The 71,875-nt window shown below is 49.4% G+C and overlaps 1 gene segment (V, D, J or C); it reads right to left on the reverse strand.

The window, feature by feature from the left end:
- Positions 1-7,230: 7,230 nt before the first annotated feature.
- Positions 7,231-44,072, reverse strand: LOC148052627 (T cell receptor delta constant-like). The segment is given in 5 exon segments: positions 7,231-7,882; positions 8,508-8,627; positions 8,968-9,030; positions 9,659-9,940; positions 43,918-44,072. Coding segments are annotated over 4 exon segments (615 nt in total).
- Between the last annotated feature and the right edge of the window lie 27,803 nt (positions 44,073-71,875).

Genomic DNA, 71,875 nt, shown 5'->3' on the forward strand with positions numbered 1-71,875 from the left:
AACTGCCCAGTTCATTATAGGATGAAAAACACCAGATCAAATCACTCAGCAGTTTTAAACATCTCACCCAGAGTTCCAAATACACAAACTGGTTCAACAAATGGAAACTCTCCCACTGATGCTACTGTAAAATATATAAATGGAACAGAATTAAAAGTAAGAACAGACCAATTCTGTCTTTCTGTTTAAGTCATTCCATCCTCCTCCAAGTCCCTGCAGTATTTGGGTACATAAGAAGTTTTAAGGAATTTAATTTCTCTCTCATATTTCACACATAGTGGACACCAAAGGATAAGTCACTTTACCAGCGCCCTATAGCAAGTGACCATCTCTAAGGCCAGTCCTTTAACATCTGCCCTCCCCTTGATTGACTGTACTGCTAAATCCAATTACATCTGTTCAAGATCACACCCCTCAGTATAGTCACTATTGTGACTGCAGTATAGCTAATGAAAAGAAGGATTCCAATGTATGGCACCCTGAATTCCCAGTCTGATGAAATTAAAAAAGTATTATATACACAGGTTTGTGTCATGCAAAATTCCTGGCTCACAGCAAACAGACTTACCTGTTTTCAGAAACAGACAGGTCAATAGGCAGAACTTGATGGAACTGACATGGCTTGGTCCTTCCACAGTGAGAAACCCCTCTGCAGAAAACCTCACAGTTCAAAGGAGCAGAGAGCCTCACCAGAAGAAGACAGCTCCTGAGTGCATCTCATCTGTAGCCTTCCTAGATGCAACAACTTGTCCTACAATTTCTTTATCACAGGGCACCAGACACTTTGGCACTTATATTCATCCGTCTTCTTATCAGCCTCTTCATTTCTTGAAGCCAGACAGTTTGCACTGCATTCCTTGCTGTTTCAGACTTCCTCCTTGTTTAGCAAGACATCCATACCTTTGGAAGACCCCAGCATGCTTTAGACATAACAGTCTAAACACATCCCTTAATCCCAACAAGCTATCTTTCCTCCAGCCTAGGACATTCTGACCACCGAGTTTCTTAAATAACTTAGAGTTTAAAGCTCCCTTAGAAATACTGATGAATTTCAAAAGCAGTGCTGCAAGTGTTTCCCGTATTCTACTCCATTTCTGCTGTTACAAATCACTTACAACTCTGCATCTGTTTTAGCTTGTATCTTCCAATAAAGCTTCTTTGAATCTCAGTTCAGCTATTCATGTTCTTTCACCTGTGTATTTCTGGCACTGAACTTTCTCAAGCCTCTATATCACATAGCAAAGGTTTTCATCTGCACCTGCTGGCAAGGCAAGAATGAAAACAAAGAGCAAAGAAGTTTAATTTGTAGCATGTGCAGAGACAACACTTATTATGGGATTTGGGTGTTTGCTTTTTTTTCCATTTGACCTATTTACTGGAGTTCATCAAACAGAAAATGTTGTGAGAACAATAAACACTTTGACCAGCAGGTAGCAGGAGAGATCAAGTAAAGAAATTCAGTTTACATCAATATATCTAATTTTATCAGGAACTTTTTAGTATTTTGGGGAAACAGAACAGACAGGTCAGATGACGCCCAGCAGAATGTAGGAATATCTTTGTTGTATTGTATTTTCAATGCTGTATAAGACAACAGAAGGACTCAGGTCTACAAAAAAACATTTAATATTTACCATTCTCATACAGTCTGGTACTGTTTAAAGTAATAACAAGAAAACAACCAGTTTATCTTCTTAAAAAAAAAATCTATAAAAGGTTATATGACCAAAAAGTGAAATAAAGCCTAGTTTACCTTCTGAATTATAAAGTTTAAATTGTAAAGAATATACTGATGGAATTTGATTTAAAAAAAAAAGGGATTTTTTTCACCTCATTTCATGTATTTGAATTACTTTTACCAAGTTAAAACTCCTAGAAACTTTTGCTCTGAATATCCTTTTAAGTGTATGTAAGCTCTTCATTCCAAACGCAACCCTTGCACAAGAGGACACAAGTACATGCAATAATAATCACAGACATTGCACTTACACCCAGCTGGGTTTTACAGTAGTAAAAAATAAGCATCATTAACCACATTACACCCAGACCCATTTAAGAGCAACTTACAGCAAACTTCCCTACTCTCCTTTGGCAAGAAACTACTAAATAAACTCCAAGTCAGGCTGATGTGCTGTGCACTTAAGCAGCTTAAAGATTTGAGGGTGAGAAAGTATTCTATCCCTAGAAGACAGTGAAGCATCACATGAAAAAAAGCAAGAAACAAGGTTTTCTGCAAGGATAAGAATGAGGCTTTGATTATCTGTGTGTTCATGGGGCTGAGTTGGAAAGGGGTTCACATAGGTGTTCCTTTTTTTTTTTACATATGGTTGGAGCAAGTATTTGTTTGTGTTGTAACAGTATGCCAGAGGATGCAAAATCCCGTGCATCATTTGAGGCTGATCTAAGCCCTTTTCTCTGGCAGCCTGTGTACAGAGATGTTGATGCTGTCCCTGAACTTCTCCCTTTCTGTGACATTGTTATTGACTCTGAGAAAGCTAAGACACTAAAGAGTTGAGACTGGGAGTCCTGCCTTGTGCTGCCAGAGCCTTTCTAGCTATGAAGCTTTACCATCCTTTGTGTCTTGTGGGAGGCTGGGCACTGAAACCTTAGAGATATTTAATCTTGCTTGGGCCATTCCCATACATTTCTGCAGAAGCAAGAAATGTATAGGCTGGAAGCACAGACAGTCCTTTCCCTGTATGTAAATAAAAATATGAGACATAATGCCAAATATTCTCCCTGCTATTCAGTTTTCCTTGTTCTTCATGACGCTTTTCCATTTAACCTTTTGGAAAGATATTTATTCACTTAGGGTGCTTTTAATGTTCTCTGCCACAGGAGAGAGCTATCACCATTTTGACTTGCTCAGGAAGAAGGGACACACAGGTGTTAGACAGCATACTCTTATCTGTAACGCCCACCAAGGGGAAATAAAATTAAGCTTGATTTGCTGGAGGTGAACACTTCCCTGAAAGTACTTAACCACTCTGTCTACAGCTATAGGGCAACATAAGCTGCTTTTTCTCCTTACTGAATTGCACTGTTAACGTGTAATCATCTTGAGCACCGTTCCGCGGCATGTGCAGGACAATAGGGGGATCAAGCCCAGCCAGCATGGGTTCATGAAAGGCAGGTCCTGCTTCACTAACCTGGCCTCCTTCTATGACAAGGTGACCAACTTAGTGGATGAGGGGAAGGCTGTGGATGTTGTCTACTTGGGCTTTCGTAAGGCCTTTGACACTGTCTCCAACAGCATTCTCCTGGAGAAACTGGCTGCTCATGGCTTGGATAAGTGCACTCTGTGCTGGGTTAAAAACTGGCTGGACAGCCGAGCCCAGAGACTGGTGGTGAATGGAGTCAAATCCAGTTGGTGACCAGTCACGACTGGTGTTCCCCAGGGCTCAGTGTTGGGACCAGTCCTGTTCAATATCTTCACTGATGATCTGGATGAGGGGATTGAGTGCACCCTCAGTAAGTTTGCAGACGACACCAAGTTGGGTGGAAGTGTTAATCTGCTGGAGGGTAGGAAGGCCCTACAGAGGGACCTGGACAGGCTGGATCAATGGGCCGGGGCCACCTGTATGAGATTCAACAAGGCTCAGTGCCGGGTCCTGCACTTGGGTCACAACAACCCTATACAACACTACAGGCTGGGGGAGGAGTGGCTGGAGAGCTGCCTGGCAGAAAAGGACCTGGGGGTGTTGGCGGACAGCCGCCTGAACATGAGCCAGCAGTGTGCTCAGGTGGCCAAGAAGGCCAATGGCATTCTGGCTTGTATTAGGAATAGTGTGGCCAGCAGGCCAGCGAGGTGATCATGCCCCTGTACTGGGCACTGGTGAGGCTGCACCTCAAGTACTGTGTTCAGTTTTGTGCCCCTCACTACAAGAAGGACATCAAGGTACTAGAGCGTGTCCAGAGAAGGGCAACGAAGATGGTGAAGGGTCTAGAGCACAAGTGTTATGAGGAGCGGCTGAGGGAGCTGGGGTTGTTTAGTCTGGAGAAGAGGAGGCTGAGAAGAGACCTTATTGCTCTCTACAACTACCTGAAAGGAGGTTGTAGCGAGGTAGGGGTCGGTCTCTTCTCCCTAGTAACAAGTGATAGGATGAGAGGAAATGGCCTCAAGCTGTGGCAGGGGAAGTTTAGGTTGGATATTAGGAAAAACTTCATCACCAAAAGGGTGGTCAGGCATTGGAACAGGCTGCCCAGGGAAGTGGTTGAGTCTCCATCCCTGGAGGTATTTAAAAGCCAGGTAGATGTGGTGCTTGAGGACATGGTTTAGTGGTGGACTTGGCAGTGCTAGGTTAATGGTTGGACTCGGTGATCTTAAGGGTCTTTTCCAACCTTAACAATTCTATGATTCTATGATTCTATGAATTTATTTCTCCTACCCAAATAATTATACTGCTAATCTGGGCTTTCTTCTTTGAAAATTCCAGGCAAATGTTCTGTGTAGGACAAAGATATTATAGAAATACAGAATGATTGAGGTTGGAAAGGACCTCTGGAGGTCATCTAGTCTTCTCTGCTCAGGCAGTCTAGAGCTGTTTGCTGAGGACCATGCCCAGATGGCTTTAAGATCTCCTGGGATAGTGTCTCCACCCCTGGAGATATTCAAAGGCCATCTGAATACAATCAAATATGGACACAATTAAATCTGTAGGGGAATATGGATAGTAGTATTAAAATGTTTTGTACTAAAGAGTTCTTCTTATCATCATCCTCATTTATTCTGGTATCATCAGATCTCTTACAGGACAATGTATTTTTTCCTCTATAAGGATAATTCTAAATCCCAAGGTGCTGGTTTTAACAGAGGATATTTTACTGTGGAGCACAATTTCTTCACAAAAACTTTTCCTGAGTTCATATCAGCTGGGAAAGCTGCAGACTCTGCCCTCTTCTGTGGAACTGGCCACAACACAATCTTACTACTGGGCTGTATGAAAGCTCCCTGTTACAGATTTTCTTCTGCAAACAATGATGTTACTCTGTATTCTTAACCTGCATGTTCTGCATTGGCTCAAAATTATAGGTTTGCAACTGTAAAGTGAAAAGCCGCTGCTAGTGGGAGACAATGAGGAAGCCACAATGACAGAAAATAGGATAGAGGGGCTACAGGCTCTTTCCGAACTCAAACTAAAATAATTAGACCTAGACAGCTCCTGACAGGGGAAATGGTGCAAATAAAAAATCCAGCACGATCTGTCTAGAAGGTTAAGAGCTGGAAAGGGGTTGTGTGTCTGCACATGTATCTGTTTCTTCCAGCTGAATCCTGTGGTCTAATATGGTATTGCCTTTTCCATTAACCTCCCTTCTCTAGACACCAGCTGCCCAGGTGTCAAAATTCCTCACTGGATACAGAAACCTCTCTTCTTTCCAAGAGTGTATTTATGCAGTTTGTTCCCTCTTCCTCTCTTATCCCCAGTTAGTCTAAGCCAGCATAGGCTGCTGCTTGCCACAGGAAGCTAATCTTTTCCGTCCAGAAGAAGGCCAGACACAGCCAACAAAATAGTTTTCTCCAGATAAAGTAAGAAAAATAGACTGCACCCAGTTTGGCTACACTATAAGGATGCCTGGGCTGTCTTCAGTATCTGTCCTTGGCATCATGTCTCAGAAACATTATTTTGGTCAGCTGTGACACAGCCCTCTTATTTCACATACTCTGACCTGAAATAAAGTCTTAGGGGAGCCACAGGCCTGGCCACCAGGCTAGTCTACTCCAACGGGGACTAATTCTGCTCATTGTGGGTGAGTGATAGACTGCGGTAAGAAAATGATGGATGGGTATTCCTTCCCTCTCATGATCCACAGAGCTGAAAACTTTGAACCATCGTCTCAAATACACCAGTTTCTCTTTTTTGACTGAGACCTAGATAACAGAGACTTGGGTGACTGACATTTTAGGGAGTTAGTGAGGGTACAGATGTTCCCACACTGACCGGTTTCCCAGTGGTGCACAGGGAGGTCTGAAAAACCTGACCATGGAGGTATCACTCAGGTCATGAATCTCTTCGTGATGGAAATGAGGGCTCTGGTGTTTGATGCCAATGTAGACAGGTGTTTGAAACAATAGAGACTGATGTCTTTATCTGGCTGATAAATTTCTGTATAAGTCAATGCTGTCTCTCAGTAGTCACACATTTGTAGATCCCTCTTTTTGCTTGTGCAGTATTGCAAGATTTTAATTCTGCCAAAGCTCAGGCACAACCAAGGACTATTCAGGAAAATATCATTCCAGAGACAGAGACAGAGAAATGGTACTCCCAGTCTCAGTCTTGTCTGAGATCTTGGGAAAAGGTGTGGAGTGCAAGATAAAAAAGTTCAGGGTGTCATTAGAAAATCATGTTAAAAATACTAGTGAACAGCTCCCCCTGATTTACATTATGGTGGTAGAATGCACTAAAAAAGCATTTTATTGTTTTTTGATTTGCCATGCAAATTTCACTTGTCTTCTGCATAGGGTGAGAGTCTTCATCTAGGTGTTTACAGACACTGAGGGACCAACCTAAAAAAGCGTTATTAAACAGACCTCACTATGCACTCTGTAGAGGCTGTCTTGAAGCCAGCAGTAACTCAGTCAGTATGTGTAAAACCTTATTTCCCCTTCAGGATGTGGTTAACTTGTTTTTCAAAGCAAGGGGGAGTTAATCTTACATGGTGTAACTTAGTCATAAATGTTGACCACAGCATCCTGCTTGCTGCTTGTGAGAGAAACATGACTTGGGGAATATGTGTGTTGGGGTCTTTTTGACTAATAACCAAGTTGCTATAGAAACTATCACTCCATCAAACCACCATACATTATTTCCTGTTGGCCTCTTCCTAGTGTGAAGGAGTGGAAAAAAACAGCATGTTTTCTTCTCTTCTCATATGTGTATTTTCCTTCCTCATGTTCATATCAGCTGTCTCTTAACGTATTTCTCCTTAGACATGTGTCTCTCTGCTACGATCCAAAATATCTTGCTTGGGTTTCTTCAAAGTGATCTGAAAGGTCAGACCTTATTCGAATCCTCTGACTCTAGAATTCATGGCCCTGCTGAAGCTTTTTAATGTGCCAAAGAGAATCTCCATTTCCCTGTACAAAGTCTAGGCAAGACAAATTCAGACAATAGGAAATCTAGGTTATCAAAGCTGTATTTCTAATCTCCCTGGTCATTAGGACACTTGGATTTCAGCAATCTCCATCCCAAATTCAGAAGAAAGATCACAGAACAAACCACAGCATTTTGGCTTAGTAGAACTTTATTTTGGTCACTACTGCAGTAACCTAAAATTCAGGTGCTGTAGACTTTGCAGAAGAAATACAGGTTTAATAAAGAAATGCAAATAAAAATGTTTCTATGGTTGAATGTTTTCTGGTTGAAGTGAATCACTTTGATCCAACACAGATCTTCTCATCTACACTAGAAAATTATTGTTATTAAAGCTACCTAAAAAGCATTAAAGCTATAAATAGCATCTACTGTACCTGAATTCTTTAAGCAGTAATACATCAGTTCTACAGACTAACACAATATGCCTGTAAAAGGTGTTTTACAAGGGTCATATACCTATAGTGAGGTTTGGATTTTTCAGAACTATTGAAGTAGGTTGGATGCTTCTATGCAAAGGCTGGAAGAGTGAGGAGATTCATTTCTACTTAGCAGAGGCATGAGGATAAATACACTCCTCAGCTCACAGACAAAAAGCAATAGCAAAAGCAGTTACAACTCTTACTACATAAATTATCTAGGCAGGATTCAACAGTATAAAATGTCTTAAGGGGAAGGTGCTGTGCTGTGTTCTGGATGATTATTGTCATTGGCTGTTCAACCCGTTGTGCTGCTGGCACACACTCTCTCCTGCTGTTCTTCAGGTTGCTGTTGCCTTGCTTCCCCACTGCCTGGAAGAGCAAAGTGTGTTTAAACTACATTTAATGCAACTGGGCCTATGTGCTGCTGTTTGATAGCTGTCAGATCAAGACAGGTAGACTCACAAAACTTAGGCTGGACTATCTTTTGTGCCTCTTTGGATACCTTAATTTAAAAATCCTCCCCCCTCCTTGCTTTCCTTCCACTACTTCCCATGTTTGTGTTTTGGAAGCCTTGCTTTTGACTCCTTATTTGTCTTGATTTTTCTCCAGGCTTTCTGCTCTGCCACTTGAAATAGTCATTGAGATCTCTCTTAGGCACTTCCGGTAATACCTGAGTTGCTCTGGCAGAACAAGTTTGCTGCAAAGAAAATCTGGGGATCAGCCACCAAGAACTGAGCTTTGGATACAGATTATCTTTGTGGGTTGGGGGGGGAGGATCAGGGGGGGTTGGTTGGGTTTGGGTTGTGGGAGTTCTTTTTGGTGGGGAGGGTGGTTTGGTTTTTTTCCCCAGAAGCCTACAAGAGTTATTTAATGGAAAGAGGAGCAAATGAACAAGTATCATTCCTTGCGGGGTTAGAGAAGTACACAAAGACAAGCAGTCATTCCTGGCATGTGCTTCCAGTATTACTACTGATCAAGCTATGTGCTTCCTTACCTCAGAAAAGAAACAACTTGATACTCATGAGTGTATTGAAGGCGATACTTTTTGCCAGCAGGACTCTCAAACCCAACACAGCCATAGACAGCATGTTTGCTTTCTCCATTTTGGTATCTGCTAAGTGATAGAGAAAAGATGGGAGAGATCATGGTCTGGATTTGGATATTGTGATATTGGCAGAAAGTGGAAAAAAAAACAGGTAACAGTTTCAGGGAAAGAAACAGCAGCAAAGGAAAAGATGACAGAGAAACATGGCAACAACAGGGGAGGAAGATGTCTGTCTAGGTTGGATTTTGCTTCCTGTTGCTTGTCTGTTACTAAACTAGCTACCTTGAAAAAGCAGATTGTGCTCGATTAATATGTTGTATTCTGATTCCTCTGCCCCTGAGAAAATACATTTCCATGCATTTATCCCCAACATAGTAATGTAACTTCACAATCTATTTAGGTAACTAACCTTGTGCAGAGGTGTCTGTGGTGTTGCAAACCTTCCCTGTTACTGGTTCTTCAGCCTCCTTTTCTGTAGCATGATAAAGAAAAGGCATTATAAATTATATCCAAATTTTAAAAAGGATTAAACAAAATGTCCATATGATCCTTCCTACAGGGACATGTAGGCAGTACAGTCTGAGGCTCAGATGACCGGTCACTAATTCTAACATTAATTTGAGGAGAAAATTTCTCCATGCAGTTTCAGGAAACAAAAGAATTCCTGAGTTGTTTTGGTTTAACTATTTGAATGAGCTTCATGATGGCAAAAACAATCCCCCAAAATATAAAAAGTGGTTTAGGAAAAAAAAAAAAAACACACCACCACTTTGACTTTTTGTTGTTTTTAGAAAGGCTATTTCAGGCTGTGCTTTAGGAGATTTGCTGCTATGTGGTGAAGTATTTAGTCATAAGTAAATGTACATTTTTTAAAAAAGATTGTGTCTTTTCCCCCCAAAAAAAAGTAACTCCAAGTTGTTAAACTGTTAAGACCATATTTTAGATGCTTTTAAATATCTTTCAGCTCTACCTGCTTAAGTACTAGATGTCTTTCCCATTTCTGCTGGTTACTCAGAGCAATGCTTACTAGCAGGAGAAATAGCAAGCACGAGCAAACACTGCCTCCAGAAACAAGTTGCAGCTGTACCACAAAATTATACCTGGCAATGTTGCATTGGTTGTAATAGTGCTGTTGAATTTGGCCATGCAGGTCACCTCTGTGCCTTTTGTCACATTGACCACCTTAATAGTAGAGTACAACCCCTCTGATGTCAAAATGGATGTGCTCTGTTCATATACGACGTCACTAGAGGACATCTCCAAGCTGATTTTCTTTGTATAGGATTTCCTTGCCAAACAAGCTGCTTTCCCAGTGTGACCATCTTCTTGCGGTTTCTTTGATTTCATCACAATGACTTCTGGGACAGACTTATTTTGAATGTCTGTAAAAAAAAAAAAAACATTGTTTGGGCTTGATTTGATTTTATTGCAAGCTTGCCTGAGTGCTAAGTCACCTAAAGTTCATGTATATTCCAGCTGTGACTAATTCCTAGCATTATTAATGACTAATGGCCTTTTTTGTCATTATTTCTTTCTGCTGCTTCTAAAAGATCAGATCAAAGACAGAAAGGGTGTATGAGAGTAGGTTTTTTATAGGAGCTTTAATTCCACAGGATTCTAAGCTTTCTTTTGCCAAAGCTCATGCCTATATGTGAATTCTTTATTTTATAAGTAAGGGACCTGCAAATGAGAAGAGAACTTTTATGCATGCCACTCCAAGAGTCAAATTATTCTGCTTTCTCGACAATTTAATTCCTAAAAATAACATTTCTATCAAGGACTGTCTTGCATATTCATGAGACAGGAGGGAATAACTGTTTTTCTTTTACTCTCCCTCCCCTCCCCCAAATCTTCTTCTGATGTGGCTAAAAGGTCTAACCATAGCAAGAGTGGTAGGGCAAAGAGAAGTCAGTTTGTTGCTTTACTGTTGTGCAAGGTTACTCTAACAAATGTCATTACTTGCAGAAATTAAGTACTGCTGCTGGAGTGGGGGACAAGGTTGATCTTTTCAGTAACAAATGCTCAGATGCAAGAGGGATTTCTGTCTCTAAGATGGGAAAGTAGGAGAGAAGCAATTAGAAGTCTGTGAATTGCATATCTCCACTTCTCCAGAAGTTTCTGATAAGGTCAAGAACTTTCAATTATGGAGGAGGTTTTCCCCACTAGATACTGTACATGGTGTAAGACATTTCAGCCCAGTCTGGAGACAATGAAAATAGAATACAATTGGTACTTGGTTCAACAAAAATTCTTGTGCCTATTCTAAAAGTGTGACTTTTCTCATCCATATGCTCTGCCATATTGTTAGTCCCACAGCTCCAGGGGCAGTTAGAAGTATAATGCAGAATTTGTATAATAACCTGATTTGAAGGGAAGAACACCCCAAGGCCTATGAACTAGATGTCCATGGACAAATATTCTTACAAACTTCCTTAGATTAGTGTAATAACCTTCAGTGGTAGTTCTTTAGCATTAAGATACCAGCAAACATCAAGATATGAAAAACATGTCCTAGAACTGGAGTTTCGAAAGAACCTAAAAGACGCTGACAAGTTTTCACAAGATTTGGGATCCTTGGTCTCTCATGCATATTTCAGAAGAGTTACCGTGAAACTTTTACATGTGTTTTTTCAGTTTTGAAAGAATTTTAGAGTTGAATTCTCAATTCCAAGCAACATACATGAATGAAAAGGCTTGACAACTGCAAAAGCCTGAATTTCAACTATGTAGCAGCAGCCTTCTCTGGGAATTTCTTATAAGATATACAAGTAATGAAATAAGATTGCTTAAACTTGAAGGGGATGTCTTTTAAGGGAACAGTTGATCTCAAAATAATTTACTAGCCAACAAATCATTATAATATCATGATTTTTTTAAAAATAAAATGCTTTTGCCCTCAGGTCATAGGTGGAGAAACCAGGGTGATTCCACATACCAATGTCAGGACAAGATTAGAACATGAATTATAATAAAAACATGAAACTGAAGGGAATCATCTATCATGCTTCCTTGCCAAAAAGGGCTCAGCTTACAAAAGGCTATCAGACATATCAAAAAAGATTTACATGTCCGATGTGACAGAAGCATCCTGATGGGTCTCTTTGCTAAAGACAGGTGCATTAGGCTTTGAATTTTGCATGACGTCTGCCTTGCAATCTGGTCAAGAGATCCCTCAGGTCTAACATTTTGTTCATGACAGGGTATTTTTTCAAGATTTGATCAAGGGGCTCTGATTTTACTCTCTTTCCCCACCACCCATACCCCAATACTGAGGAACTGAGGTGAAAGCCAAGTAGTACTCTGCCATAACTTCACGATTGGCTCGATTAATAAAACAGGCACAACTCCATGCTTGTCAACACCTACAGCAAGCAGATACCAAACAGGAATCAAAGATTCATTGATTTCATTTCACCTATTCAGTTTAACTCAAACTCTGAACAATTTAGTAAGATAAAACTAGTACAGAAATGTTGCATAAGATGCCATTTAATGCTTTTGTACATTATCCTTCTCCCCTCTCAGTGCTGTCTTTCTAACTCTGACAGAATAGAAAGTCTTAGGAACTTAAATGTCAACCTCCACAGAAACTTTATTTCCCTTTAGACTGTCCAAGCATGACTTCAAAACCAAACGATTACTATGAAAAGCTTATTAAGATGCCTGACTAAGTGGGACGTTAGGTCCCAAAGAAATTTGGCATGATAGCAGAAGTGGGATCGGCATGTTTTTTATACTTAAATTGTCTAATTGCATATAAAAATGTTATACATAGGAAGCCTAAAGTCTAATTAGTGACTTTAAAGCATGGAGGAGTGGCTGCCTGAATTTTAGGAGGAAGAAAAGGAAAAAAAGTTAAAATCCAAACAATAACAACTCAGAAAAGGTTAATGCATAAAGAATACCTACTTGGCTCCACGGTCAGTTGAGTCCCCTTCCCAAAGACAAGAGCAGCAGTAACACACAGTTAAAATGCGTAAATCAAAAAAGGCTCATTTTGCTATTCTTCCTACATACATTTCCTTTCCAGGTGCTGTAACATGGTTTTGCCAGAGCCTGTTAGTCCTGTGCATTCTTTGTTATCTGAGAAGCTCTTTAGAGGCTTTTCATGTTTTCTGGTCTCCAGTATTTCCAAACAGCCAGTATACTAGCAAGCTGCTTCCCTGGCATAACTCACTGGGTAAAATCCTCAGCAAGAACAAATGTACACTGTGCAATTGTAGTTAATAAAGTGGAATTATTTTTTTATCAGACCCCAGAAGACTCAACTGAGTCCCACTACTTTGCATTACCTGAAAATACAGCCATGAATTCCTATCACTGCTTGCTTTTGGGAGGGATTTTTATATTATGTTCTGGCAGTAGCATTTCATTAATACAAAAAGTTATACTTCTTTTTCCCTTTAATCTTGCAAAGTCATGGGAAGAGTTATATATTCCATAATGTTATGGGCTTTAGTTTTCTTAATGAAAGTTTTATCTAGAATAAAAAAAAAACCAAAACAAAACCAAAACATTATCTGTCCTCAACTGAGCCCTCAAGAGGAGAATATACCTTGAATATCCTATAGTGACTACTAATGCATGTTTTCTACGTCATTTTGTGTTCAGAGATTCTCAAAAGATTTGGGTAGTTCTAGATTCGTCTGTTCTTACCATCTTAAAGTGCATACTAGCATCTCCCAAAGAAATCCAAATTTAGCAACAAAAGGGTCAGGTTGCACAAATTCTGGAAATTTTGGCTTCAACTTAAGTATTTCAACAGACACTGAGTGACTTAGATGCTTAAGGCCTATTATCTTTTATTGTCAAACATAATCCTAAAGCTTTTGTGCATCTTTGAAAATGTCATCCTATCCTTAGCTAGAAAAAGAGAAATCATTGAACACCATGGAAACTTCACTCCAGTGTAGTTTCACGTAATTTTGCATCAGGATGTCAGAGAGAAGAGACAGGCAGGAAAAACAGAGAAAGAATGATTTAAAGCATTTCAGGGTGGAGGAGAAGGCAAGGCTAATACCTTTCTTTTGTCAAATGAATTGTTCTCTAACTCAAATTGTGGGAAACTCAGTGAAGATGTTTTAGAAATTTGCGTAATGTACTGTAAAAGTTTGCTTAAATCACGAATATCTTGTTGCAGTCAATAAGCCACATGTTACCTTCAGCTGATTAGAAACAAAACTTTTCTTGTCAGCAGAATAAACAACACGTTAAACTTTTTTAAAAAAAATAGGACCCTTTATGTGAGAAACAAGAGTATCATATCAGCGTTTCTATAAATATCTGAAATGGCAATACCATTGCTTAATCTTCCACCTGCCAGCTCTTAGACTGCGTTTTGTTGGTTGTTTTTTCTTGCCAAATTCTAGTATTTTCTATGGGATATTTTACCTCTTTTTTTTTTTTTGACAAATACCGTTTTCAAATCAGTGTTGACTGATGTGAAAATAATGGAATCTGGCAGTTTCTTCTGGTCCTGCATTTATGACTGAGGATTCACTGGTTAGAAAGAACAGATCTTTCTTCAGAATGATAACTTTGTATTCCTTTGTCCCTTTGGAATTAGGGGTGGACTTAAATTGTTCCAAAACAGATATTTATTCCCCTGCAAGATATCCTGCATACCTGGACAGATATTAGGCAGCACCTAAGGGAGTCTCATACCCTTCTGGAATGAGAGCAGGATGTTTTAGGTATGTAAAATTACATGGGACATTTTTGCAGCACTTTAAAGACATGCAGATCTCTGAAAGCACCGTAACAAGTCTTAGGGTATGCACCTGGATGTTTAGGGTAACAAAGATCAACATAACAAACTCCCCTGCTGCCCCAACATTTACACTCCCACAGAAAACCTTGGGTTAACATCCACCGTTTTTGTACATCATGAAATTCCAATAAAGGTAGGAAGAACTAAGGCTTGTTATGATCCTTACTCACCACATCTACATTTTCAAAGCCTAGGCAAATTGGTAGCCAATTTTCATTCATTCTAAGTGGTCTTGGATATGAAGCAGCTGTGAAAATTTTAGGATATTTAACCACCTTCCTCCTCTGCCTCCACGCCAATATAATCACTTACCTGGTGACACTATGAGTGTCATGCCAGTGTCAAAAACTAACTTCTCATACCAGATAGCTAAAGACCTGTCTCAAAACTTCTCTCCACTGTCAGCTCTTCACTGAGCTGTGCTTTCCTGCTCAAAATGAGGCAGTGAAAATCCACTGGAGAATAGGACACCTCGCAGTGAATTTGGGCCAGAGTGCTATCCAGACTGGGAATAGATTATAACATTTTAAACTTAAGTACTGTACACCAGGTGTTTGGGGATCATAGAGTAAAGCTGATATACAGAGGTAGTCCAGTTGTTCCTCTAAAGCCTTCCTAAGCAGATACAACCTGAGGATTCAGCTTAAAACTCTGGATGGAGAGAATGAACTCTAGGGATTATTGCAGCAGAAAATTCTTAGAGTGAACCCAAACCATGAGATTCCTTTGTCCTCTTCCCCCTTAATTTTAACATAATTTTTAGAAACAAAATAATGATACTTACTTGGTTCAACTGTAAGAGTGGTCCCACTTCCAAATATAAGCTTATCTGTCCTCACACTGCTAATGCTTAGTCCAATAAATAACTCTTTCCTTATGGTATTCAAAAGTGTTTTAAAAACAGGAGATGAAAAGCCAGATATTTGTCCTAATGATCCACGTATGCAATCCCATGAGGGTATCCAGAGCCACATTTTCTTCCAAAACTGGAAAGAGAAAAACAACAATTGAATAGTTCAATGATTTCAAATAGCTTGATTGAATATAGAATTTCCAAGTTCTCCCTTTCTTCCATCTTTTAGAAATCCTGTGAGTTCTATATTTCCAGGATAAATAGAAATATGAAAAGAATGTTGTATTTGTCTCCTTAATCATTTCAGTCACCCATCTCCTTTCTTCCCCCAAATATACTGCCTTTTTTCCATCTTTGGGTTTTTGTACAGGGCCCTATGTTGTTTATATCATTGTGATACTCCAGTCCCCCAACACAGTGATACATTCCATTACAAAAACTCTCTTCCTTTTCACTACACAGAATTTTGGATTATACAGGCAGTCACATGACTTCTCGAGTGGTTTCTGTCTCAACACACCACATGAAGAAACATGATATGGCTTTCAAATAATGGTCTAAAATAAGACCAAAAAGGCTGAATTATAAGTAAAAAATTTGGGAATACATGACACCTCTGAAAAGCCTCATGAAGTTAAGCTGAATAGAAAGCATGAAAAAAAATCAATATTTTTAGTGCTATTTCAAAGCATTTATGAAAATCATCCTCTGCTGCAGGAAGCTGCTACTTTTTTACCTTGAATTTGGTTTCAATGCTCAGGAGTGTGAAGAAGTTGACTGATCTTGGCTCTTAGAGTTGGTGTCTAGGGGTCATTTCATGCTTTAGGAAGTCTTTATGCTGTTTTAGTTAAGATGAGAAAGTAAGGAAAATGATTGAGTTTTGTTAGTTAGAAGCACTGTACCCATGGAAGTAGCTATTAAAGAGTAAAGGAGTTGTTGCAGATTGATCAAATCCTTCATGATGACCAATTTCTGCATCATTAGCACTATCTGGGCCTTGATGGCAAGAGAGGGACTCAGTCTCTGAGACCCTGCAGCATTAAGAGCCCACTTCTCCCTTGTCTGGCAAAGGAGAGGCAGGTTGAGTCTGTGCCCATCAAGATGGGAAATTGTATTGGGTTTGTGTGACAAGATTTTGGTAGTGGGGGGCTACAGTGGTGGCTTCTGTGAGAAGCAGCTAGAAGCTTCCTCTATGTCCAATAGAACAAATGCCAGCTGGCTCCAAGATGGACTCGCTACTGGCCAAGGCCAAGCCAATCAGCGACGGTGGTAGCACCTCTGTGATAACATATTTAAGAGGGGGAAAAAACTGTGCAACTTCAGCTGGAGAAGAGGAGTGAGAACACGTGAGAGAAACAACTCTGCAGACACCAAGGTCAGTGAAGAAGCAGGGGGAGGAGGTGCTCCAGGCACCAGAGCAGAGATTCCCCTGCAGCCTGTGGTGATGACCGTGGTGAGGCAGGCTGTCCCCCTGCAGCCCACAGAAGTCCACGGCAGAGCAGATATCCACCTGCAGCCTGTGGAGGGCCCCATGCCAAAGCAGGTGGATGGGCCCAAAGGAGGCTGTGACCCTGTGGGAAGCCCACACTGGAGCAGGCTCTTGGCAGAACCTGGCGGACCCAGGGAGAGAGGAGTCCACGCTGGAGAAGGTTTGCTGGCAGGACTTGTGACCCCATGGGGGACCCACACTGGAGCAGTCTGTTCCTGAAGGACTGCACCCCATGCATGAGACCCACGCTGGAGCAGTTTGTGAAGAACTGTGGCCTGTGGGAAGAACTCACATTGGAGAATTTCTTGGAGGACTGTGTCCCATGGGAGGGACCCCATGCTGGAGCAGGGGAAGAGTATGAAGAGTCCTCCCCCTGAGGAGGAAGGAGCAGCAGAAATAACATGCAATGAACTGACCACAACCCAGATTCCCTGTCCCCCTATGCCACTGGAGGGGAGGAGGTAGAGAAAATCGGGATTAAAGTTGAGCCCAGGAAGAAGGGAGGGGTGGGGGAAAAGTGTTTTTTAAGATTCAGTTTTTATTTCTCATTATCCTACTCTGATTTGATTGGTAATAAATTAAATTAATTTTCCCCAAGTCGAGTCTGTTTTGCCTGTGACGTTAATTGCTGAGTGATCTCTCCCTGCCCTTATCTCAACCCACAAGCCTTTCATTATATTTTGTCTCACCTGTCCAGCTGAGGAGGGGGAGTGATAGAGCAGCTTGGTGGGTGTCTGGCATCCAGCCAGGGTCAACCCACCACAGAAATGGTGATTCTCATGATGACAAAGGCTGGGAGCTTGTGACCTCTGACACCAAGAAGGCAGCTCTTGCTTCACTTGAAGATTTGCAATGACAGAATAGATTCAGTGCTGTCATACCAAATCAGGGGCTGGGAGCTCTGTCAAATGAGGCGTCTGAGCCTGTTGACCATGAGCCACACTGAAGCACCAGGAAAAGTGGTGTTAGTAATGGAAGGCTCCCTGCTGCAGGGAACAGAAGCCCCCTCTGACAGCTGGACCAGTCATCTAGAGAGATTTGCTCCTTGCCAAGGACTTAGATTGGGGACATTGTTAAAAGACATGCAAGACTTACTAAACCTACAGTCTACTACCCCTGCTTGCTTTTCTATGTGGGTATTAATGATACTGCCAGCGGAGTCCTGGAAAGTAGCAAGCAGACTCTGGGGGTGATGATCAAGGGCTTGTGGGCCCAGCTGGGTTTCTCTTTGATCCTTCTGGTGAGGGGGAGGTCAGTGAGAAGGAGGAGTGACTGGATCCTGCTGGTCACAGTTGGTTGCACAGCTGGCACTGGCAAAAGGGACTTGTTTTCTATGACCATGGGACCCTTTTTGAGGATTGAGGACTGTTTGGAAGAGACGGGATGCACCTGACTAAAAAAGACAAAAACATCTTTGTCACCAGGCTGGCCAACCTAATAAGAAGAGCTTTAAACTAGGAACAACAGGGGAGGAAGAGGATGATCAATAATCGAGAAAGTGGTGGGAAGGGTTGGTACAAAATATATGAGGAATGATATGAACAGGACGGACTTCATAATAAAATTTTTTAAAAAGGGCTGAAAGGTGTGCACTTCAGGTGTGTGCACATATATAAGGAAGTATCTATGGAGGAAAAGAAAACCCTCATATAATTTCTGGGAAATCAGCATGACTGGGTGCCTCTTTAAAGTGCCTGTGCACAAATGCATGGAATATGGGGAAAAAAACCAAGGGAAATTAAAGTTCTGCTAGTAGTTGCAGGGCTATGATCTCACTGACAACACAGAGATGTGGTAGGATAGCTCACATGACCTAAGAACTGAAATGCATGGTGAAGTGCAAGTTAGTGCACATCAGCTGGGCTCCTGTCCAGCATGGCCCAGTTTTTCCTCCATGGCTGGCTGCAGAGCTATGGGATCATGGATGTGCAGTGGAGTAGCTTAAAGAAGTACTGTAGTGGATGGAACTAGGCTGTTTAGGAAAGACAGGCTGCGGAGGCGAGGGGGGGCAATTGCCCCTTCTGTCAGCGAGCAGCTGGAATGGACCTCTGCTTTGGGATGTACAATGAGCCAGCTAATAGTGTATGGATCTGGATTAGAGGGTATGCTGACCTTGGCATGGGTGACATTGTGGTGGGTGGCTACTAGAGATCACCTGATCAGGAAGAAGTAGACAAGACCTTCTTCAGACAACTGGAAGAAGCCTCATGTTCACTGGCCCTGGTCCTCATGGGGGACATGAGCCATACCACGTGTTGGCTGACGGGACAGCCCAGCAGGGCACAAGCAATCGAGCAGATGAAAACTTCATCAGAGGAAGAATTAGTGGTGGATGTGAAGGTGAGGGGCAGCCTTGAGTGCAGTGGTCATGCAGTGTTTGAGCTCAGAATCCAGAGAGGAGGGAGCAATGGAAAAAGGAGGACTGCAGCCCTGGACATCAGGAGAGGTGAATTTAGGCTCTTCTGGGATCTGTTTGGAAGAGTCCCATGGGTTATGGTCCTGGACAGAGGAGGGGTCTAGGAGAGCTGCTTCATTTTCAGAGATCACCTCCTTCAAGCTCAGGACTGGTTCATCTTGACAAAGCAATAAGTCAAGCAAAGTTGGCAGGAGGCCAAAGTGATGAAGAAGGGGCTCCTGAATAAACCCATAAATAAGAAAGAAATGTGCAAGAGGTGGAAGCAGAGGAAGATGATCTGAGGGGATTATAAAGACCCTGTCCGATCATGAAGGGATTGGGTTAGGAAAGCCAAAGTGCATCTGGAGTTCAATCTGGTGAGAGATTTGAAGGGCAACAATCCTCCTTTGTTGGATGTGGAGGGAAACATTGCACAAAGGATGAGAGAAGGCTGAGGTACTTAATGCCACCTTTGCCTCTGTCTTTAATAGTCAGACTGGTCATCCTCGGGGTTTTCAGGCCCATGAGCTGGGAGATGAAGATACGATGCAGAATGAAGCCCTAGTTGTCGAAGAGGTGGCAGTCACCGACCTGCTCCTCCACCTGAATGCTTACAAGTCCATGGGGCCAGATGGGATCCACCCGAGGATACTGAGGGAGCTGGCAGAGGAGCTTGCCGAGCCACTCTTCATCATTTATCAGCAGTCCTGGTCAACTGGAGACATCCCAGATGACTGGAAGTTAGCAAATGTGAAACCCCTCTACAAGAAGGGTCAGAAGGAGGATCCGGGGAACTACAGGCCTGTCAGCCTGACCTCAGTGCCGGGAAAGGTCATGGAGGAGATCATCTTGAGTGCCGTTATGCAGCACGTGTGGGACAATCAGGGGATCAGGCCCAGCCAGCATGGGTTCATGAAGGGAAGGTCCTGCTTCACTAACCTTCTATGACAAGGTGACCTGCTTAGTGGATGAGGGGAAGGCTCTGGGTGTTGTCTACTTGGACTTTAGTAAGGCCTTTGACACAGTCTCCAACAGCATTCTCCTGGAGAAACTGGCTGCTCATGGCTTGGATAAGTGCACTCTGTGCTGGGTTAAAAACTGGCTGGATGGCTGAGCCCAGAGAGTGGTGGTGAATGGAGTCAAATCCAGGTGGCGACCAGTCATGCGTGGTGTTCCCCAGGGCGCAGTACTGGGGCCGGTTCTGTTTAATATCTTTATCGGTGATCTGGATGAGGGGATTGAGTGCACCCTCAGTAAGTTTGCAGACGACACCAAGTTAGGTGGAAGTGTCGATCTGCTGGAGCGTAGGAAGGCCCTACAGAGGGACCTGGCCAGGCTGGATCAATGGGCCGGGGCCAACTGCATGAGATTCAACAAGGCTCAGTGCCAAATCCTGCACTTGGGTCACAACAACGCCATGCAACGCTACAGGCTTGGGGAGGAGTGGCTGGAGAGCTGTCTGGCAGAAAAGGACCTGAGGGTGTTGGTTGACAGCCGCCTGAACATGAGCCAGCAGTGTGCTCAGGTGGCCAAGAGGCACAATGGCATCCTGGCTTGTATCAAGAATAGTGCGGCCAGCAGGCCAGGGAGGTGATAGTGTCCCTGTACTTGGCACTGGTGAGGCCGCACCTCAAGTACTGTGTTCAGTTTTGGGCCCCTCACTCCAAGAAGGACATTGAGGTGCTGGAGTGTGTCCAAAGAAGGGCAATGAAGTTGGTGAAGGGTCTAGAGCACAAGTCTTACGAGGAGCGGCTGAGGGAGCTGGGGTTGTTTAGTTTGGAGAAGAGGAGGCTGAGAAGAGACCTTATTGCTCTCTACAGCTACCTGAAAGGAGGTTGTAGTGAGGTGGGAGTCAGTTTCTTCTCCCTAGTAAGAGGCAATAGGACAAGAGGAAATGGCCTCAAGCTGTGCCAGGGGCAGTTTAGGTTGGATATTAGGAAAAACTTCTTCACCGAAAGGGTGGTCAAGCACTGGAACAGTCTGCCCAGGGAAGTGGTTGAGTCTCCATCCCCGAGATATTTAAAAGAAGGATAGACATTGTGCTCAAGGACATGGTTTAGTGGTGCACTTGGCAGTGTTAGGTTAACGGTTGGACTCAATGACCTTAAGGGTCTTTTCCAACCTTAATGATTCTATGATTCTATGATTCTATGATTCTATGAAAAAGGTTTCTAGAGGTACATCATCAGCCAAAGAAGGACTAGGGAAAATGTGGGCCCACTACTGAATGGGGTAGGAGATCTGGAGACAAAAGATACTGAAAAAGCTGAGGCACTTGTTGCCTTCTTTAACTCAGTCTTTACAGGTACATCCAACCTTTAGTATTCCCAGGTAAATACAAAGGAACCACATGTGATTCAAAATCCTTGTTCTGATGTCTAGTAGCTGGGAGATTACTAGTGAGAAGTATCCTTTCTAGTCTCCTGCTCTTGTTCGTCATGCATCTGCTTCTGGCCACTGTTGGATGAAGCTAAAAGGATATTTGTTCTTACCAAAAAAAGTGTGAACAAATCTTCTTCCTCTGTGCTCTGAGTCAAAGAGAAGAACATAATGGTAAGCTTAAATGGAAACATCGAAAATACAGTCAGTTAATCCCTACTTGCTCAATTTGAGCCGATGGTCAGATGTCTAAAATGACGTCCCTTGCAAGATCCAAAATCTGACATTGAATGTTGGGGAAACTGGACTTGCAATAGAGAGGTCTTCTTGCTGTCTGAGTCATTCTGGAAATCAAATTTGTGTGTGTGCATACAGTTGTCTGAGGAAAAAGAGACTATGCAGGGCACCATTTTTCCACCTTCATGAGAAGTTAGTGAGCGAGACAATTTTTGTGTACTTGTTCAGCCCTTTTCAGTCACTGTGGTACGTAGTCCACACAGTGGTAGACAGTTCTACAAAAACATTTCCTTTTTTCCGTGCCAGGTGATGTCTCCTCTTTCATGTTCTTTGAAGAGCTGGATTTTATTTTCCTCTTCCTCTATACTGTTCTACCTCTGAACAATCTAATACTGTTCCAGAGAGGTTGCTATACACTAAAAATAACATTATTACCATTGCTTTTTTTGGCAGATAGGGTCGTATTAATCTCTCACTAAAATATTGCCTTGTCAAAAAGAAATATTACTCCTTTTGAGTTGTTAGAGCTGTTCTCACTTAAAGGACCTGATTACTGGTTTGTCTTTTAACAAACACCAAGAGAGTTAGGGTGAAATATTTTAAAGAATATCTGGGGACCAGCTGCCCAAGTCTTATTAATTTTCAATTTAGTTTCATTCTACCTTTCCTAACTCTTTCTGGACTTTCAAGTATTTATGTTCTCGAAGCCTATTTTCATGCCAAACAAAAAATGAGTCCATGTTTACAAATTGTTCAAAAGTTATTTTTGTTTAGCTAGTGGTGGTTTAATGGACTCTGTCTTGACATGCTAAAGTCGCTTATTTACTCAGGTATTTGATTTTTAATATTTCTTGTTTGAGTGTCATTTTTATAAGGGCCTTAGGAGTCTTTTCCTAATTATATGCACCATTTTTTCTCAGTTTCTTTGATCTTGTGAAGTAGATTATTTGAGCACTGAGTTGGCTCTGCTTTGGCTCTTTGATTTATTTATATGTGCTTTTAGCTGAGTTTGAAGGTGGGGAACATCCAGTCATGGTTGACTGAAGTTGGCTTTTAATTTTATTTTTGTTCTACTTTAATGATTTTGATCAATGGTTACCCAGAATTGTGGAGCAGTTTCTGAATCCTCAAATCCATTTCCAAGATCCAAAAGGAAATAGCATTATTTTATCCTGTTCACAAATCTGCCTGGTTCCATGCTGTATTACTCAGTATGTTTATTTGCATTATTGTTTTTACCAAGTACAAAGGTGTATTTCTCATTTTTAATCACTGTTTTTAGTACCAGTGCTGCTATATTTTCTATAGTTAGTGTAGGCATGTTCATCCGCTGTTCCCTTTATTGTGCCAAATTGTTTTCTCCTACTTTTTGCCTCACTCCTCCAGGGAAGTTGCCAAGTTGGCTGGTGTGATATTTTCAGTCTCTTGAACTGTTGGCAGGACAAAGTCAACAAACTCTAAATACCTCCTGCCACAGGCCTGGGTACATAGAGGTGCCTCTCCCACACCCTTCACTCGCTGCCAAATCTTCCCAGAGCAGTGAAACCGCACCCTGCTTGCCACTAAGCGGATGCAGTTAAACAGCCTTTTTTCACGTGGGTGGCCACAGAAACACACCTGGCTTCACAGCCTCCCGCAAGCCACACGATTGGATTTGTTCCGTTTAAAAGTTCAGTTCTGCCTTTGTTTTTTCTTTCTCTGTCCTGGTGCGTCCCCTCCAAAAAGGTGCAGGAGGCGCTCCAGTACTGCCAGTGAGATGTTAGAGAGAATGTTTAGTCTATCTGTGTTCCACGAGGTGATGCTGAAGACCTCTCCTTGAGTTCTGTTTCAGAAGAAATGAGAAGAGAGGGAGTCCCCCTTTCCTCTAGAAAAGTGTCCTAGGCAGATAAAGATACATTTTAGAGAGGAACTAGCAGGTGGTTTGTTCGTGCATGGTTGGCTGAATTCCTTCAGTCCTTGCTGAAAGGTCTATACTGCTTTTCAGAAGAAACTATCCAGGCCCTTCCAGCATAATTCTTGGTCACCAGAAAAATCTCCATTTGTACTTTAACACAATTCCTTTTTTGGGGAACAGCTCACTCTGAGCCTAGCTCCCAGCATGTCCACCTGATTTCATCACACAGTTATAGGAGGCTGTGTCCATGGCTTTTATTGGCAAGGAGAGCTGGTTCCAGGAAACATCTGTCAAGAAGGTGACTTTTCTCTTAAAGGATGTGGTAGGCATTATGTTCTTCTGTGGACAGGACCATCCCATTCAACCCTTCTATCAAGACAGAAATGTTACTGGTCGTGTCTCCCCTGGAGACATTATAGCTGATCTTAGGAAACTAGATATTTAAGACCAAACAGTAAGTCACAGCCTTCACTATGGAGATGACAGCTAAAAGTAGTGATTTAAAAAGAGATCCATAATATCTGCTTGGGGAAGTCCCTGAGCTGCTGAAACCTACGAGAAAGGAAGGTACTAAGAGAAGAAATAAAGTAGCATTTGATTTGTATTTATAGCCTTTGCAAGACATCTGACATTAGCCTGACAGGCAGTCTACTGTGTTGAATGGCTCTTAGATAAATCCACTGCAGCAATTCTTCCATAGAGCCGAATGTGGTAATCAGGGAAAGTTTGGGGATAACTGACCTCCCATGTATCTCTAGCTCTTGTATAGGACACACAGGGCGTTAGACTTTTGCACTGGCCATATGGGACTGTTAAAGGGTGAGTGAGTCTTGCTGATCACTCCTTGGCTCTCCAGTCAATGAATCAGCTTGCGAAAGTCTAATGGAGAGTGGAAACTAACAGTAGACTATCGCGGCCTGAACAAAGTCACGCCACCACTGAGTGCTGCCATGCCAGATGCACTAGAACTTCAATACGAACTGGAGTCACAGGCAGCCAAGTGGTAAGCCACCATTGACATCGCTAATGCTTTTTTCTCAATCGCTTTGGCAGCAGAGTGGAGGCCACCGTTTGCTTTTCAGTTGGAGGGGCGTCCAGCACACCTGGAATCGACTGCCCCAGGGGTGGAGGCACAGCCCTACCATTTGCCATGGACTGATCCAGACTGCATTGGAACAGGGTGAGGCTCCAGAACACCTGCAAGACATTGATGACATCATTGTATGGGGCAACATAGCAGAAGAGGTTTTTGAGGAAGGGAGGAAAATAGTCCAAATCCTTCTGAAGGCCAGTAAAACAAAGGAAGGTCAAGGGACCTGCACAGGAGATCCAGATTTTAGGAATAAAATGGCAAGATGGAAATCATCAGATCCCAATGGCTGTGATCAACAAAATAACAGCCATGTCTCCACCAACCAGCAAAAAGGAAACACAAGCTTTCTTGGGCGTTGTGGGTTGTTGGAGAATGCATATTCCAAATTACAGTCTGATTGTAAGCCCTCTCAATCAAGTGACACAGAAGAAGAGTGATTTCAAAGGGGGCCCTGAGCAATGACAAGTCTTTGAACAAATTAAAGAGCAGGTAGTCCATGCAGAGGCCCTGGGGCCAGTCTGGGCAGGGCAAGATGTAAAAAATGTGCTCTACCCCACAGCCGGGGAGAATGGCCCTACCTGGAGCCTCTGGCAGAAAGCACCAGGGGAGACTCAAGGTCGACTCCTAGGGTTTTGGAGTTGGGGATACAGAGGATCCAAGGCCTGCTATACTCCAACTGAAAAAGAGACATTGGCAGCATATGAAGACCTTTGAGCTGCTTTGGAAGTGGCTGGTAGTGAAGCACAGCTCCTCCTGGCACCTGGACTGCCAGTGCTGGACTGGATGTTCAAAGGGAGGGTCCCCTCTACACATCATGCAATTGATGCTACATGGAGGAAGTGAGTCACACTGATCAATCACACAACGGGCTCCAATAGGAAACCCCAGTTGCCCAGGAATCTTGGAAGTGATCATGGACTGGCCAGAAGGCAAACAGATTGGAATATTGCCAGAGGAGGAGGTGACGCGTGCTGAGGAAGCCCCACTGCATAATAAACTACCAGAAAATGAGAAGAAATATAGTTATCCATGAACACGAAACATGTGCTGCAATCAAGGAAGCCAAGCTGTTAAAGCCTCTCTTGTATGGAGGACAACAGCAGAAATATAAATATGGGGACTTTGTCCTGTTTAGGAATCTGGTTGAGAGAGTCCCTTGGGAGGCAGTTCTGAAGGGCAAAGGAGTCCAGGAAAGCTGGACATTTTTCAAGAAGAAAGTCTTAAAGGCATAGGAGCAGGCCATCCCATGTGCCGAAAGACGAGGTGGCGGGGGAGAAGATCAGCCTGGCTGAACAGAGAGCTTGGGCTGGAACTCAGAAAAAAAAAGAGAGTTTACCATCTTTGGAAGAAGGGGCAGGCAACTCAGGAAGACTACAAGGATATTGTTAGGCTATGCAGGGAGAAAATCAGAAAGGCAAAAGCCCAGCTAGAACTTAAACTGGCCACTGCAGTTAAAGATAACAAAAAAATGTTTTTACAAATATATCAGCAACAAAAGGAGGGCCAAGAATCATCTCCATCCTTTATTGGATGTGGAGGGAAACATTGCACAAAGGATGAGGAGAAGCCTTAGTGCCTTCTTTGCCTCAGTCTTTAATAGTCAGGCTAGGTATCCTCACGGTATACAGCCCCCTGAGCTGAGACACGGAGATGGGAAGCAGAATGAAGCCCCAGTAATCCAAGAGGTAACAGCTAGCGACCTGCTCCTCCACCTGAATGCCCACAATTCTATGGGACCAGATGGGATCCACCCAAGGATACTGAGGGAGCTGGCAGAGGAGCTCGCCAAGCCACTTTCCATCATTTACCAGCCGTCCTGGTCAACCGGGGAGGTCCCTGCTGCCTGGAAGTTAGAATGTGACACCCATCTACAAGAAGGGTCAGAAGGAGGATCCGGGGAACTACAGGCCTGTCAGCCTGACCTCGGTGCCGGGAAAGGTCATGGAGGAGATCATCTTGAGAGCCATCACATGGCACATGCGGAACAATTGGGGGATCAGGCCCAGCCAGCATGGGTTCATGAAGGGAAGGTCCTGCTTGACCAACCTGGTCTCCTTCTATGACAAGGTGACCCACTTGGTGGATGAGGGGAAGGCTGTGGATGTTGTCTACCTGGACTTTAGTAAGGCCTTTGACACAGTCTCCAACAGCATTCTCCTGGAGAAACTGGCTGCTCATGGCTTGGATAAGTGCACTCTGTGCTGGGTTAAAAACTGGCTGGATGGCTGAGCCCAGAGAGTGGTGGTGAATGGAGTCAAATCCAGGTGGCGACCAGTCATGCGTGGTGTTCCCCAGGGCGCAGTACTGGGGCCGGTTCTGTTTAATATCTTTATCGGTGATCTGGATGAGGGGATTGAGTGCACCCTCAGTAAGTTTGCAGACGACACCAAGTTAGGTGGAAGTGTCAATCTGCTGGAGGGTAGGAAGGCCCTACAGAGGGACCTGGCCAGGCTGGATCAATGGGCCGGGGCCAACTGCATGAGATTCAACAAGGCTCAGTGCCAAATCCTGCACTTGGGTCACAACAACGCCATGCAACGCTACAGGCTTGGGGAGGAGTGGCTGGAGAGCTGTCTGGCAGAAAAGGACCTGAGGGTGTTGGTTGACAGCCGCCTGAACATGAGCCAGCAGTGTGCCCAGGTGCCCAAGAGGCACAATGGCATCCTGGCTTGTATCAGGAATAATGTGGCCAGCAGGACCAGGGAGGTGATAGTGTCCCTGTACTTGGCACTGGTGAGGCCGCACCTCAAGTACTGTGTTCAGTTTTGGGCCCCTCACTCCAAGAAGGACATTGAGGTGCTAGAGTGTGTCCAAAGAAGGGCAATGAAGTTGGTGAAGGGTCTAGAGCACAAGTCTTATGAGGAGCGGCTGAGGGAGCTGGAGTTGTTTAGTTTGGAGAAGAGAAGGCTGAGAAGAGACCTTATTGCTCTCTACAGCTACCTGAAAGGAGGTTGTAGCGAGGAGGGGGGTTGGTCTCTTCTCCCAGGTAGCAAGCAACAGGACAAGAAGAAATAGCCTCAAGTTGTGCCAGGGGAGATTAAGATTAGATATTAGGAAAAATTTCTTCAATGAGAGGGTGGTTGGGCATTGGAACAGACTGCCCAGGGAAGCGGTGTAATCACGGTCCCTGGAAGTATTCAAAAAACATGTGGATGTGGTGCTTAAGGACATGGTTTAGAGGTGGACCTGGCCGTTAGGTTAACAGTTGGACTTGATGATCTTAAGGGTCTTTTCCAACCTTAATAATTCTATGATTCTATGATTGATTATATCACACTCCCAAAAACCCACCAAGGCAAGTGCTATGTGCTTACAATGGTGGATGCAGCCACCAGATGGCTGGAAACATATCCCATGCCCCATGCCACCACCCAGAGCACTCCTGGGCCTTCAAAAGCAACTCCTATGGCAACAGGGCACCCCAGAAAGAATTGAGTCAGACAATGGGACTCATCTCCAAAACAACCTCCTAGACACCAAAGAGCATGGCACTGAGTGGGTATATCACATCCCCTACCATGCAACAGCCTCCAGGAAAATTGAACAATACAATGGACTGTTAAAGACTACACTGAGAGCAGTGGGTGCTGGGACATTCAAACATTGGGATCCACACTGAGCAAAGGCCAACTGGTTAGTCAACACTAGGGGATCTGCCAATCGAGCTGGCCCCACCCAGCCAAAACTTCTACATACTGTAGAGGGGGATAAAGTCCCTGTAGTGCCCATAAAAAAATATGCTGGGGAAGAGAGTCTGCGTTATTCCTGCCTCGGACGAAGGCAAACCCATTTGTGCACCTGGGTGCACTGGGTGGGTGATGTGGGTGGACATGGAAGTCTGATGTGTAGCTCAAGGGGATTTGATTTTGGGTGAAAATAGCCAATAAACTGAATTATGTGATGTTAATTACTGTATAATACTGTATATCATCACTTCTGTGGTGGCTATATGCCATATCAATGGTATTACAGTAAGAATCACCCAGATTAATGAAGAAGGAACTTCGATGAAACCGAGCAAAGTGCAGAAGTGATGGACCTAGAACTGGCTTCAGCATGCAACAGCCCAACATCACACACCATCTCTCCTGCCCTGAAGGACTGTTATGACAGATGGAGCCCAAAGTCACGGACTAAATGAACTCAGTGGACATTTTAGAGGGATGGCCCATACACTAAGGGAATGCTATCTCTGTGAATATATGAAAAGACAGGAAAAGTGGTGATGATTAATTGGAATATATTGGAAAGGGTAGGACCCGGGCATGATGCAGATGGTATAGAATGAGGGGTGGATACTGTCCTGGTTTTGGCCAGGATAGAGTTAATTTTCTTCTTAGTAGCTGTTACAGAGCTGTGTTTTGGATTTACATTGAGAATAATGATGATAACACACTGATGTTTTAGTTGTTGCTAAGTAGTGCTAACACTAATTCAAGGCCTTTTCAGCTTCCCATGCTCTGACAGGTGCACAAGAAGCTGGGAGGGGGCACAGCCAGGACATCTGAACCAGACTGGCCAAAGGGCTATTCCATACCGTATGACGTCATGCTCAGTATATAAATTGGGTGGAGTTGGCTGGGGTGCAGCGATCACTGCTTGGGGACAGGCTGTACATCGGTCAGCAGGTGGTGAGCAACTGCATTATGCATCACTTGTTTTGTACATTCTTTTATCATTATCATTATCATTACCATTACCATTACCATTATTATTATTTCCTCTTCCTCTGCTGTCCCATGAAAACTGTCTTTATCTCAACCCACAGATTTTACTTTTTTTTCCCCGATTCTCTCCCCCATCCACTGGGGGGAGAGGAGGGAGGGGGACCAAGAGGCTGTGTGGTGCTTAGTTGCCAACTGGGGTTAAACCGCAACAGGAGACATTCATGCAAATGCACTTCCATAAAAATCTACACTTCCAAACACAGAAATGAATGCTCAGTCCTCAGAAGAAGAACATACGTGTTTATTCACATGGAGCCAAAGATAGGAGTGCAGAGAAGAAATTTTTCATCATATCCTGGGAAAAATCATCTTGGCAGTGCAGCTCCTGGTGCAGTGTGACTCTCTTCTCAAGTACAATTGATTGACTATTGTTATGTGCTGCTGCAGCATTGCTCTGAGACTCCCTGAACAATATGAGTTATCCAAATGCAACTGAGTTCTGTCTTTCCATGTTAAAATTTTAATTCATTCAATGCTCATTGTGCTTCCTCAAAAAAAAAAAACAAACAAATGTCTTTCCCTGTCCCCCTCTGCCTGTGGGAGAGACCAAGAAGGAAGGAGGAAGGTTAACAACAGGTTCATGGTTTGGTGTGTGCTGGTAGGAGACTCCGCTGCTGCTTCTGCTGCTGCTGCTGCAGCACCTCTGTGCCTGTTTCTGGGAAAAGCCAGCCCAGTCTAGTCTTGAGAAGCCTTCTTGCGGCCAACCACAAATGACCTGGCTGGATTTAACCTCCTTCCTTCCAGTTCTGCCCTGGCCCTGCTGGTGTTTCAAGCACGGTGCCCTTTTCCAGCTCGCTGGTGCTGCAGAAATAGGTGGCCCTGTCTGCAGCTGTGGGCGAGAGCACCTCCAGCGACAGCTGGTTCCTGGAGGGGTCTGCAGAGCTGGTGACTTGCCTCTGCAAGGATCAAGCAATGTGCTGGAGTCCCGGGAAAGGATACTGCAACGCTATCTGCTGCAGCTCTCTGCCAGGAGCCTGCCGGATCCAGTCCCAAGCGTAGCTGCTGTCGCTGATGGGGACACCAGAGACGTGGCAGGCAAGCGTGAGAGACTCCGAGACCTTCCCGACCGTGGGGCCTGAGGCCTCTGTCTGCACCTGAGAAAGGGCACCTGTGAGCCCAGGAGACAAGGATGACAAGGCAGGAACAGCTCAATCAATTGCTTCACCTACTCCACCACTTCCCTGGGCTTCTGCTTGTCACCCCCAAGATCCAGTAGCTGCAAACACATGCTCACAAGCTCTTGCTCCCATTATATTGTCAGAGCTGGGAGAGAAGCACACAAAAAGAAACAACTCTGAACTTGACCATGGGAAAAAGGAAGGCAGATTGGCTGGAAAGTAGCTTTGCTCCTACACCTCAGGAGGAATAATTCCACACACCAGTATAGGCTGGAGGACTGCTGGCTGGGAAGTAACAGTTCAGGAAACTGACTGGGGGTACTGGTGGGCACCGAGTTAGCCAGCACGTGCCCTCGTGGAATAGAAGACCAGGTCCAAAAACCAGGTTTCCTGGTTTTCCTCTGTTAGGAGTAGTTTTGTCAGCTGGTCAAAGGGATAATCCTTCCCCTCTACTCAGCACGGGTGAGGTCACAACTGGAGTACTGGCTCCAGTTCTAGGCTCCTCACTACAAGAGAGACATGGACATACTGGGGAGAATCCAGCAAGAGGCCATGAAGATTATGAAAGGAACTGGAGCATCTCTCATATGAAAGAAGGCTGAGAGAGCTGGGACTGTTTACCTTCAAGAAAAGAAGGTGCAGGGAGGGTCTCATCAATGTACAGAAATATCTGATGGGATGGTGCAAAAACAGTGAGTCCAGGCTCTTTTCAGTGGTGCCTACTGACAAGAAAAGGGGCAATAAGCACAAACTACAACACAGGAGGATTCATCTGAAAATCAGGAAACACTTTTTCACTCTCACGATGACCAAGCACTGGCACGGTTTGCCCAGCTTATAGAGTCTCCCTCCTTGGAATATTCAAAAGCCATCTGGACACAGGCCTGGGCCACCAGCTCTAGGTGGCCCTGCTTGGGCAGGCAGGTTGGACCTTCCCAATGAGTTCCATAAAGAGCTTTTTACAAGAGTGTTGAGGAAAACTCACTTTCCTCTTTTGGCTTCCAGTTTCAATGCTGGAACTCAAGAGAGAAATACCCAAGTGATACAAAAGTAATATGGGTGGGTGAAAAAGAAGCACACAAAGGACTCGGGAAAGCTATTCAGCATGGCTGGTTGCTGTATTTATGGGGTCTGCTGCATTTATGGTGTGTGGTCCTCTGTTAGATCTTATGGCATATTCTTCTTCTGTAAAATTCAGACACAGGTACATTCTTATGCAATGAGGTTGCACAACTGCTTACACAAACAGAGCCCGGCTTTGGAAGGATGGGGAATTCGTTCCCATTTGACCGGCTAACTTCCTGGAGCCTGAGAGGCCTACTGCTGGCCACAGCTTGTTGCTGGAGCCAGGGTTCCTGGAGACAGTGGAATGCAGGGAATTCAATCGGGAAATGATTGGTAGAGGTTCTCCTTTTCCCACTCACAGCCACCCAGAGGTCACTGCTTCAGGATTGCAGGGGGTACATGGCAGTATGTTGGTAGCACCTGAGGTCAGGAGGAAAGACTAGAGGTCCTCTAGATTCAGAAACCCAGGGACGCAAGAGTACTCCGAGACCCCAAAGCTGTCTCTTCAAAGCTCTGGCTGGCCATCAGGCCTGATGCTGTCCTTTCAGGCTCCCCAGAAAGGGTATCAGAAAAGGAGGGCAGAAGAGGTGCCAGTTTTGCTCAAAGAATGGTAGAAGAGTTGAGGCTTACGGACCTCTGGAAAAGGTCTAGTTTAACCCTCCTGCTCGAAGCACGGCTAGCGTAGGTATACAGGATCTGCTTGGGATGAAGTTAACTTTCTTCACAGCAGCCTGTATGGGCAGCTGCTATGTTTTGGGACCAAAACCATGTTGATAACACACTGATGTTTTAGCTACTGCTGAGCAGTGCTTACACAGCATCAAGGCCTTCTTTGTTTCTCACATTGCCTCACCAGCTACACAGTCGACAACTGCCCAAAGTGATATTCCATACTGCATGATGTCATGCAAAGCTGTCGTGGTTTAACCCCAGCTGGCAACTAGGCACCACACAGCCACTCACTCACTCCACCCCCAGTGGGATGGGGGAGAGACTCAGAAGGGTAAAAGTGAAAAAACTCATGGGTTGGGATAAAGACAGTTTAATTGGTAAAGAAAAAGCTGCACACGCAAGCAAAGCAAAATAAGGAATCCATTCATGACTTCCTGTCATCAGGCAGGTGTTCAGCCATCTCCAGGAAAGCAGGCCTCAATCACACATAACACTTACTTGGAAAGACAAAACCCATAACTCCAAACATTCCCCCTTCCTTCTTCTTCCCCCACCTGTTTTTATGGCTGAGCATGATGTCATATGGTTTGGAACATCCCTTTGGTCAGTTGGCATCAGCTGTCCCAGCTGTGTCCCCTCCCAGCTTCTTGGGCACCCTCAGCCTACTCATTGGTGGGGTAGTGTGAGAAGCAGTAAAGGCCTTGACTCTGTCTAAGCACTGCTCAGGAATAACGAAAGCATCCCTGTATTATCAACACTGTTTTCAGCACAAATCCAAAATGTAACCCCATACCAGCTACTATGAAGGCAAATTATCTTTATCTCAGTTAAAATCAGTACAAAATCAATAAATGCTCAGGGAAAGCAGGAGGAAAGGGGGATATTTGGAGTTATGGCATTTGTCTTCCTAAGTAGCTGTTATGTGTGATGAAGCCCTGTTTTCTTGGAAATAGCTAAACATCTGCCTGCTGATGGGAAGTAGGGAATATTTTCCTTGGTTTGTGCATGCAGCTTTTGCTGTAGTTATTATACTGCATTTATCTCAACATACAAGTTTTCCATTCTCTCACCTGTCCCACTGCGGGTGAGTAAGCGAGCGGCTTTGTGGAGATCAGCTGCCAGCCAGGGTATAGCCACCACAATAGGCTGTCCAGAGCGTTGGCCAGTTTGGTTTTGAATATTTCCAAGAATGGAGACTACCCAGCCTCTCTGTACAACCTGTTGCAGTCTTAAATCACCTCAACAGTAAAAAAATACCAGGAGGCCTGCATGGATAAACAAGGCTAGGGAAAATACAGACCCACTGCCGAAACGGGCACAGGACCTGGTGATACAGGACATGGAAAAGGGCTGAGGTACTGAATGCCTTATTTACCTCAGTCCTTACTAGTAAGAGCAGCCTTCAGGAATCCCAGGTGCCAGAGACCACAGGGAAAAGCTGAAGCAAGGAAGACATACCCTTGGTGGAAGAGGATCAGAGCAGGGAACGCTGCATCAATCTGGACATATATAAGTCCATGGGCCCTGATGGAATACACCCATTCACGTCACTGCGAGGCCACTCTCAATAATCTTGATGGGGCAAAACTTCATGCGTCATGCAGGGTCTTCAAGAATCCTAGGTCCCACAGACCAAGGGGAAAGTCTGACCAAGGTCATTGCCAGACTACTCTCAATAATCTTTAAATGACCATGGTCATTGGGAGAGATGGCTGAGGACTGCAGGAAAGCAAATGTCACTTCCGTCTTCAAGAAGGGCAAGAAGTGTATGATCAAGAGAACAACAGGCTCGTCAACCTCACTCATTTCCTGGGAAGGTGATGAAACAACTAGTTGTGGGAAACATTTCCACACACGTGAATGATGATAAAGTCTTCAGGAGTGGTCAGCATGGATTCACCAAGGGGATGACATGCTTGACCAACTTAATAAATTTCTGCAATGAAATGACTGGCGTAGTAGATGAGGGGAGAGCAGTGGATATTCTGTACATGGACTTCAGGAAGGCTTTCAACGCTGTCTCCCATAGGACCATCACAGAGAAGCTGATAAAGCAGAGAGTAAGTTGGATTGAAAACTGGCTTAATGGCCAGGCACTGGGGGTGATAATCGGTGGCAAGAATTTACTGGAGGCCAGTAATTTGCAGTGTATTCCAGGGGTCAATACCAGGTCCAATCCTGTTTAACATCTTCATTAACGATCTGGATGGGTCAGAGCAAGTTTGCAGTTGACATGAAACTGGGAGGAGTGGCTGATATTCCAGATGGATCAGCCATCAAGAGGCACCTCAACAGGCTGGAGAAATGAGCTGACAGGAACCTCATGAAGTTCAACAAAGGAAATAGAAAGTCCTGCACCTGGGAAGGAACACCTCAAGCACCAGTATGTGTTGGGAGCCAACCAGCTGGAAATCAGCTTTTTAGGAAGCAGCCCTGGGGTCCCTGAACACAACAAATTGACCATAAGCCAGCAATGTGCCTTTGTGGCAAAGGTAACTAAGGGTGACCTGTGTTGCATCAGAAGTCATGTTGCCAGCACACAGTGCTGAAAGTGCAACAAAATTCAGAACACACCACATCCACTGCTCTCTCTTCATCCATCAAGACCATCATCTTATTGTAGAAGGCTTTAAAGTTGGTTAAGCATGATTTCCACTTCACAAACCATGATGACTCTTCCCAATCACCTTTTTGGCCTTCATTTGTTTGGCAATGGTTTCCAGAACTATGTGCTCCATCACCTTTGGAGGAACTTAGATGAGGTTTAGAGGCCTGGACGTCCTCAGATCCTCCCTCTTAACAATGGGACTGTTCTTTTCCTTCTTTCAGTCCATAGAAACCTCTCCCAATCTCCCAATTACTGAGAGTGGCCTCACAGTGACATCAGCCAGCTCCCTCAGCACTCATGGGTGCACCCTATCAGTTCCCATAGGGTCATATCCCTCCAGGTTCTTTAACTATGCCTTGGCATTATCCTCCTCCACTGACACAAGTCTTCCCAGCTCTGGACACTCTGAAGGGGGACAGAGACCTGGGGTTCCTGAAAGGCAGTATTACCAGTAAAGACTGAGTCAAAGAAGGCCCTGAGTGCCTCAGTCGTCTCAGTGTCTTTTGTCTCCAGCTCCCTCGCCCCAGTCAGCACTGGGCTCACATTTTCCCTAGTCCTTCTTTGCCTAATAATGTACCTCTTGAAGCCTTTTCTGTTGCCATTCACTTGCCTCACCAGAATCAGCTCCAGATGGGCTTTGGCTTTCCTAAACCTAATCCTGCATAATCAGACAGGGTCTCTAGATCCCTCCCAGATCACCATTGCTTAACTTTCTGTTTTGACACAATGAACCAGTCTGGAGATTGAAGGAGGTGATCTCTGAAATCAAGCAGCTCTCCTAGACCCCTCTTCTGTCCAGGACCATAACCCAGGGGATTCTTCCAAGCAGATCCCCGATGGGCCCAAATTCTGCTCTCCTGAAATCCAGGGCTTCTGTCCTGCCAGCAGACATTTGGCATGGTTCAAGTCCCCCATGAGGACCAGGGCCAGTGAACGTGAGGCTTCTTCCAGTTTTCTGAAGAGGGCCTTATCTACTTTTTCTTCCTGGTCAGGTGATCTCTAGTAGCCACACACCACAATGTCACCCATGCTGATCTGTCTCTAATCCTGACCCATACACAACCAGTTGGCTCATTGTGCATCCCAAAGCAGAGCTCCATGCATTCCAGCTTCTCTCTCACAGAAAGGGCTGTTCTCTCACAGAAAAGACCTCCTCACCTTCCCAGCCTGTCTTTCCTAAACAGCCTGGCTCCATCCACTACACTACTCCTGTAAGCTACTGCACTGCATCTCCATGATCCCAGAGCTCTGCAACCAGCCATGAAGGAAAAACTGAGCCATGCTGGAGAGGAACCCAGACAATGTGCACTAACCTGCACTTCACCTTACAACCCCTGAAGTCCCCAGAATAGAAACATAGAATCATAGAACAGCCCTGGTTGGAACGGACCGCAAAAGATCATCTCATCCAATCTTTCATAGGAAAGAGCTTATCTTGCACCTTGTCCATTTGCATCTTGAAAAACCTCCAGTGATGGGGATTCTACTATGCCTCTGAGAAGGTCATTCCAGTGAATGATTATTCTCACTGTAAAAAGTTTCTTTCTTGTATCAGGATGAACCTCTCCCAGCACAACTTGTAGCTGCTGTCCCTTGTCTTCTTCATGTGGCTCCTTGTAAAGAGAGAGGCTCTGTCCTCTTTGTAGCTGCCCTTTAAGTACTGGAATATTGTGATGATGTTCCTCCTGAGCCTTCTCTTCTCCAGGGAGAAAAGACTTAACTTCTTCCATCTTTCCTCATAGGGCAGGTTCTCCAGCCCTTTGATTATCTTCGTGGCCCTTCTTTGGTCCCTCCCCAGTCTGGCCATGTCTGACTCAAATTGTGGGGACCAGAACTGCACACAGTACTCCAAGTGCAGCCTGACAAGTGCTGAGTAGAATGGGATGATCACAACTCTTATCTCTGCTAGTAACACCCCTGCAGATGCAAACCAGGATCTGACTTGGCTTTGCTGCTGTAGCAGCACACCACTGACTCATGTTCAGCTTGTTGTCCACCAGGACCCCCAGGTGCCCTTCAGCAAGGCTGCTCCCCAGCAACACAGATCTTAGTCTGAACTGGGCTCTTTGGTTATTTCATCCCAGGTGCAGAACTTTGCACTTGTCTTTATCAAGCTTCATACTATTCTTGCTAGCCTACTCTTCCAGCCTGTCCAGGGCACTCTGTAAGATGGCTCTCCCTTCTGATGTGTCCACCTCACCATCCACTTTAGTTTCATCAGGAAACTTGGCAAGGGTGCTTTCAAGTCCATCATCCAGATCATTTATGAAGATGTGGAACAGTGTGGGGCCCATTATCAATCCCTGGAGGACCCCACTTGTGACAGGCTGCCAGCCTGACTAAAACCATTGATGACCACTCACTGAGTGCAGCCTGTTAGCCAGTTTCCTATCCATCTCACAGACCACCCATCTGTATCTTGCCAGTTTGTCCAGAAGGAGGCTGTGGGAAATAGTGTTGAACACTTTGCTGAAGTCCAGGTAAAAAATATCCACTGCTTCTGTCCCATATTGACAGAAAATGTTATTTTGTTATAGAAAGTGATCAGGTTAGTTTGGCATGATTTGCCCTTGGTAATTCTGTGCTGGCGTTTCCCCATCACCTGCTTAATTTGGGTAATAGTAGTTTCTCGGAGAACTCATTCCATTACTTTGCCAGGGATTGAAGTAAGATTAATGGGCCTATAGTTTCCTGGGTCCTCTTCTGGGCCCTTCTTGTAGTTGGGTATGACATTTGCCCTCTTCCAGTCATCAGGGATATCCCCTGACCTCCACAACTTTTCAAATATGATGGACAGTGACCTTGCAACAATGTGAGCCACTTCTCTTAACACCCCGGGGGCGGATTCCAACCGGGCACATAGATTTATGTGGGTTGAACCCTTGCAAGACGCTGCAGACCAGCCCTTCCTCCACTACTGGTGGGCCGACCCATGTGTTGTTGTACATACTTGATTCTGTGATCTGGGGCCCAGCTATGCTGGTAGAGACAGAGGCAAAGAAGGTATTGCAAACCTCTTCCTTGTCAGCATTATTAGTAACTAGTTTCCCTGCCCTGATTAGCAATGGGCCTATGTCTTCCCTGTGCTTCTGCTTACTGCTCATGTATCTGAAGTATCCTTCATTGTTGTTGTTGACATCTGTGACTAATTTCAGTCCCAGCTGAGCCTTAGCCTTCCTGACTGCATCTCTGCATGCTCTAGCAAAGTTCTTGTAGTCCTTGATGGCTATTTGGCCACCTTTCCATAGCCGGTATGCTGCTGCTTTGCTTTTAAGCACACCCAAAAGCTCACTGTTAAGCCAGGGTGGTCTCTTGTTCTGCCTTCTTCCTTTCCCTTTGTAGGGGAATGGCTGTTCTTGTGCTTCTAGGAGGCTGTTCTGGAATAACTCCCAGCACTCAATAAGCTCCTTTGCCCTCCATGGATTCTTCTCATGGAAGCCCTCGCAACTGGGCTCTAAGCATGCTGAAGTTGTCACTTCTAAAATCCAGGGTCTTTGTCCTATTACTGGTCTTTAGTATGCTCAGCAGGATCTTAAACTCCATAATGTTGTGATCAGTGTGTCCGCTAAGTCTTGTTGGGTTGTGAACAGTAAATCTAGCAATGTGCTGTTCCTAGTCAGCACGTCCAGCATCTGTAGCAGGAAGCAGTCCTCCATGTATTCCAGGAACCTGATGGATGACTTGTGCACCGCTATGTTGTTTTCCCAACAAATGTCCGGGTAACTTAAGTCACTCATGACGACGAGGTTCTGTTGGCCTGAGACTTCCCTGAGCAGCCAAACTAAGGTTTCATCAGCCTCGTCATCCTGATTGGGATATCGGTAACAGATACCTAACATAAGATGCTCCTTGATGATGATCCCTTTAATCTTGATCCAAAAGCATTTGGTAGAACTTTTGTGGTGTCCATAGCTCACCTCCATACACTCAAAATTTCTCTTTTACCTAAAGTGCAATTCCGCCTCCTCTTCTTCCCTTTCTATCTTTCCAAAAGAGTTTGTAGCCATCCATTGCACTCTTCCAGTCATGTGAGACTTTCTACCAAGTTTCTGTGATTCTTATGAAATCATTACTCTCAGACATGGCTCCAGTTCCCCGTTTGTTTCCCAGATGACGTGCATTTCTATACATGCACTTGAGGTTGCTGAACTTAGGATTCCTGGCTTTGGAAACGGTTGGGGAGCATTCCTCACTCTCTGGTAGGTGTGCTTATCCATCCTGCTTGAAGTTGCCCAGGTTTTGCGTTACCACATGGAAAAGAAGTAGGGGATAGGAGTCTGTGCTTTTCACCAGTGGAGGCAGTCCCTCTAAGACATCCTTGACTCCTGACAAGCAGCAAACTTCTCTTGAGTGTATACCAGGCCAACAGATGGATGCCTCAGTGCCTCTCAGCAGAGTGACCCACGACCAGCACTTGCCACTTCCTTTAGTACCTTTTAGGATGTGCTGATGGTGCCGTTTCTCCCCATGAATCTTGGTCACTGGTTTTGTCCTCTACCAAGGTGTCCTGGTTTCAGAGCACACCTAGTGCAGCTGTGCAAGCTCCTGTTGGATCATAAATGGTCTCAGCCCTTCAGCCACACTTCCCTCCACTGCAAGCATGCCAAAAATCTGTTTCCTCCACCTGCCATTGCATGACACCAACCTCTCATTAGCAGCTGCTAGAAAGAAGTGCTGAGAAGTCTGTATTCTCTGTTAGTTGGGTTTTGGTCCACTCTGCTGCTGAGCTGCTCCAGGGTGAGCCTAGCACCACAGTAATACACTGCTTCATCCCCTTGCTTTGCTGCCTGCATCTGCAGCGTGAATCTGTTCTGGGAGCTCCCCACTGATCCCTTAAAGCGATCCTGGAAACCTTCTCCATAGTAATCACCCTCCCGGTAAATCCAGTCCAGAGAGCCACGTGGCCCCTGCCAGTACCAGAACATAGAGTAGCTGCTCACGCTGTCTCCACTCCTGCTGCACTGGAAGGTGATTCCATCTCCCTCTTGCACAGCCAGTTCCCTGACGTGTTACTCCAAGGTCACCTGGCCAGTGACTGCAGAGAGGAAGAAGAAGCCATTTTGACTCCAAGGTGCAGCAAAGGTCAGCACATTGGTGGAGGCATTGCAATGGCACTAGACTAGCAAACTAAATCCTTCTCTTTAAATCCAGCTGACAAAGATGGGCAGAGGAACAGAGCTGGTACCATGCTCAGGGTTCACAAGGAGGGAGACACCACGTTCCCCTCCCTCCTTTTCCCTGTCAGACAAGGAACTTTTTCTGATTTTCCCATTCAAAGCAGGAAGGTTTTGCACCATGGGGCAAAAATCCCTTTGTCTTTGCCAAGATGCAATGGCGATGAACCCACTCTCTTGTCCCTGAAACTGCTCTGAATGAGCACAGGACCTTTCACAGGCAAGTGGGGCTTGGGCCCTATGCTGCCATCCTCAACCTGGTCACCGCTAGAAGAGGAGGAGGGCTGTTCCCACTGTGCTCTGCAGGGATGGGTGCGGAGGTCAAGACAGAGGCAGCTCAGAGCACAGGGCCATGCACAGTTCCTGAGCAGGGGCATCACCCCTTCCTTCCACTTACCTGCGATGGGCAATAACCCCACGCACAGGGCAGTCCACATGGCCAGGCGCGTCTGGCTCGCCTCTCGCCACCTTCACTCTGCCTGCAGAACAGCTCTGCCCACATCTCCCCTGGCTGGGCCTCTGTCACTGCAGGCAGTCCTCGTCCCTCCTAGGCACTCCCTCAGTCTAAGACAACAGTGAGAGCGAGAGGCGGGGGCTGGAGGAGCAGAAGAAGTTGAACCTGTTGGTGCACTGCTGAGTGCCTTTCACCCTGCAGGGTGCAGTAACAGAGCGCTCGCTTGGCAGGAAAGCGTCTGGTGGGCAAATGGTGATGTGTGGCTCTAGAGCCACCCACAACCTTCCTCTGAGGAAGGACAGCAGGGTGCTGCTGGGACCGTGGACCTGGCCCTGGGGGTGGCAGGTTGTCCTCCCAGTGGCCCCCTCTCCCTTGGTGCTCCTGAGATGCTGCTCCTGGATGGGTCTCCCCTGAGCCCCACTCCGCTTGGAATGGACACTCCACTGGAGATGTGCTCCCCACCCTGCTCCCTCCACTCCGGCCCACCACCCTACTCCTCCATTTCCTCTCTCATGTTGACACTTGTCCACCTGCTTCTTCCTTGGCAAGAGCCTCCCACACACCCCCAAGCAGAAAAGGCCCTACAGGGCTCTGGGCACGTGAGATCTGGCTTGTGCTTGGTGCTCAAGGTCTGGGGTAGATGTGCAGGCTCAAGCCTCCCAACTTATCTAACAAAACTCATGTGCACAGGACTCAGCGGGCACCAGGCTGTTGGGGCTGCTCAGCAGCACAGGGACACTCCTTTCCCTGCGCTCATCCTGCTCAGCAGGAACCCAGAGCTCCCCCTAGGGCCTTTGCAGCCACAGGATGAGACACTCACTGTGTCCTGACAAAGTGTCACCATCTTGACTGAGACTACCAGTTTGGAGAACATCACCCACTCCACAGTGGCCCTCCACAGACTGTCTGAATCCTTCCCCTCCCCTCACTTTTCCTGGGTGCCCCAACATGGCTCCCTGGGGAGAGGATCCAGGACAGGCATGGGAAGGGGAGTTGCAGAGGGTAGAGGAGCCCACTGAAACTGGAGGCTTGAGGATGGGAAAAGCACCAGGGGGATGCAGGGCCAGGGTGGTGTAGGATGACTCAGGGCCACTTGAGACTACCTGGGTCCTACATGGTAGGACATGCTGGGATCCCTACGACCCCCAAACCCACGGAGGGCTGGAGTGTTATTCTGGCCAAGGGCATCCTCCATATCCACCCATGTTGGGAGCCCCCTAACAAAAATCCATGCTGGCCCTCAGTGTACACACATGAGCATATATGTACATGGAGCCAACACTAACAACACAACAAAGAGATTGTTCATCATGCATGTGGAAAAAGACACTCTGCAGCTCAGCTCCTGTGGCACTGCTCTGGGGCTCCCTGAACAACATCAGGTTCCAAAACTTAATTCAGCTCTGGATTTCCATGTTCACATTTGAGTTCTTCAATGCTTGTTCAGCTCCTTCTGAAACAAACCTCATTCTCTGTTGCTTTCTGCCTGTGAGAGAGACTGAGATATATGGAAGAAGGTTAACAACATGTTCATGGGTTTTATGGCTACTTGTGGGAGACTCTGCTGCTGCAGCTGCTGCTGCTGCAGCACCTCTATGGCCCTTTCCAGGAAAGCCAGACCAGTCTAGTCTTCAGAAGCCTTCTTGCAGCCAACCACAAAAGACCTGGCTGGATTTAAAACCCCTCCTTCCAGTTCTGCCCTGGCCCTGCCGGTGTTTCAAGTACTGTGCCCTTTTCCAGCTCCCTGGTGCTGCAGAAATAGGTGGCCGTGTCTGCAGCTGTGGGCAAGAGCACCTCCAGCGACAGCTGGTTCCTGGAGGGGTCTGCAGAGCTGGTGACTCGCGTCTGCAAGGATGAAGCAATGTGCTGGAGTCCCGGGAAAGGATACTGCAACGCTATCTGCTGCAGCTCTCTGCCAGGAGCCTGCCGGATCCAGTGCCAAGCGTAGCTGCTGTCGCTGATGGGGACACCAGAGATGTGGCAGGTAAGCGTGAGAGACTCCGAGACCTTCCCTACCGTGGGGCCTGAGGCCTCTGTCTGCACCTGAGAAAGGGCACCTGCGACCCCAGGAGACAAGGAAGAAAAGGCAGGAATAGTTCAAGCAATCACTTCATCTACTCCACCACTTCCCTGGGCTTCTGCCTGTGACCTCCAGGATCCAGCAGCTGCAAACACACGTTCAAAAGCTCTTGCTCCCATTATAGTTTCAGATCCGGAAAAGCATCACAGACTTTGCCTTTCTCCATTGTGCTCCCAAACAGCCCTCTGTACTTCCCCAACTTCCTCTGCTCACTCCTCAGGAAGCGAAACTCGTGGGCTGGACTAAGTAGACCTGAGCCGTGACCAAAACCAGAGCAGGGGTATTCACACAGCTCACGAGTTGGGCCATGACTGGATATGCGTAGTAGGGGAAATAATGGGAACAGCAAAACTTGGTTCCAAAGGTGAAGGAATTTTGGAGTGCGAGAAGGGAGAGGATTTGCATGACACATGGGAAGATATAAAGCAAACAGGTTAGAGCTCATCTGGGGACACAAAAAGGTAGGACGCTTCTGTTAGAATCAAACATCTCTGGGAGCAGACCTGAACAAATGTCCGACCCCCTTGCCTTCTAGTGCTGACATCAAGAGCTGGGACCCTAGCAGGAGATTTGTGTTCAAGCTCAGCTGGATTTCCTGTCGCCGTGCCAACAGCACAGAAGTAGCGGGCAGAGTCCCGCGGGTGCAGGGCACGTAGGGACAGAGACGACTCAGATCCGTAATTGTCCCGGGACGCCGTGGCTCGACCCTCCACTGCTGCCCCGTACTTCTTGGTACTACCCTGGTAGCTGCTGATGGAGGACACCCACTCGAGTGTGCCACCGGGTGCCTGACGGTACCACAAAACTGCATAATTCTGGAAGGTGAAGCCGGACCCGCGGCAGGAGAGGAGCACGGAGTCCCCGGGCGCTCGCAGCCCTCCGCCGGCCTCCACCAGCCTCAGCTGCGCCCACACCCCTGCGGACGGAGAGCGCTCGCAGCCGGGCAGGGCGCGCCCACGGCCCGACGACCTTCACCCGACGCCCCGACGCCCCCCGCCCCGGCACAGCCCCAGCCGCCACCCCCCTCTCTCCCGCCAAAGCCCCGCGCCCGGGGCAATGCCCCGCCTGCCCCCCTCGGGGCTCAGCCGCGCCTGCTCCCGACACTGCGGCCCGACCCGCTGCCCGACAGCCTCCCCCTGCCCCTGCCCCTGCCTCTGCCTCTCCCCCTCCCTCTCCCGCCCACGCCACCCGCTCCCCGCTCCCCCGCTAACGAAGGCGAGCGCCAGGCGACAGCGCGCCCGCCGCGGCAGCAGCCGCAGCCCCGCGGCCCCGGCACGGGCACGGCCGCCCGCGGGCAGCCCCAGCCCCGGGCCCAGCCCCGGCCTCGCTCCCCTCCCCGCCCGCCTCTCACCTGCCGGCCCCGCGGCCAAGGACAAGGCCAGGAGCCACGGCCCCAGCCCGGGCGCCATCACGCCCTGCCGCGCCGAGGACGGACGGCGCCCAAGGGCCCGGCCCCAGCCGCACAGCAGCCCAGCGGACCCGCGCTCCGCACCCATCCTCATCCTCACCCTACTCCCGCTTCTGCCCCTGCCCCTGCTCCTGCTCCTGCTCCTGCCCGCCCCGCCGCCTCGGCCCCTCGCCGGGGCAGCGCCGACGCCTCTGCCCGCCCCCAACCCACCCGGCCCGGCCCCCCGGGGCCGCGGCCCCTCCGCGCCAGGAGAAGGGCGGGCGCGGGGAGGGACGCGGGCCAGGGCCGTGGGCAGAGCAGGAGCGCCCCGCCCCGCCCCCCCAAGGCTCCTGGCCCCTGGCTCCCAGCGCGGCTCCCACGCTCTCCCGCCTTCTCGCCCAGCCCCAGCGCCAGCGCCAGCGCCGGGGCCGGGCTGTCGGCCCGCAGCGGCCCCTCGCAGGACCCTCCCCGTGCCCCGCACCCCCAGCCCGCCCTGGCCTCACTCCCGTCCCCTGCCCGCGCCGACCAAGACACGCGGAGCCCTGGGCTGCCCCCCACAGGGACCTCCACAGCCTGCAGACATGGGCTGACAGGAACGGCCTGCACTTCAACGAGGGCAACAGCAAAGTCGTGCACGTGGGGAGCAACACCCCCATGCACCAGGGCAGGCTGGGGGCCACCCAGCTGGAAATCGCATTCTCACAAAAGCACCCAAGGGTTCTGATGGACCACAGCTTGACCTTGAGCCACAACTGTGTGCTTGCAGCAACGGTGCCTAATGATGTCCTGGCCTGTACCAGAAAAGGTGTTTCCAGAAGGTCAGGGATGTGATCCTTCCCCTCTGCTCAGCACTGCTGAAGTCACACCTGCAATACCAGGAATAATTCTGGACCTCCATGCATAAGGGAGATGCGGACATTGAGTCTAGTGAAGGGCCACAAAGACGATTAGGAGACAGGAGTACCTCTTCCACGAGGAAAGCCTGAGAGAGCTGGGACAGTTTATCCTGGAGAAACAAAGGCTCACAGGGGATCTCACCCACATACAAAACCATATGAAGGGAGGGTGCAAAGAAGGCAGGGCCAGGCTCTTTTCAGTGGTGCTCAGTGACAAGTCAAGAGGCCATGCACACCAACAGAAACACGGCAGGATCCATCTAAACATCAGGAAACACTTTTTCACTGTCAGGGTGAGCGAGCACTGGCCCAGGCTGCCCACAGAGGCTGTGGAGTCTCCATGCTTGCAGATATTCCAAAGCTGTCTGGGCATGGCCCTGGGCACCTGGCTCTAGCTGGCCCTGATTGAGCAGGCGGGATGGACCAGATGCCCTCCTGAGGTGCCTTCCAACTTCATCCTTCCACATTCATGACTTTGCAGGTGACATTTGCCAGGGCAAAGCAGAAAACTGAAACTCAGACTTTGCTACGTAAAGGCTTTATCCTGGATTTGGGTTGATTGCAGTTCTGGCTGTGGTTACATGCCAGGTTTCATTGAAGGCTAAATCTTCTCTTGTTTTATCATCGGTATGGGGTGTTCTGAGTTGGGAAGAGCTGGCTTCAGTTGGGTCATCAGGTTGCATTGACCCTGAGGTAAAAGCTCACAATCTCAGGACGTGTTCATTCTTCTAAGCAAGTGGTATTGCAGTGAGCATGTTGCCTTTCAGAGCTAGGGCCCTGATGACTGCCAGAAACAGCTTTCTACAGGAGTGCTGAGGAAAACTCACTTTCCTCTTCTGCCTACAAGTTTCAAAGCTGGAACTCAAGAGAGAAATATGCAAGTGATACACAAGTAATATGGGCAGGTAAAACAGTAGCACACAGAGGACTGGGGGGAGGTATTCAGCATGGTTGTGTTTGCTGCATTTCTGGCATCTGCTGTATTTATGGTGTGTGGTCTTCTGTTAGACCTTATGGCGTGGTGTTCTTTTGTCATGTTGCAGATACAGCTACATAAGCATGTGATGAGCTTGTACAACCACGTACACAAACCCAGAGCCTGGCTTCAGAAGGATGGGCAGTAACATGCATCCCCATTTGACCGGTTGACTGGCTGCTCCCTGGAGCCTGAGAGGCCGGCTGCGGGCTACAGCTTGTTGCTGGCGGCAGAGTTCTTGGACAGCGTGGAGGGCAGGGAATTCAACCACAGCCAAAGGCCACTGCCAGAGGATTGCAGGGCGTCCATGGTGGCATGTTGGCAGCGCAGGAGGTCCGGAGGAAAGGCTAGAGGTCTTCCCCCCAGTCAGAAATGCAAGGACGCAAGAGTACTCCCAAAGCATTTCCAGCTCCCACAGCTGTCTCTTCAAAGCTCTGGCTGGCCATCAGGCCTGATGCTGTCCTTTCAGGCTCCCCAGAAAGGGCATGAGAAAGGGGAGCAGAAGAGGAGGCAGCTTTGCTCCTAGAAATGCAGAAGAGCTGAGGTTGTCATGGACCTCTGGAAAAGACCTAGTTTAACCCTCGTGCTTGAAGCTTAACCCTCCTGCTTGAAGCAGGGTCAACTGCTGTTCAGTAGGTGTACTGGGTCTGCTTGGGATGCAGTCCATGTTCTTAATAGCAGCCTGTATGGGCAGCTGCAATGTTTTGTGACAAAGACCGTGTTGATATCACACTGATATTTCAGCTGTTTCTGAACAGTGCTTACACAGCATCAAGGCCTTCTTGTACAGCTCACCACAACCGGCCAAAGGGATATTCCATACCACATGAAGCCATGTGAAGCAATAAACCTGGGGGAAATAAGGAGCACACGAGGATATTGGGAGTTAGGACATTTGTCTTTCCCAAGTAACCACTATCTGTGATGAAGCCCTGCTTTCCTGGAAATGCCCAAATATCTGCCTACCATGTGGACGTCGGGAATGAATTCCTGATTTTGCTTGGTTTGTGCGTGGAGCTTTTGCTTTGCTAATTAAACTCTCTCTATCACAACACACAAGTCTTCTCACTTTTACACTTCCGATTCTCTCCCCCATCCCACTGAGGTTGACTAAGCGAGCAGCGCTGTGGGAATTAGCTGCTTAGCAGGGTTAGGGACAGCAGGCTGCCCACAGCCTTGTGCTGTTCAGTTTTGAATACCTCCAAGAATGGAGGCTACACAGCCTCAGGTATTTAGACACACTGACAAATCCCCCCGTAGCATTTCCTTCTCCACGCTAAACAAACCCAGTGCTCTCAGGCTCACCTTGTATGTCAGATCTTCCTCATCTTCATGGCCCTTCATTGCATTTGCTCTGGTATGTCCATGTCTTTCCTGTGCCGGGGAACCCAGGACTGGCTGCAGTAGTCCACAGTCTCACCAGTGCTGAGTTCATCCCAACGAGCAAGGACTCAGCTGCACGTGGCAGGAGGCCTGCATGGATAAACAAGGCAAAGGAAAATGCAGGCGCACTGCTGAATGGGGTGGGGAATCCAGTGGCAGGTCCTGAATGCCTTATTCACCTCAGTCTTTACTAGCAAGAGCAGCCTTTGCTTCACTCTCTGCTTCTTCAAGAGGAACCATTCTTGACCCTCAAGGAGGTGATCTCTGAAAATGAAACAGCTCTCCTAGACCCCTCCTCTGTCCAGGACCATAACCCATGGGATTCTTCCAAGCAGATCCCAGAAGAGCCCAGATTCGCCTCTCCTGAAGTCCAGGGCTGCGGTCCTCCTTTTTCCATTGCTCCCTCCTCTCCGGATTCTGAGCTCAAACACTGCATGACCACTGCACTCAAGGCTGCCCCTCATCTTCACATCCACCACCAACTCTTCCTCTGATGAAGTTTTCATCAGTGCACGCCAGAAAACTGCTCGATTGCTTGTGCCCTGCTGGGCTGTCCCACCAGCCAACACGTGGTATGGCTCACGTCCCCCATGAGGACCAGGGCCAGTGAACATGAGGCTTCTTCCAGTTGTCGGAAGAAGGCCTCCTCTAGTTCTGGTTCCTGATCAGGTGATCTGTAGTAGCCTCCCACCACAATGTTGAGCTGGCTCATCATATGTCCCAAAGCAGAGCTCCATGAATGCCAGCTGCTTCTCGCTGAAAGGGCAAGCCCCACTCCTCACCTTCCCAGCCTGTCTTTCCTGAACAGCCTGGCTCCATCCACTACAGCACTCCTGTCAGCTACCGCGCTGCATCGCCAGGATCCCAGAGCTCTACAGCCAAGCCAGGGAGCAAAAACTGGGCCATGCTGGACAGGAGCCCAGGCAACGTGCACTAACCTGCACTTCACCTCACAGCCTCTGAAGTTCCCACAGTAGATCCTCCTGCAACAGAAATGGTCTCAGCCGTTCAGCCGCACTTCCCTTCACCACCTTTTCCTGCAAGCATGCAAAGGTCTCTTTCCTGCAGCTGCCGTTGTGTGACACCAACCTCTCGTTAGCAGCTGCTAGAAAGAAATGCTGAGAGATCTGTATTCTCTGTCAGTCGGGTTTTGGCCCACTCTGCTGCTGAGCCTAGCACCGCAGTAATACACTGCTTCATCTCCTTGCTTTGCTGCCTGCATCTGCAGTGTGAATCTGTTCTGGGAGCTCTCCACTGATCCCTTCAAGCGATCCTGGAAACCTTCTCCATAGTAATCACCCTCCCCGTAAATCCAGTCCAGAGAGCCACGTGGCCCCTGCCAGTACCAGAACATGTAGTAGTTGCTCATGCTGGCTCCACGCATGCTGCACTGGAAGGTGACTCCGTCTCCCTCTGGCACGGCCAGTTCCCTGACGTGTTGCTCCAAGGCCACATGGCCAGTGACTGCCGAGAGTGAGAACAAGCTATGATCACGCCAAGATTCAGCAAAGGTCAGGGTAACACTCATCAGGGCATTGTAGTGGCACTGGACTAGTGGGAGGACTAAATCCTTCTCTTTGAATCCAGCTGACAAAGAAGGGCAGAAAAATAGAGATGGCACCAGGAATCGGGGCTCACACGGAGGGAGACACCACGTTCCCCTCCCTCCTTTTCCCTGTCAGACAAGGAACTTTTTCTGATTTTCCCATTCAAACAGGAAGGTTTTGCACCATGGCGGACAAATCCCTTTGTCTTTGCCAAGATGCGATGGTGAGGAACCCACTCTCTTCTCCCTGAAACTGCTCTGAATGAGCACAGGACCGCTCACAGGCAAGTGGGGCTTGGGCCCTATGCTGCCATCCTCAACCTGGTCTTGTCAAGATGGCTTGCAGTGCCCCAGGAGCAGAGTGCCACTTCAACGGCAAAGCATTAGGACCCAGGAGGTGGGAGTAGCAGGTAGGTGCCCTGCCTGTCCCCACACCACAGACGAGGCAGGCTGGACAGAGGTGTCTAACTCACAGCTAGAAGAGGAGGACAGCTGTTCCCATTGTGCTCTGCAGGGATGGGTGTGGAGGTCGAGCCAGAGGCAGCTCAGGCTGCAAGCAGTCATCACAGCTCTGCAGAGCTGTGCAGAGCACAGGGCCATGCACACATCCTGAGCAGGGGCATCACCCCTTCCTTGCACTTACCTGCGATGGGCAATAACCCCACGCACAGGGCAGTCCACATGGCCAGGCGCGCTCTGGCTCGCCTCTCGCCACCTTCACTCTGCCTGCAGAACAGCTCTGCCCACATCTCCCCTGGCTGGGCCTCTGTCACTGCAGGCAGTCCTCGTCCCTCCTAGGCACTCCCTCAGTCTATGACAACAGTGAGGGCGAGAGGCAGGGGCTGGAAGAGCGCTAAACAAACCCGGGTCTCTCAGGCTTGCCTTGTTTGTCAGATGCTGCCTTCCTCATCTTCATGGCCCTGCATTGCATTTGCTCTGGTATGTCCATGTCTTTCCTGTGCTGGGGAGTCCAAAATTGGGCGCAGTAGTCCACAGTCTCACCAGTGCTGAGATCAAGAGCAGTCCATCCCAACGAGCCCACAGTCTCACCAGTGCTGAGATCAAGAGCAGTCCATCCCAACGAGCAGCTACAATTGCCAGGAGGCCTGCATGGATAAGCAAGGCAAGGGAAAATGCAGGCCCACTGCTGAATGGGGTGGGGACCTGGTGACAAAGGACATGGAAATCCCTGAGGTCCTGAATGCCTCATTCACCTCAGTCTTTACTGGCAAGAGTGGCCTTCAGGAGTCCCAGGTCCCACAGTCCAGGGAGAAAGGCTGGAGCAAGGAACATGTCACAGCCCACTTATCTAGTCCAGAATCAGTAGCTTTGTCTCTGACGTTTGCAGGGAAGTCAGTGCTGAAAGCATAACTAAATTCAGAATAAACAACATCCACTCGCTCCTCATCCACCAAGACTCATTCTCTTACTGTAGAAGGCTTGAAATTTGGTTAAGCACGGTTTCCACTTCACAAACCCATCCTGACTGTCAGTGAGGAAGGAGAGGGTGCTGTTGGCAGAAGCTGCAACTCTTCAAGATAAGAAAAGGAATGTCCTGCCTGGAGACAGGGAAAGGATCCAATGAGGAACAAGAAGACCCCAGACCCAAATATTACTCTTGGACCCAACTGTCGCATGACGGGAGGGGAACTTAGACTGTAAGGGTCTAATTGCCCAGGGATCTCTTTGTTCGGGGTCCCTCCCTGGAGGCACCCAGCTCGAGCTGCTCTTCACCACTGAACCACTCAATATATTCACCTGGCGCCTAGAGGCCTACGTCAGAGCAGACAGCCACACTGCAGCCCATGCAAGACCCCACGCCACAGCAGTCAGATGTGCCCTGAAGGAAGCTGGTGCACACACAGAGCCCATGCAGGAGCAAGTCTTCAGGCAGCAACTGTGGCCCGTGGGAGCCCACGCTGCACCACTCTGTTCCTGAAGGACTGTACTCTGGGGAGAGGCCCCACACTGGAGCAGTTCATGAAGGACTGTCTGCTGGGGGAGGGACCTCAGGCCAGAGCAGGGGCAAAATGGGAGGAGAAAGGAGTGGCAGAGAACAAGGGTTATGAACTGACCCCAACCCACATTCCCCAACTCCCCGCACTGTTTGGGCTGTGGAGGAGGTAGAAGACTCGGGGACGAAGGAGCCAAGTAGAGCCTGGGAAGAAGAGGTGGCTGGGGGAAGGTGTTCTTAATCTTGTCATTGCTTCTCCTTATCCTACTCTAGTTTTTATGGGCAATACATTCATTTTCCCAAAGTCTGCTGTGCCTGGGATTGGTGAGCAGCCTACCTGTCTTTATTTTGACTCATGAGCATGTTCATCTTATTTTCTCCCCTTGTCCATTGCGGAAGGGGAGTGAGAGAGCAGCTTGGTGGGCATCTGGCTGCCACCCAACGTTAACCCACCAGAATGGCAAAGGCAGGTAATGGTATCCTGGGTGGCACCAGGAGGAGTGTTGCCAGCAGGGCGAGGGAGCTCATGCTTCCACACTACTCAACACCGGTGAGGCTCCACCTGCAGTACTGGGACTGCTTCCAGGCTCCACAGGACAAAAGAGACATGGACCAACTTCGGAGAGTCTGGCAGAGGGCCACGAAGATGCGAAAGGGACTGCAGCATCTCTCCACTTAAAAAAGGCTGAGAGCTGGGACTGTTTAACCCGGAGAAATGAAGGCCCGTCAGGGGATCTCAAATGTACAGAAATACCTGAAGAGAGGGTGCACATAAAGGCAGGGCCAGGCTCTTCCCAGTCGTTCCCAAGTGACAGCACAAGCGGCCATGGGCACAAACTGAAACACAGCACGGTCCCTTCTCAACATCAGGAAACACTTTTGCACTGTCAGGGTGACTCAACACTGCCACAAGTTGTGCAGAGACGCTGTGGAGTCTCTCTGCTTGGAGGTATTCCAAAGCTGCCTGGGCATGGTACTGATCAACCAGCTGTAGGGGGCCCTGCTTGAGCAGGGGCGTTGCACCAGATGACCTCGGGAGGTTCCTTCAACCCTAAACCATTCTGTGAAAACAGGGTTGCAAGAGCCTTTGGGCACAGAGATGGGCTGTGACCCTCCTGTACTGGGCTTCCACTGCAAGGTTTTGGGAGCCGGGCGCTGCAGCAATGGCCTCTGTGATGAGGCCAGGGACTGCCTCATGCCCGACACAGCCTGTTCCAGCCAGCTCGGCAGCAGACCCGTCGCTGGCCAAAGCTGAGCCCAGCAGCGAAGATGGCATTGCCTATGGGACAACATAGCTAAGAGTGGTCCAAAGAGGGTGCAGCAGTGTGAGAAGCGAGGAAAGAAAGTGTGAGAAACAATCGTGCAAACACCAAGTCAGTGAAGGAGTGGGAGACCCTCCAGGTGCCAGAGCAGAGATTGGCCTGCAGCCCGCGGAAGAGACCCCCGTGGAACAGGGATTTCCCTGCAGCCTGTGCAAGATCCCATGCCAGAGCATGTGAATATGCCCTGACTGGAACTGGGGCCTGTGGAGAGCCCAGGCTGGAGCAGGTTTACTCTGAAGGACTACGGCCCTTGGGAAGGAGCCACCCTGGAGCCATTGGTGAAGCACTGCAGACCATGGGAGGGAGGAAGGAGCAGGAGACATGACGTGTTGTGGACTGACCCCACACCCCATTCCTCCCACGCACTTTGCGGACAGGAGGGAGAGAAGTCAGGAATGAAGGACTGAAGTTGAGCCTGGGAAGCGGCGGGGATTCAGGGGGGGCAAGGTGTTTTAAGGAGGCTTTTTTGTTGTTACTCACAATTCTTCTCTAATTTAATTGCCAATAAAATAGAATTCCCAAAGTCTGCAGTGAAGGCCAGGAACACCCGCGGTGCACAGTGGTGGCACCTGACTCCTTGGGAACAGCCCTGAGACCTGCCCCCTCCTCGCCCCTGCCAACATTCACCTTCCCCACATCTAATGCACCCTGAGCTGGGCCCCAGCACCTTTCTGTTCAAGCTCAGCTGGATTTCCTGTCTCCGTGGGAACGGCACAGAAGTAGCGGGCAGAGTCCCGCGGGTGCAGGGCACGCAGGGACAGAGATGACTCGGACTGCAAATTGTCCCGGGACACCGTGGCTCGACCCTCCACTGCTGCCCCGTACTCCTTGGTACTACCCTGGTAGCTGCTGATGTAGGACACCCACTCGAGTGTGCCACCGGGTGCCTGACGGTACCACCGAACACTATAATCCTGGAAGCTGTAGCCGGACCCGCGGCAGGAGAGGAGCACGGAGTCCCCGGGCGCTCGCAGCCCTCCGCCGGCCTCCACCAGCCTCAGCTGCGCCCACACCCCTGCGGACGGAGAGCGCTCGCAGCCGGGCAGGGCGCGCCCACGGCCCGACGACCTTCACCCGACGCCCCGACGCCCCCCGCCCCGGCACAGCCCCAGCCGCCACCCCCCTCTCTCCCGCCAAAGCCCCGCGCCCGGGGCAATGCCCCGCCTGCCCCCCTCGGGGCTCAGCCGCGCCTGCTCCCGACACTGCGGCCCGACCCGCTGCCCGACAGCCTCCCCCTGCCCCTGCCCCTGCCCCTGCCTCTCCCCCTCCCTCTCCCGCCCACGCCACCCGCTCCCCGCTCCCCCGCTAACGAAGGCGAGCGCCAGGCGACAGCGCGCCCGCCGCGGCAGCAGCCGCAGCCCCGCGGCCCCGGCACGGGCACGGCCGCCCGCGGGCAGCCCCAGCCCCGGGCCCAGCCCCGGCCTCGCTCCCCTCCCCGCCCGCCTCTCACCTGCCGGCCCCGCGGCCAAGGACAAGGCCAGGAGCCACGGCCCCAGCCCGGGCGCCATCACGCCCTGCCGCGCCGGGGACGGACGGCGCCCAAGGGCCCGGGCCCAGCCGCACAGCAGCCCAGCGGACCCGCGCTCCGCACCCATCCTCATCCTCACCCTACTCCCGCTTCTGCCCCTGCCCCTGCTCCTGCTCCTGCCCGCCCCGCCGCCTCGGCCCCTCGCCGGAGCAGCACCGACGCCTCTGCCCGCCCCCAACCCACCCGGCCCGGCCCCCAGGGGCCGCGGCCCCTCCGGGCCAGGAGAAGGGTGGGCGCGGGGAGGGACGCACCTGGGGAGCAACACCCCCATGCACCAGGGCAGGCTGGGGGCCACCCAGCTGGAAATCGCATTCTCACAAAAGCACCCTAGGGTTCTAGTCGACCACAGCTTGACCAGGAATGTGCCCCTGTGGCAGAGAAGGTCCATGGTATCCTGGGCTGCATTAGATGAAGTATTGCCAGCAGGTCAGGGAGGTGATCCTTCCCCTCTGCTCACCACTGCTGAGGTCACACCTGCAGTACTGGCTCCACTTCTCTGCTCCCCAGTACAGGAGAGACTTGGGCATAGAGGAGAGAGGCCAGTGAGGGCCAAGAAGGTGACAATGGGACTGGAGCTCCTCTTACCTGAGGAAAGGCTGAGAGAGTTGGCACTGTTTACCCTGGAGAAGAGAAGGCTCAGGGGGGATCTCATCAATACATAAAACCATATGAAGGGAGGGTGCAGGGAAGGCAGGGCCAGGCTCTTTGCAGCGGTGCTCAGTGACAGGTCAAGAGGCAATGTGCAGCCTAATGTGACTCTTTTTCACTGACCCAGCACTGGCACAGATTGCCCGGAGAAGTTTTTGGGTCTCCATGCTTGGAGATATTCATAAGCTATCTGGACATGGTCCTGGGCACCTGGCTCCAGGTGGCCCTGCTCGAGCAGGGGGCTTGGTCCGGATGACCTCCTGAGGTGCCTTCCACCTTCAACCCTTCTGTCATTCTGTGAAAGACTCACAGGCACTTTCCTCTTCGGGCTACAAGTTTCAAAGCTGGAACTCAAGAGAGAAATATGCAAGTGATACAAAACTAATATGGGTGGGTAAATGAGTAGCACACAGAGGACTGGGGAGAGCTATTCAGCATGGTTGTGTTTGCTGTATTTATGGTCTTTAGTCTTCCGTTTGATCTTATGGTTGTTCTGTAAAGCTGCAGACACTGGTACATGCAGATGTGACGAGCTTGTACAACCACGTACACAAACTCAGAGCCTGGCTTCAGAAGGATGGGGAATAACATGCATCCCCATTTGACCGGTTGACTGGCTGCTCCCTGGCGCCTGAGAGGCTGAATGTGGGCCCCAGGTGGTTGCTGTGTCCAAGGTACCTGGACAGAGTGGAGGGGAGGGAATTCAATCAGGAAATGATTGGCAGAGGCTCGCCCTTTCTCCCTCACAGCCACCCAAAGGCCACTGCCAGATGACTGCAGGGGGTACAGGGCGGCATGTTGGCAGCGCACGAGGAAAGGAGGAGAGACGAGTGGTCTTCCCCCCCCCCCCCCATCAGGATGGAAGAGTACTCCCAAAGCATTTGCAGCCCCCAAAGCTGCTTCAAAGCTCTGGCTGGCCATCAGGCCTGATGCTGTCTTTTCAAGCTCTCAACAAAGAGCATGAGAAAGGGGAGCAGAAGAGGAGCCAGTGTTGCTCACACGATGGCAGAGGATTTCTCGTGGTTTAATCCCAGCCAGCAACAAAGCACCACGCAGCCACTCACTCAGTGCCCCTCGGTAGGACTGGGGAGAGAATTGAAAGAGTAAAAGTGAGAAAACTCGGGGGTTGAGACAAAGACAGTTTAATAGGTAAAGCAAAAGCCGCACATGCAAGCAAAGCAAAGCAAGGAATTCATTCACTACTTCCCATTGGCAGGCAGGTGTTCAGCCATCTCCAGGAAAGCAGGGCTCCATCACACCTAACGGCTTTTTGGGAAGACAAATGCCATCACATTGAACGTCCCCCCCTTCCTTCTTCTTCCCCCAGCTTTATATAGTGAGCATGACATCATATGGTATGGAATAGCCCTGTGGCCAGTCTGGGCCAGCTGTCCTGCCTGTGCTCCCTCCCAGCTTCTTGTGCACCTGGCAGAGCATGGGAAGCTGAAAAGGCCTTGACCAGTGTAAGCACTGCTTAGCAAACTACAACATTAGTGTGTTATCAATATTATTCTCACCATAAACCCAAAAACCAGCACTCTACCAGCTACTTGGAAGAAAATTAATTCTATCCCAGCTGAAACCAGGACAAGAGTTGAGGCTGTAATGGACCTCTGGAAAAGACCTAGTTTAACCCTCCTGCACAATGCAGGGTCAACTAGAGTAGGTGTACTGGGTCTCCTTGGGATGGAGTTAATTTGCTTCATAGCAGCCTGTACGGGCAGCTGTGATGTCTTGTGACCAAAACCATGTTCACACCAATCTTTTAGATGTTGCTGAACAGTGCTCACACAGCATCAAGGCTTTCTTGTACAGCTCACCACAACCGGCCAAAGGGATATTCCATACCACATAAAGCCATGTGAAGCAATAAACCTGGGGGAAATTAGGAGCACAGGGGGATATTGGGAGTTAGGACATTTGTCTTTCCCAAATAACCACTATGGGTGATGAAGCCATGCTTTCCTGGAAAGGCCTAAACATCTGCCTGCCATGTGGACGTCAGGAATGAATTCCTTAGTTTCCTTGGTTTCCGCGTGCAGCTTTTGCTTTGCTTATTAAACTCTCTTTATCGCAACACCCAAGTGTCACTTTTACCCTGCCGATTCTCTCCCCCATCCCACTGCGGTTGACTAAGCGAGCAGCGGTGTGGGACTGAGCTGCTTAGCAGGGTTAGGGACGGCAGGCTGCCCACAGCCTTGTGCTGTTCCGTTTTGAATATCTCCAAGAATGGAGACTACACTGCCTCAGGTATTTACACACACTGACAAATCCCCCCCTAGCATTTCCTTCTCCACACCAAACAAACCCAGTTCTCTCAGGGTCACCTTGTATGTCAGATGCTGCCTTCCTCATCTTCAGGGCCCTTCATTGCATTTGCTCTGGTATGTCCATGTCTTTCCTGTGCTGGGGAGTCCAAAATTGGGCGCAGTAGCCCACAGTCTCACCAGTGCTGAGTTCATCACAACGAGCAACGAGTCAGCTACAATTGCCAGGAAGCCTGCATGGATAAGCAAGGCAAGGGAAAATGCAGGCCCACTGCTGAATGGGGTGGGGGACCCAGTGGCAGGTCCTGAAGGCCTTATTCCCCACAGTCTTTACTGGCAAGAGTGGCCTTCAGGAATCCCAGGTCCCAGAGTCCAGGGAGAAAGGCTGGAGCAAGGAAGATGTACCCTTGCACACTCCATGGCACTGGGCACTTATCTAGGCCATCAGAAATAGCTTTGTCTACAACGCTGCTCAGAGAGACAGTGCTGAAAGCATACCTAAATTCAGAATACACAACATCTACTCCCTCCTCATCCACCAAGACTCATCGTCTTATTGTAGAAGGCTCGAAATTTCGGTGAGCATGATTTCCACTTCACAAACCATGCTGACTCTTCCCAATCACCTTTTTGGCCTTCATTTGTTTGGCAATGGTTTCCAGAACTATGTGCCCCATCACCTTTGGAGGAACTTAGATGAGGCTGAGAGGCCTGGACGTCCTCAGATCCTCCCTCTTGACAACGGGACTGTCCTTTTCTTTCTTTCAGTCCATAGAAAACTCTCCCAATTACCGTGACACGTCAAAAATTATTAAGAGCAGTCTCACAGCGACATCAGCCAGCTCCCTCAGCACTCGTGGGTGCACCCTATCACTTCCCATACGGTCATGTCCCTCCAGGTTCTTTAACTGTGCCTTGGCATTATCCTCCTCCACTGACACAAGTCTTCCCAGCTCTGGACACTCTGAAGGGGGTCAGAGACCTGGGGTTCCTCAAAGCCAGGACTGCCTGCAAAGAATGAGGCAAAGAAGATCCCTCCCACATCCCCTTTGCTTCACCCTCTGCCTCCTCAAGAGGAACCATTCTTGACCCTCAAGGAGGTGATCTCTGAAAATGAAGCAGCTCTCCTAGACCCCTCCTCTGTCCAGGACCATAACCCATGGGATTCTTCCAAGCTGATCCCAGAAGAGCCCAGATTCACCTCTCCTGAAGTCCAGGGCTGCAGTCCTCCTTTTTCCATTGCTCCCTCCTCTCCGGATTCTGAGCTCAAACACTGCATGACCACTGCACTCAAGGCTGTCCCTCACCTTCACATCCACCACCAACTCTTCCTCTGATGAAGTTTTCATCAGTGCACGCCAGAAAATTGCTCGATTGCTTGTGCCCTGCTGGGCTGTCCCACCAGCCAACACGTGGTATGGCTCACGTCCCCCATGAGGACCAGGGCCAGTGAACATGAGGCTTCTTCCAGTTGTCGGAAGAAGGCCTCCTCTAGTTCTGGTTCCTGATCAGGTGATCTGTAGTAGCCTCCCACCACAATGTTGAGCTGGCTCATCATATGTCCCAAAGCAGAGCTCCATGAATGCCAGCTGCTTCTCGCTGAAAGGGCAAGCCCCACTCCTCACCTTCCCAGCCTGTCTTTCCTGAACAGCCTGGCTCCATCCACTACAGCACTCCTGTCAGCTACCGTGCTGCATCGCCAGGATCCCAGAGCTCTACAGCCAAGCCAGGGAGCAAAAACTGGGCCATGCTGGACAGGAGCCCAGGCAACGTGCACTAACCTGCACTTCACCACACAGCCTCTGAAGTTCCCACAGTAGACCCTCCTGCATCAGAAATGGTCTCAGCCCTTCAACCACACTTCCCTTTCACCACCTTCTACTGCAAGCATGCAAAGGTCTCTTTCCTGCACCTGCCGTTGTGTGACACCAACCTCTCGTTAGCAGCTGCTAGAAAGAAAAGCTGAGAGATCTGTATTCTCTGTCAGTCGGGTTTTGGCCCACTCTGCTGCTGAGCTGCTCCAGGGTGAGCCTAGCACCACAGTAATACACTGCTTCATCTCCTTGCTTTGCTGCCTGCATCTGCAGCGTGAATCTGTTCTGGGAGCTCTCCACTGATCCCTTCAAGCGATCCTGGAAACCTTCTCCATAGTAATCACCCTCCCCGTAAATCCAGTCCAGAGAGCCACGTGGCCCCTGCCAGTACCAGAACATGTAGTAGTTGCTCATGCTGGCTCCACGCATGCTGCACTGGAAGGTGACTCCGTCTCCCTCTCGCACGGCCAGTTCCCTGACGTGTTGCTCCAAGGCCACATGGCCAGTGACTGCCGAGAGTGAGAACAAGCTATGATCACGCCAAGATTCAGCAAAGGTCAGGGTAACACTCATCAGGGCATTGTAATGGCACTGGACTACTGGGAGGACTAAATCCTTCTCTTTGAATCCAGCTGACAAAGAAGGGCAGAAAAATAGAGATGGCACCAGGAATCGGAGCTCACACGGAGGGAGACACCACGTTCCCCTCCCTCCTTTTCCCTGTCAGACAAGGAACTTTTTCTGATTTTCTCATTCAAACAGGAAGGTTTTGCACCATGGCGGACAAATCCCTTTCTCTTTGCCAAGATGCGATGGTGAGGAACCCACCCTCCTGTCTCTGAAAATGCTCTGAATGAGCACAGGACCACTCACAGGCAAGTGGGGCTTGGGCCCTATGCTGCCATCCTCAACCTGGTCTTGTCAAGATGGGTTGCAGTGCCCCAGGAGCAGAGTGCCACTTCAATGGCAAAGCATTAGGACCCAAGAGGTGGGAGTAGCAGGTAGGTGCCCTGCCTGTCCCCACACCACAGACGAGGCAGGCTGGACAGAGGTGTCTAACTCACAGCTAGAAGAGGAGGAGGGCTGTTCCCATTGTGCTCTGCAGGGATGGGTGTGGAGGTCGAGGCAGAGGCAGCTCAGGCTGCAAGCAGTCAGCACAGCTCTGCAGAGCTGTGCAGAGCACAGGGCCATGCACACATCCTGAGCAGGGGCATCACCCCTTCCTTGCACTTACCTGCGATGGGCAATAACCCCACGCACAGGGCAGTCCACATGGCCAGGCGCGCTCTGGCTCGCCTCTCGCCACCTTCACTCTGCCTGCAGAACAGCTCTGCCCACATCTCCCCTGGCTGGGCCTCTGTCACTGCAGGCAGTCCTCGTCCCTCCTAGGCACTCCCTCAGTCTGTGACAACAGTGAGGGCGAGAGGCAGGGGCTGGAAGAGCGCTAAAGAAACCCGGGTCTCTCAGGCTCGCCTTGTTTGTCAGATGCTGCCTTCCTCATCTTCATGGCCCTGCATTGCATTTGCTCTGGTATGTCCATCTCTTTCCTGTGCTGGGGAGTCCAAAATTGGGCGCAGTAGTCCACAGTCTCACCAGTGCTGAGCTCAAGACCAGTCCATCCCAACGAGCAGCTACAATTGCCAGGAGGCCTGCATGGATAAGCAAGGCAAGGGAAAATGCAGGCCCACTGCTGAATGGGGTGGGGACCTGGTGACACAGGACATGGAAATCCCTGAGGTCCTGAATGCCTCATTCACCTCAGTCTTTACTGGCAAGAGTGGCCTTCAGGAGTCCCAGGTCCCACAGTCCAGGGAGAAAGGCTGGAGCAAGGAACATGTCACAGCCCACTTATCTAGTCCAGAATCAGTAGCTTTGTCTCTGATGTTTGCAGGGAGGTCAGTGCTGAAAGCATAACTAAATTCAGAATAAAAAACATACACTCGCTCCTCATCCACCAAGACTCATCTTCTTATTGTAGAAGGCTTGAAATTTGGTTAAGCACAGTTTCCACTTCACAAACCCATCCTGACTGTCAGTGAGGAAGGAGAGGGTGCTGTTGGCAGAAGCTGCAACTATTCAAGATAAGAAAAGGAATGTCCTGCCTGGAGACAGGGAAAGGATCCAATGAGGAACAAGAAGACCCCAGACCCAAATATTACTCTTGGACCCAACTGTCGCATGACGGGAGGGGAACTTAGACTTTAAAGGTCTAATTGCCCAGGGATCTCTCTGTTCGGGGTCCCTCCCTGGAGGCACCCAGCTCGAGCTGCTCTTCACCACTGTACCACTCAATATATTCACCTGGCGTACGCCATGGTGGAGACACTGCTTCGGGGAAACCTAGAGTCGAGCCTGAAGGAGAGGAAGCACCTGAGGGTGGGGGTGTGTGTGAGCTAGGAGTCGAAAAGGGGCACCCGTCAGCTCAGTGGAGCTGCCCACTGCGAAGGGACTCCGGTCCTAGCAGTTAAAGTCTCGTGAGGGGTGTGTGCGACTCCCAGGATGGTGTGTGAATGCTCGGGCGGCTGCTGCTCCCTTAGCAGTCTGGCACCCCAGATGGGACCTTAGGTCAGCACCCTCCGATCCTCCTACCTCCAACATCCAACTGGAGGCAGCAGGTGAATTTACCTGGGACCTTTGGAGAGGGAGGCTCCGAAAGGTGAGTGGTAAAAATTCCCTGAGCAACCTTGAGACTAGTGAATTAGGGGGTGCGTGGCCTGATCAGCATAAATCACACAGAAGGAAAAGAAAAAAAAAGGGCGGGAAAAGGGGAAAAAAATAAAGGGAAAAGAAAAAAAAAAACCCAAAGGTGGTGTGTGGCCACATCAGTGTAAATCACACATAATTAAGGAAAAGAAATGGGAAACATACCCAGCGTAGAAAGGGGGACACCCTTAGCTGAGGTTTTACAGAATTGGGAAAAAATTTATGGTACAGCCGAAATATCTAAGAAGTGTGCAACCAAATTATGCCAAGATGAATGGCCGTTTATTACAAGAATGGCAGGAGGGAGCTCCCTGCAGTCACGACCAGGGAGACATTGGAGACTGGACGATAGGTACCCACACCAGATGGATTACTGGTAGCTATGGCATGCATGACCTGGGGAGAGAAAGCTTCCAGGACTAAAGTCGAAAAAAGAAAAAGGGGGTAATTTTAGCAGCAGCAGAAGCTACCACACAAGAAACTCCTGTAAGTAGTTCAACCCCACCTTATGTCCTCTCTAGCTTCTGATTCTCCTCCTGTTTACCCACCGGCTGCCGGGCTCTTTCCTAGCACTACGAGTCATGTTCCTAATCCTACTGCTGTACAGCCTGGGGCCTGGTGGAGACTGGGCCAGTGCTAACCTTTTATAGGTACCAGCCTTGGAAACCTAGTGAGGTAGCGGTGTGGGGAAGTACGATGGCCCGCCTAAGGGAGGATGCCAAGAGGTGAGCCCAGCTACTCTCGAAAATATGTGCAGAGTGTAATGCGAATTGAAGTGACACCCGAATACCATCAAGGGAACTCTTTCACCCTTATGAAAGAGAATAAATAATCAATAAGGATGCTGAATTGCCTCAACAGGCAGGAGGAAACAGAACCCCCTGGAGAGCAAATGATCCAAACGGGGACTATAATCATGCAGGAGACCTGATGAGCCTCCTGGTGATTTTTGGGGACAACTCCAGAAGCTCTGCTAAAATACGGAGGAATGACGCTGCAGAATTTTAATGATGCGCTCACGATTAGCGTCTTTGTGGGCCAGGCAGTGCCCGATATAGGCGATTACTTTAAAGAACACATGCCTGGGTGGCAGGGAGAGAATTTGGAAAAGATTTTGAGTATTACTGTGTTTGTATATGATGGGTGCGAGGAAAGGCAAAAAGCTGAGCAGATTAAAGGGGAAAAAAAAAAGAAAAAAAAAAAAAGAAAAAAGGCAAAAGAACAGGAGGCAAGTTTACTGGATGCGGCTTTAGTAATGAATTTGCAAGTGAGAGATGGGGGCTGAGAGGGGAAAAAGACCCTTTAGCAAGGAATTTGCAAGTGAGAGATGGGAGCTGGGGGGGAAGAAGACTGGATAGGAGGTCTGAGCTAAGACCAGGAAAAGAAGAAAGAGGAACGGGAAGGAATGGTGAAAAGGAGTGCTAGTATTGTGGGAACTTTGGGCATAGAGAGTGGGAATGCCCACTCTGGCCGTGGGAAAGGACGAAAGAAGGAAATGGTCACCGGGAAGAATTCCTCGGGAAGATTCGCAATCACAATGACTGGAAGAAAGAGACCCTGCGCATCTTGAAGCAGAAAGATTACAAATTTTTAATATGTGGGTAACCCAATGTGGGTAAACCAAGAGACATATTATAGGTAAAGCTGAAGGTTGTGAAGTTGAATTCTTGGTCGATACGGGAGCCACATTATCCCTTTTGAATTTTACCCCGAGACTGTCTCAGGCCACAGACAGAATTTTAATATGTGGAGTCACAGGACAAAGATAGCAGAATTTGAGTAAACCCCTATTAGGAATTATGAGAAACAAGAGTATATGAGGGTGATTTGTATTGGCGGGGGACTCCCCAGCATGCCTGTTTGTTAGGGAGAGATCTCTTACAGACGCTAGATGTAGAATTACACTTGTCACCTGAAGGTACAGATTTAATAATCATGGGAATGACTGTAGTCACTGGAAGCCCAAATAATGAGCTAAAAATACCGGAGGTATTGAAACCAGTACCAACAAAGCTGTAGAGGAAAACTAGCACTGATGTAGGACTACTAGTTTCAGCTTAACCCGTAAACAAACAAACAAAAAAAAACCAAAGGGAGGAGAGCCCCCTCCGGCTGTGAAACAGTATCCGATTCCTCAAGAAGCTGAGAAGAACATTCAAAAGCAAATAGACCGGTATTTAGCCAAAAAGATGCTGAAAGTGTGTGTGTGTCTCACCAGATAATGCTCCTAGACTCCTCGGGGAAAAAAAAAAGAAAAAACAGATTAGGTGAAGCTGGGGACCTGGAATATCGTTTTTGTACAAGATGTACGGGTGGTTAATCAGTACATAGTGACTCCTCATCCAGCAGTGCCCCATCCCTCTACCAGAATTTTACAAATACCACATTGGGCAAGAGATTTTATGGTGATTGATCTAACCTCTGCCTCCTTTCGCATCCCCTTAGGTGTGAACAGCCAACTTTTGTTTGCCTTTACATGGAAAGAACAACAATTAACCTGGACTCCTCTCCCACAAGGCTTTGGAGCGTCTCCTACAATTTTTTGCGAACACTGACAAATTATTTGAGAGATATAAAATTACCGGGCAAATTGGCTCTTGTACCATATGTAGACAATTTGCTAATAGCGAGTAAAGATGAGGATGCCTGTATAAAAGACACTATACATCTATGTACTGCCTTAGCAGAGAAAGGTCATCGTGCATCTCCATCCAAACTTCAGCTGTGTCAGAAGGAAGTTAAATCTTTAGGGTTTATCCTAAGGGAAGAGCAGTGAGTAATAGACTCAGAAAAGAACAGAAGCTGTAATAAAGCTTCCGTGTCCAGACACAAAGAAACAGCTGCGAGGCTTCCTTGGAGCTGTGGGATTTTGTTGACCGTGGATTCCTGGGTTGGGAGAATTAACAAGATCACTGACAAAAGTAACAAGTAATGAGTAGGTAGAACCTATTGCATAGGGTCCGGAAAAGGAGCAAGCTTTTAAAACAATCAAAGGAGATTTGGCATCAGCTCCCGCTCTCGGACTCTCAGACTATACCAAACCCTTTCACTTGTATGTACATGAGCGAAAAGGATAGCCAGTGGAGTAATAACGTAACAAAGGAATGTCCTGCCCAGAGACTGGGAAAGGATCCAATGAGGAACAAGAAGACCCCAGACCCAAATATTACTATTGGACCCAACTGTCACATGACGGGAGGGGAACTTAGTCTGTAAGGGTCTAATTGCCCAGGGATCTCTTTGTTCGGGGTCTCTCTCCAAAGGCACCCAGCTCGAGCTGCTCTTCACCGCTGTACCACTCCATAAATTCACCTGGCGTACGGCATGGCGGAGACTCTGCTTCGGGGAAACCTCGGGTCGAGCCTGAGGGGAGAGAAAGCGCCCGAGGGTGAGTGTGTGTGTGTGAGCGAGGGGTCGAAAAGGATCCACCACTGGCCAAAGCTGAGCCCATCAGCTAAGCCGATGGTGCCTCTGTGAAAGCATATTTACAAGAGAGGTAAAAACCACGGCACAGTGGCTGTGAGAGAGAAAAGTAAGAAGAGCTGTGAGATAAACAACTCTGCAGACACTAAGGTCAGTGAAGAAGGAGGGGGAGGAGGTGCTCCAGGCGCCAGAGCAGACATTCCCTGGAGACCATGGTGGAACAGGTTGTCCCCCTGCAGCCCATAGAGGCCTACGTCAGAGCAGACAGCCACACTGCAGCCCATGCAAGTGTGTTGCACCCCACGCCACAGCAGTCAGATGTGCCCTGAAGGAAGCTGGTGCACACACAGAGCCCATGCAGGAGCAAGTCTTCAGGCAGCAACTGTGGCCCGTGGGAGCCCACGCTGCACCACTCTGTTCCTGAAGGACTGTACTCTGGGGAGAGGCCCCACACTGGAGCAGTTCATGAAGGACTGTCTGCTGGGGGAGGGACCTCAGGCCAGAGCAGGGGCAAAATGGGAGGAGAAAGGAGTGGCAGAGAACAAGGGTTATGAACTGACCCCAACCCACATTCCCCAACTCCCCGCACTGTTTGGGCTGTGGAGGAGGTAGAAGACTCGGGGATGAAGGAGCCAAGTAGAGCCTGGGAAGAAGAGGTGGCTGGGGGAAGGTGTTCTTAATCTTGTCATTGCTTCTCCTTATCCTACTCTAGTTTTTATGGGCAACACATTCATTTTCCCAAAGTCTGCTGTGCCTGGGATTGGTCAGCAGCCTACCTGTCTTTATTTTGACTCATGAGCATGTTCATCTTATTTTCTCCCCTTGTCCATTGCGGAAGGGGAGTGAGAGAGCAGCTTGGTGGGCATCTGGCTGCCACCCAATGTTAACCCACCAGAATGGCAAAGGCAGGTAATGGTATCCTGGGTGGCACCAGGAGGAGTGTTGCCAGCAGGGCGAGGGAGCTCATGCTTCCACGCTACTCAACACTGGTGAGGCTCCACCTGCAGTATTGGGACTGGTTCCAGGCTCCACAGGACAACAGAGACATGGACGAACTTGGGAGAGTCTGGCAGAGGGCCACCAAGATGCCAAAGGGACTGCAGCATTTCTCCACTTAAAAAAGGCTAAGAGCTGGGACTGTTTAACCCGGAGAAATGAAGACTCGTCAGGGGATCTCAAATCAGAGATCCCTCATCATCAGCAGAGCTACTGACTTGGGTCTGCAAGGATGAAGCAATGTGCTGGAGTCCCGGGAAAGGATACTGCAACGCTGTCTGCTGCAGCTCTCTGCCAGGAGCCTGCCAGATCCAGTCCCAAGCGTAGCTGCTGTCGCTGATGGGGACACCAGAGATGTGGCAGGTAAGCGTGAGAGACTCTGAGACCTTCCCGACCGTGGGGCCTGAGGCCTCTGTCTGCACCTCAGAAAGGGCACCTGCGACCCCAGGAGACAAGGATGAACCAGCAACAAGAGATGGATCAATTGCTTCACCTACTCCACCACTTCCCTGGGCTTCTGCTTGTCACCTCCAAGATCCAGCAGCTGCAAACACACAAGATCACAAGCTCTTGCTCCCATTGTAATGTCAGATCTGGGAGAGAAACGCAGACTTCCTACTACCTGAAGAGAAGGGGCACATAAAGACAGGGCCAGGCTCTTCCCAGTCGTTCCCAAGTGACAGCACAAGCGGCCATGGGCACAAACCGAAACACAGCACGGTCCCTCTCAACATCAGGAAACACTTTTGCACTGTCAGGGTGACTCAACACTGGCACAGGTTGTGCAGAGAGGTTGTGGAGTCTCTCTGCTTGGAGGTATTCCAAAGCTGCCTGGGCATGGTACTGGTCAACCAGCTGTAGGGGGCCCTGCTTGAGCAGGGGCGTTGCACCAGATGACCTCGGGAGGTTCCTTCAACCCTAAACCATTCTGTGAAAACAGGGTTGCAAGAGCCTTTGGGCACAGAGATGGGCTGTGACCCTCCTGTACTGGCCTTCCACTGCAAGGTTTTGGGAGCCGGGCACTGCAGCAACGGCCGCTGTGATGAGGCCAGGGACTGCCTCATGCCCGACACAGCCTGTTCCAGCCAGCTCGGCAGCAGACCCGTTGCTGGCCAAAGCTGAGCCCAGCACTGAAGATGGCAATGCCTATGGGACAACATAGCAAAAAGTGGTCCAAAGAGGGTGCAGCAGTCTGAGAAGTGAGGAAAGAAAGTGTGAGAAACAATCGTGCAAACACCAAGTCAGTGAAGGAGTGGGAGACCCTCCAGGTGCCAGAGCAGAGATTGGCCTGCAGCCCGCGGAAGAGACCCCCATGGAACAGGGATTTCCCTGCAGCCTGTGCAAGATCCCATGCCAGAGCATGTGAATATGCCCTGACTGGAACTGGGGCCTGTGGAGAGCCCAGGCTGGAGCAGGTTTACTCTGAAGGACTACGGCCCTTGGGAAGGAGCCACCCTGGAGCCATTGGTGAAGCACTGCAGACCATGGGAGGGAGGAAGGAGCAGCAGAGATGACGTGTTGTGGACTGACCCCACACCCCTTTCCCCCCACGCACTTTGGGGACAGGAGGGAGAGAAGTCAGGAATGAAGGACTGAAGTTGAGCCTGGGAAGCGGCGGGGATTCAGGGGGGGCAAGGTGTTTTAAGAAGGCTTTTTGCTGTGACTCACAATTCTGCTCTAATTTAATAGGCAATAAAGTAGAATTCCCAAAGTGTGCAGTGAAGGCCAGTAACACCTGCAGTGCACAGTGGTGGCACCTGACTCCTTGGGAACAGCCCTGAGACCTGCCCCCTCCTCACCCCTGCCAACATTCACCTTCCCCACATCTAATGCACCCTGAGCTGGGCCCCAGCACCTTTCTGCTCAAGCTCAGCTGGATTTCCTGTCGCCGTGCCAACAGCACAGAAGTAGCGGGCAGAGTCCCGCGGGTGCAGGCCACGCAGGGACAGAGACGACTCGGACTGCGAACTGTCCTGGGACACCGTGGCTCGACCCTCCACTGCTGCCCCGTACTTCTTGGTACTACCCAAGATGTAGGACACCCACTCGAGTGTGCCACCGGGTGCCTGACGGTACCACCAAACACTATAATCCTGGAAGGTGAAGCCGGACCCGCGGCAGGAGAGGAGCACGGAGTCCCCGGGCGCTCGCAGCCCTCCGCCGGCCTCCACCACCCTCAGCTGCGCCCACACCCCTGCGGACGGAGAGCGCTCGCAGCCGGGCAGGGCGCGCCCACGGCCCGACGACCTTCACCCGACGCCCCGACGCCCCCCGCCCCGGCACAGCCCCAGCCGCCACCCCCCTCTCTCCCGCCAAAGCCCCGCGCCCGGGGCAATGCCCCGCCTGCCCCCCTCGGGGCTCAGCCGCGCCTGCTCCCGACACTGCGGCCCGACCCGCTGCCCGACAGCCTCCCCCTGCCCCTGCCCCTGCCCCTGCCTCTCCCCCTCCCTCTCCCGCCCACGCCACCCGCTCCCCGCTCCCCCGCTAACGAAGGCGAGCGCCAGGCGACAGCGCGCCCGCCGCGGCAGCAGCCGCAGCCCCGCGGCCCCGGCACGGGCACGGCCGCCCGCGGGCAGCCCCAGCCCCGGGCCCAGCCCCGGCCTCGCTCCCCTCCCCGCCCGCCTCTCACCTGCCGGCCCCGCGGCCAAGGACAAGGCCAGGAGCCACGGCCCCAGCCCGGGCGCCATCACGCCCTGCCGCGCCGGGGACGGACGGCGCCCAAGGGCCCGGGCCCAGCCGCACAGCAGCCCAGCGGACCCGCGCTCCGCACCCATCCTCATCCTCACCCTACTCCCGCTTCTGCCCCTGCCCCTGCTCCTGCTCCTGCTCCTGCCCGCCCCGCCGCCTCGGCCCCTCGCCGGGGCAGCGCCGACGCCTCTGCCCGCCCCCAACCCACCCGGCCCGGCCCCCCGGGGCCGCGGCCCCTCCGCGCCAGGAGAAGGGCGGGCGCGGGGAGGGACGCGGGCCAGGGCCGTGGGCAGAGCAGGAGCGCCCCGCCCCGCCCCCCCAAGGCTCCTGGCCCCTGGCTCCCAGCGCGGCTCCCAGCGCGGCTCCCACGCTCTCCCGCCTTCTCGCCCAGCCCCAGCGCCAGCGCCAGCGCCGGGGCCGGGCTGTCGGCCCGCAGCGGCCCCTCGCAGGACCCTCCCCGTGCCCCGCACCCCCAGCCCGCCCTGGCCTCACTCCCGTCCCCTGCCCGCGCCGACCAAGACACGCGGAGCCCTGGGCTGCCCCCCACAGGGACCTCCACAGCCTGCAGACATGGGCTGACAGGAACGGCCTGCACTTCAACAGGGGCAACAGCAAAGTCCGGCACCTGGGGAGCAACACCCCCATGCACCAGGGCAGGCTGGGGGCCACCCAGCTGGAAATCGCATTCTCACAAGAGCACCCAAGTGTTCTGGTGGACCACAACTTGACCAGGAATGTGCCCTTGTGGCAGAGAACGTCCATGGTATCCTGGGCTGCATTAGACAAAGTATTGCCAGCAGGTCAGGGAGGTGATCCTTCCCCTCTGCTCAGCACTGCTGAGGTCACACCTGCAGTACTGGCTCCACTTCTCTGCTCCCCAGTATAGGAGAGACTTGGGCATAGAGGAGAGAGGCCAGTGAAGGCCAAGAAGGTGACAACAGGACTGGAGCTCCTCTTACCTGAGGAAAGGCTGAGAGAGCTGGCACTGTTTACCTTGGAGAAGAGAAGGCTCAGGGGGGATCTTATCAATACATAAAACCATATGAAGGGAGGGTGCAGGGAAGGCAAGGCCAAGCTCACTGCAGTCAGTCCTAGTCCCTCCTAGCCACTCCTCAGTCTATCACAACAGTGAAAGAGAGCAGAGGTGGCTGGAGGAGCAGTCCAAGTTGTTGAGGGGTTTCTGAGGGTCAAAAAACAACAGGTGCCAATCGCTACAACAACGCTGCACAGGCGGCAATATCGCACAGCCGAGACTTTCTGATTCCCATCCGTAAGCTCATTCATTGACTGGAGAGCCAAAGAATGATCAGCAAGACTCGCTCAGCCTTTAACAGTCCCGTATGTCCAGTGTGAACGTCTAATGGAGAGTGGAGACTAACAGGAGACTATCGTGGCCTGAACAAAGTCATGTCGCTGCTGAGTGCTGCCATGCCAGATGCGCTAGAACTTCAATACGAACTGGAGTCACAGGCAGCCAAGTGGTAAGCCACCATTGACATCGCTAATGCTTTTTTCTCAGTCGCTTTGGCAGCAGAGTGGAGGCCACCGTTTGCTTTTCAGTTGGAGGGGCGTCCAGCACACCTGGAATCGACTGCCCCAGGGGTGGAGGCACAGCCCTACCATTTGCCATGGACTGATCCAGACTGCATTGGAACAGGGTGAGGCTCCAGAACACCTGCAAGACATTGATGACATCATTGTATGGGGCAACACAGCAGAAGAGGTTTTTGAGGAAGGGAGGAAAATAGTCCAAATCCTTCTGAAGGCCAGTAAAACAATTTAAGGTCAAGGGACCTGCACAGGAGATCCAGATTTTAGGAATAAAATGGCAAGATGGACGTCGTCAGGTCTCAATGGCTGTGATCAACAAAATAACAGCCATGTCTCCACCAACCAGCAAAAAGGAAACACAAGCTTTCTTGGGCGTTGTGAGTTTTTGGCGAATGCATATTCCAAACTACAGTCTGATCCAAATAATTACAGCCCTCTCTATTAAGTGACCCAGAAGAACGATTTCAAAGGGGGCCCTGAACAATGACAAGCCTTTGAACAAATTAAAGAGCAGATAGTCCATGCAGAGGCCCTGGGGCCAGTCTGGGCAGGGCAAGATGTAAAAAATGTGCTCTACCCCACAGCCGGGGAGAATGGCCCTACCTGGAGCCTCTGGCAGAAAAGCACCAGGGGAGACTCAAGGTCGACTCCTAGGGTTTTGGAGTCGGGGATACAGAGGATCCAAGGCCCACTATGCTCCAACTGAGAAGAGACATTGGCAGCATATGAAGATGTTTGAGCTGCTTTGGAAGTGGCTGGTAGTGAAGCACAGCTCCTCCTGGCACCCCGACTGCCAGTGCTGGGCTGGATGTTCAAAGGGAGGGTCCCCTGTACACATCATGCAACCGATGCTACGTGGAGGAAGTGAGTCACACTGATCATACAAGGGCTCAAATAGGAAACCCCAGTTGCCCAGGAATCTTGGAAGTGATCATGGACTGGCCAGAAGGCAAAGATTTCAGAATATTGCCAGAGGAGGAGGTGATGTGTGCTGAGGAGGCCTCACTGCATAATAAACTACCAGAAAAGGAGAAGCAATATGCCCCATTCACTGGTGGGTCCTGTCGTCTTGTGGAGAAGCATCGGAGGTGGAAAGCTACTGTATGGAGTCCTATATGACAAGTCGCAGAAACTGCTGAAGGAGAAGGTGAATTGAGTCTGTTTGCAGAGGTGAAAGCCATCCAGCTGGCTTTAGATATTGCTGAATGAGAAAAGCAGCCAGTGCTCTGTTTCTATACTGATTCATGGATGGTGGCAAATGCCCCGTGGGGGTGGCTGCAGCAATGGAAGCAGAGCAACTGGCAGCGCAGAGGTAAACCCATCTGGGCTGCTGCACTATGGCAAGATATTGCTGCCCGGGTAGAGAGCCTGGTTGTAAAAGTACGTCACATAGATGCTCATGTACCCAAGAGCTGGGACACTGAAGCACATCAGAACAACCAGCGGGTGGACCAGGTTGCTAAGACTGAAGTGGCTCAGGTGGATCTGGACTGGCAACAGAAGGGTGAATTATTTCTAGCTCAGTGGGCCCCTGACACCTCAGGCCATCAAGGAAGAGATGCAATATACAGATGGGCTCGTGACCGAGGAGTGGACTTGACCATGGACACTATTGCACAGGTTAGCCATGAATGTGAAACATGCGCTGCAATCAAGCAAGCCAATGGTTAAAGCCTCTCTGGTATGGAGGACGATGGCTGGAATATAAACATGGAGAGGCCTGGCAGACTGATTATATGACAGTCCCACAAACCTGCCAAGGCAAGCACCATGTGCTTACAATGGTGGAAGCAGCCACCAAATGGCTGGAAACATATCCCGTGCCCCATGCCACCGCCCGGAGCACTCCTGGGCCTTGAAAAGCAAGTCCTATGGCGACAGGGCACCCCAGAAAGAACTGAGTCAGACAATGGGACTCATCTCCAAAACAACCTCCTAGACACCAAAGAGCATGGCACTGAGTGGGTATATCACATCCCCTACCATGCAACAGCCTCCAGGAAAATGGGACGATAGAATGGGCTCTTAACAGACTACACTGAGAGCAGTGGGTGCTGGGACATTCAAACATTGGGATCCACACTGAGCAAAGGCACCTGGTTAGTCAGCACTAGGGGATCTGCCAATCGAGCTGGCCCCACCCAGCCAAAACTTTTACATACTGTAGAGGGGGATAAAGTCCCTGTAGTGCACATAAAAAAATATGCTGGGGAAGAGAGTCTGCGTT

Source organism: Nipponia nippon, unplaced genomic scaffold (assembly GCF_047370975.1).
Source record: "Nipponia nippon isolate SJK-2023a ecotype South Korea unplaced genomic scaffold, ASM4737097v1 scaffold_45, whole genome shotgun sequence".
Taxonomy (NCBI): Eukaryota; Metazoa; Chordata; class Aves; order Pelecaniformes; family Threskiornithidae; genus Nipponia; species Nipponia nippon.